At 44.5% G+C, this 71,135-nt stretch overlaps 3 protein-coding genes across 3 annotated transcripts in view; 1 reads left to right on the top strand and 2 right to left on the bottom strand.

Moving 5' to 3' along the window:
• AMER3 (APC membrane recruitment protein 3) overlaps positions 1 to 13,700 on the bottom strand; it is a 39,591-nt gene extending 25,891 nt beyond the window's left edge. The window contains exons 1-2 of the mRNA XM_008930175.3: positions 13,591 to 13,700; positions 3,762 to 6,800 (exon numbers count right to left, since the gene is read on the bottom strand). Coding sequence (XP_008928423.2) covers positions 3,780 to 6,779 — 3,000 coding nt within the window. The 5' untranslated portion in view covers positions 6,780 to 6,800; positions 13,591 to 13,700 and the 3' untranslated portion in view covers positions 3,762 to 3,779. The remainder of the gene's footprint in view (positions 1 to 3,761; positions 6,801 to 13,590) is intronic.
• A 20,009-nt stretch (positions 13,701 to 33,709) lies between these two features.
• On the top strand, positions 33,710 to 34,768 carry GPR148 (G protein-coupled receptor 148). The gene has a single exon (XM_008930174.2). The coding sequence runs from the start codon at positions 33,710 to 33,712 to the stop codon at positions 34,766 to 34,768; it is 1,059 nt and encodes a 352-aa protein (XP_008928422.1).
• A 5,616-nt stretch (positions 34,769 to 40,384) lies between these two features.
• On the bottom strand, positions 40,385 to 61,891 carry KLHL6 (kelch like family member 6). The gene is made up of 7 exons (XM_008930173.3): positions 61,537 to 61,891; positions 56,653 to 56,818; positions 50,312 to 50,761; positions 47,997 to 48,234; positions 44,699 to 44,901; positions 43,579 to 43,792; positions 40,385 to 41,404 (listed from the first exon to the last, which is right to left on the bottom strand). Exons 1-7 carry the CDS (start codon positions 61,794 to 61,796, stop codon positions 41,103 to 41,105), a joined length of 1,833 nt encoding a protein of 610 aa, XP_008928421.1. The 5' UTR covers positions 61,797 to 61,891; the 3' UTR covers positions 40,385 to 41,102.
• Positions 61,892 to 71,135: the final 9,244 nt, after the last annotated feature.

Raw genomic sequence — 71,135 nt, 5'->3', positions numbered from 1 at the left:
TTTCTTACACCAGACTTTGAATGTTACCATGCACTTTCCTCCTGTGTGCACAGAGATTCTGCCTTTATTTTTCACCTATTAAGGTATCTCTGGGCATTTTGAAAATTAATATTGTCGTTTATCAGACAATTGCCTATATGCAGATGAGGCTCCACTCTGCTTTTCCTTTTTATCAAATCCAAATATTGCAGTTTGCCTTCCCTATGCCTGACAGATTGAGAAATTATCTGTGTGGAAGAAATGTGACTTTATTTAAGAGAACGGGAATGAAGTTGAACCAGGAAGTAATAAAATTGAACGAGCAGGGAATAAAGAGCATTACAGGAATTGCCTAAACTGTGGGTAGCCTTTCAGTTGGTAAGTATCACATACACATTATTCTGTCACCTTGCAGTGCCTGGGCTGTATTTCGTCTGCTTCTGAATCTCAGTTCCTTGATAACAGCAATCACACATGCAATACTGTCTCCTTTTATCTGCAGCTGCCCCATCTATTATAGCAATCCCTCTTTGATTGACAGTTATGTATTTTTTGCTGACCTGAGGGCAAGCATATTGCAATGCACTCCTTTCAGGGCTATCACTGAAACACATCCAAAGTCTTCAACTGGTGCATAATGTGGCAGTTCAGCATTTCAATGAAGTGAGCACATATTATTGGGGGCACACATGGGTTTTATTGCTTTGCCACATCTACCAGTTAATGGAAGATGCAGTTCAAACCCCATTACGTTGTAGAAATAGCTCAGTGGTCTGAAATGCTGTTGTTTGCAGAGACTGTTTTGTTCTAGCTGTGTCCAGTTGCTATGATATGCGGTGCTGTCTGTTTGGTTAGTTCCAGAGACTTTAGAGTTGGGAAAGATATCCCAATGCACTGCTTGAGGACTGTTTCCTTGCTGAAGATGAAGTTTCCTGCTGAAAAACATCTGATTGAAAAGCACAGACTTCTGCAGCTTGTTTTCTATGATCCATGAATGTATAGATCTAAAAATCCTCTCTGTATTCAGGAGCTGGACTGCATTCACTAAATCCTAGCCTTTAGGTACTGAAGAATGAAAATTATACCTTTCATTGCACTTTCTACTGGTAATTCCCACCTTCTACATAAGCCTTCTATATTCCCACATAAGGATACCATTTGCCCCTGGGATTCCTTTACCACCAGGGTTCAAATTCCTGGTGAGCTCAGACATAAGACATTTGCAGCTTTCTTTCTAAAATGCCAGGCTTCCCTGGAGAGATGGAGGAGAAGCTGTGACTGGCATTTCTTGTACCACTCTTAATCACAGGGTAGCGAAGCCCCAGAGACCAGGCATGGCTCGGGGGAACCCTGCACACCAGTTGAGTAGAGGGGATGGGCTCATCTGTTACTGTGGGCACTGGGACATGTGAAGATGGACTGGTGAAACCTGGAGATTTTAATGGCTTCTGATATGAGCTTTTCCTGTGCCCCATGACAAATGGCAAGAAAGTTGACCTTCTTCTTCCCACCTCCTTCAGGTCAGATCTGGGAGTCCATGGCAGGAGCAGGGGCTGCATTTGTTCTGAGGAACAAAGCAGGAGCCACCTCTGTATCCGTCACTTCTCTCACAGCTGCCGAGCGAGGCATTTTAAAGCCTTCTTTACGTACAAGCTCTTGGGGTTTGCACAGTCACGTCCAGCGTAGGGGTGTTTCTCGATGATGTCTGTCTCCATGGATTCAGGGGTGACACCATGTTTGTGTATTGCCTCTTCTTACACTGCCACCCCCGTGATCAAGGCAAAGATCCTGAGTCATCTTCACAAAGATTTAAAGTTTCCAGCAAACCTGTGGGCCATCTGGGAATGTGGGCAGGCAAGAGATACTGCGTAGGAAAACTCGGTCACATGGTGGTGTTTATATCTGTCACTAGAGCCAGTTCTTTTAACCATGTTAAAAACCATTTTAATTATTGTCTAATTTTTTTTTCTGTAAGAAATTGTAACAAACATCAAGGCTGCAGTAAAATGATTCCTTAAAATGAGCCCAGTCCTTAAAGTCACCTTACGAAATGGCAAATTCCATCTATATTCTGAAGTGCCATTCCTTTTACTGTTAGATAAACCTCTATCAAAAACCAACAGTTCCCTTTTGGAAAAAACTTGAATTGCCTTCTCTCTGAGACTCAGGTGATGCTGCATCTGTGACCTGTGTCACATCCCTGCCCTGGCAGGTATTGTCGGTGCTGGCACGTGGTGTCACACAGCAGCTGCCACTTGATACAATGCAAAGAAAGTGCCCCCAGCCCAGGAATGTCTGCTCGTGTTATGTCTTGTTCAGTGTAAAGATACAGACTGTTACCACTCCTGACAGTCACACAGCTCTGACTCCCTTCTCTCTTTCTACCAGAAAGCAGCTCCTCAAAATTAGAATCCCTTTGCATTCCTAGCCTGCGAAGGCAGGGATATTCTTAGCAGTACCCTGTGGATTAATATTCACAACAACTTAAAAATATCAGGCCATGCATATGTTGATCTATTCTTCTAACCTAAAAAAGCTGTGCCTAGCCCTGATTTCTTACATATACTAGCTGTTGGCACAAACCTTGCCATGCCTGTTACTCAGTTTTTAATTTCAGAAATATCTAAAAGAGGCAAGTAGTTCTAACGATAGTGATGTGTTCTTGAATGACAAGTTCTGCTAAAAAATCCGGTGACATAAGTAGGTGACTTGCTAGTCAGCAGAAACTTCACAAATGCAGCACTGCTTGCAACAAAAATGGAAAAAAAAACTAGAATCACTTCTTTCAGGAGAGGAAGACCTAATTCACTGATGAACAGATTATAACTGAATGATGTGTTAATAAAGGGTATGGAAAACTGACAGTCTGTGGCCCTTAACTTCATGCAGACCCTAAAAAAATGTTGCTCCCTGCAATGGGAGACTTGTTAGTGGGCAAGGTCACTTCCACTATTATATAAATAGCCAAGTGGGTGGCTGAACCTCCACAGACTTGAAAATGTAAGGATGTTCTTGCCTCATGCAGAGAGAAACACTGTCCTTTTTAGTTTGTGCTGCTTAGGAAGCCTTTAGAGATGACCAGAAGCAGAAACACTACTGTGAGCAACAAGAGCCAGAGAAGTGTTATGTTCCCTGTGTCCCTCTGTTCAATAATGAGCTGTTCCTTAATTCTCTATCCTGGTCTTTGCTGCAGCCTCCTCTCCTCTTCCACCACCTCCAAAGAGATCTTCTCAGAGTGCCAGGGCTGGGCAGAGTCCAGCCAATCTGTCAGATTTGCAGGGCACATGATAGAGGATTTCCACAAGTTTTGTACTTCTACAAGAATTCCTCTCAGCAGCTGGAGGACAGAGGAGTTCTCTACTGGCACAGAGTTAGAACAGTGTGTACAGAGGGTACCTGCTCTGGCCCAAAGCCTCACGTGACTGCCAAACCTGAACTGGCACAATGGCTGAGTGCTTCATCTGCTGTTTCTTACTCTATGCCAGAGGACAAATTCTGGATCTCCCTATACTGTGGAAGTGTGGTTCAAGGATTGTCAAATGCTTGAGTGCAGCACAGCCCCTATAATCCTTCTCTTGAGAAGCCTGTCAAGCCTTGCATGTGGAGCATGCCTTGGCTTCAGCTCTTCCTGAAGATTGCAAGATCCCTGGCTTTCTTGTGTGACCCTTGCGTAGCTGAGAGACCTCGAATACGTCAGACAGCTGCTGTAAGTGTCTCTCAGTGGAAAGGGAACAGATGTTACTCATTTCACGTTAAATATCACACTTCCTGTGAGCACTCACCTTCTCCGTGCAGGTGTGTTACTGATGGCTCCTCGCTGTCACTGCTGTATCCGGGGCCGCTGCCTCTAGGAGAGGGGACAGAACACTTCTTCCAGCCAGGCCCTGGCAGGGGGTCTCTGTGTAAGCCCAGGGCCCTGAGCTGCACTGCTTGGCCTCCTGGAGCTGCAGCGAGTCAGCTACAGAGACAGCAGTGCTGCCTGAGAACGTGGCAGGTATGTCTGAGCAGACAGAGTTAAAGAGAGGTAAAAACGTTGGTCTGCTAAGAGATGTTGCAGGGGCAGAGTCACTTGGGCTGAGACCGAAGTCCTTTAAATAGGAGAGTGCTTGATTATCTAGCTGGGCATATTCAAAATTTATCTTGCTTCCAGTGACCTCATCAAAGATTTTTGCTTTACTTTTCTGATCTTCAGAGCAAATTTGCTCCCCATTTTGCTTCAAATACAGACTGCTGGATTGTAAACTGGTCTCGTAGTTATATTGGTTTGTGCTAGGAATACTGGTGTATTCTGGATTTTGAGCACTGCAGCTGCATTCATTTTGCAACAATAATTTGTTTTTGTACCGAGACATCTTATGAATGATACTGTTCATTTCATTCCCGATGTATTTGTCCTCCAGCTGCTTGTTTTCATAGCTGATTTTTAATGATGCCACCTGTGTTACACAGTGCTCTAAGAGCTGCACTATGTTAGTGCTACTCTCTGTTGGTGTGGGGCTAATGTAGCTCTGGAAGTGTCTGAGGGTGAGAGGCTGCGGTGGTTTGTCACAGGAAATAGAGAGAGAGTGATACACTGGCTTGTTTCTGTCCTCCCTCTCAAGGGGATCTAGGAGTGAGGTTGCAGCAGTCTTGTAGGAGTAACATGATTCTACTTCGTGATTATCATCTAATGAAGGATTTTCAGAGCTCTGGGAGCCATTCTGTCTGTTCAACTTTTCTGGCAGTGGGTTTTTAGCTCCAGATGTCTCACATCCCAATGAAGTTGCCGCCTTCTCGTTGTCAGTTGAAGATGTCTGCAGGTTGCCTCCATTAGCGTGTGATTGTGGTGCATAACTTGATGATCTGGTGGTTTCCACAATCCCAGGCACTGTAGAAAAATCCTTGTGGTGACTCCCTTCTCTTCCTTGGAAATCCAGATTAGATGTGTTTGGGCAGGAGTCCAGGCTGTGGTCTCTTTCAGCAGTGTTTACTGAAGAGGCCTGGGCTGTGTATTTGCTTTCATCCAAAGACACACATACATTAAATGCATTAGAATCTTCCTTGCTTGGTTTCTCCTGCTGAGCTTCTGTGCTCAGTTCCTGCTCTGGACTGGGACTGGGCAGGACTGATGAATCATTGGACTTTTCTGGCTGTGACTGAGGACTCTGAAGAGAGTCAGGGGAGGAAATGAGTCCTGAGTGTTTTCGCAGCCAGTTTATAATCCCCATAGTCAGTGAGAGCTCAGTATCACAGAGCTTTAGCAAGCATTCTTTGCCTTTCCACGAGCTGTGGAAAAACCCCTGGCTGATAATGTCTAGAGTTGGTTGGGAAGCCATGTTCTCCTCAGCTCCAACGTGAAAGCTGTAAATGGACAGAGGGATCTCAATGGCTTGCTCTGAAACAGTTTCTGATGTGCACAAGTCATCCTCAAGGACTGGGTTTGTTTTGACTTCATTTGGGTCATAGAATAGCTCATAAAGGGCATCTCCACTGTAGCTGTCTCTTGGAAATCTACCTGGGACACCAGGGGTCTGAGCTTCCTTCAGTTCATCATCTTGTCCAGGAGAGAAGGAATCATAGTAGCCTTCATCGCTTGTGGATGTGGATTCCTGGTTTTCACTTTTCGGTGTTTCTGTTTCTGTGGAGCTGTCTTTGGAATTGTCTCCTTCTTTATCAGGTGACACCTGGGGGCTTGTCACCAGTATGGCAGCCTGACTTTTAATCTTTTCTGTGTCAGAACCAGGTATCTTCAGCAGCTTCTTTTCAAACAGAGCACTCTGATGTAGCCGTACTGATTTGTTGATGTTGTCCCAAAACTTTGCAAATTCCACAGTCTCATTCTGGCCAGGAGAGGCCAGCTGCTCCACCCCCCCTTGGAAAGAGCCCATGACAGGGCTGTCTTTGTGCTTGCTTCGCCTCAGCAGAAGGTCTTTGCTGTTCTCCAGCTCCAGGTGAGCAGAGCTCTCATCAGCAAAGATTTCCCCACAGCCGGTGAGGGAGTCAAAGCTCTTCAGGGAAGCAACATCTTCACACAGGGCGTTGCAGCAGTCATAGGAGGAGTCAGACTGCAGTTCACTGTCTGAGCAGTCCTGTGACAAACAATCAGCTGCAAATGTTTCTCCAGTTTTGAAAAGGTACTTTGCAAGACGCCCAGGCAACTCACTCTTGCAACCTGGAGAGGACAGGTTCTTGTCCTTCTCAACCAGAAATGTGAGGCTGTCTGGCTTATTTTTTCTTATATGAAATATATCTCTGAGCCCTTTCTTAGATCTCTTGAGGGAAATCCTCTTCCTGGGAATGGTTTTTGCAACAGCTGGTACAAAAGGCATCTGTGGCACAAAGTTCCTATAATCAATCATCTGACTGCTGCAGGCAGACTGGCTGGGGCTGACCACACACTCCTTCTTACTGCTGGAGCTGGACATCCCTGAAAAGCTGATGCTGTTGACAAGTCTGCCCTTACCCTTTCCAGAAAACCCCTCCTCACATGCCCTGCTGCTGGGGCTGCAGTGCCCTGCTTTGTCTGCCTCAGCAACGCACTCGTGGGTTTTACTCTTCCTTACAAGTTTGTAGGAGGACCCAGATGATTTTTCCAGGCTGTGGTCACCAGCTCCATTCTTTGTTGCTCTGGTAGAAAATCTGTAGCTCTTGTGTGTGGCCAAACATGCCAGCTGGACTTCAGCCACACTTTGGTTTCCCTCTAGAGCTGCCTTTTTGTCTTTCCCCATCTCATCTTTGTTGTTAGGAGCTGTATGCACTGGTGGCACTTTCTCGTGTTGCACACTGGATTTTATGAAGGTCTTTCCTCTCTTGAGCTCCATGCTGCTTCCTCACATCTGTTTCTGGAAGGAAAACAGCAGAACACAACTACTGTGAGGTTGGTGGCTAGCACTTGTAAATTTGGAAAGCAACTGGAGAACAAAGGGAGGATATGAAGCATTATGGAATTGGGTTTGTCTATCACTGGACATTTCCATCACTGAGTCCTGGTACTGCATGACAAACAGATTGAGTGAAGCTGAAGGTGTGTTGGCTGGAAGAACCAGCGAGGAGAAGACAGTACACATTATGGACTGGGAGCTGAGGGTCAGAGAACAGTTTGTATGTTAGAAATAAGGGGGGTTGGATTGAGGATTATGACTTCAGTATGGCTTTTAACAAGATAGAGGTCCTGTTCTGAAAGTAGAAGAGGCATCAATGAAAAACAACTCCTGAGAAACTTTACCATGCAAATGTGTGCATCAGGGAGGCAGCAGCTCATAAATCTGTGTGTTTGAGGAGGACAGAGAGCTCAATGTGGGAAATCTCCTGAGAAAATGGATCAAACATTTGACACATGATACTCATTTTATAATAAAATAATCCTTACCTGTGAATAGAAAATCCATAAACCTTGGTACTACCCTGGAAATGAGCTGAAACTGAATTACTGGGTTTGCTTCGCTTCCTCCTGAACATAATGGAACATTTTCTGCACTACTACTTTTATTGTCAAAAGTCAAAAATGCCATACTGAAAAATCACTGTTAATTATGACAGAAGAGTCATCTCCGATTCACAAGAACCGTGTAGCACACAGAGGCATTGGCACGTTCAATCTGCACTGTGCATTGATTAGCTATTTGTAAAAATACTCTAGTACCTGTATCAATGGCAGTTTCAGGCTCTGCCTATATGGTTTAGTTTTGAACCTGTTTTATGTTTTCATAAATCTCTTTAGTCATTCATTATTTTAGCCATGTTGCTTTCAGCTTTCCAGCAGTTATTTCATAGACATGCCTGATCCTTTTCTGTCTTGTATCAACTTGAATATCGAGTAAGTCAGTGGAGTTACATAAAGGTAGGTCAGGGAAGAAACAAACACTTTCTAAATGCTGTTACAAAGAACAGATTTTTACTGGATGGGAAGCAGGACAGTGACTCCAAGCCCTTTTCTTGAAAGAACATGCTTGGATCTTTCCTTAGTGAAATCTCAGTTAATGATTTATCTTGTTTTGAATTGTTTAGACATAACTAAACAATTGGAGACACTGAATGGGAGATTTTAAATTCAGCACCAAGCCAAGCCTTTGTACTCCTAAGTACAACTTAAAGTGGTCTTCAGTCTACCTGGAACTACAGCAGCTGTCTGTAGCCTCCAGAGGCTTTCCAGTCACCAGGGCTTGCTGGGAATGTCCACACTCTGATCAGCACCTCGTAAGAGGCAGATCTGAGAATTGTCACCCCCAGCTCTGCTCCAGCAGGCAGACCAGTGACAGCCCATTGCTCACAGAACCTGCAAACTAGCAGGTGATTAACAATATTTACAACTAAATGTAGGTCAGTGATAAAAGGCAGAAAACTTAAGGGTAGAGTGTGAATATTTGACATGCTCGGGAAAACATGGTGGGTGGTGATAGATGGGTGTCTGTCAGTGTGATTGACATGTTGGCACATTTATTTGTGCTTGGGGCTGCGTGTGAGTGTTGCAGAGCATTCTTAATGGAAGCCAGTAAACATTTTACTACGCTGTCAGGTATTTGGAGTTCACTGATGCTGCGGGAAACTTGTTTTGCATATTTAGAAATAGGTCACTGGGACAGGATTACACTCCTTCTGACAAGCAAGGTGTGATCGACAAGAGATTCAGTGTGTAGAACTCCAACAGAGTCGTGAAAACAATCAGAAATGGCTGATGCAAGACCAGTTATTAATATCCCAGAAATGAAGTGCCTGACATCTCAGTCCTTTGCAAGTATAGAAGTAGGTACTGTGTCCCTGTGGGAAGCTCCTGGTGCTGCTGAGAAGCTCCTTAGAGGTCTGTGACATGGCAAATGCCAGCCTTATAACAATGGTACGTAGAACTCCTTCAAGTCCTGCAGCTGTTTCTGCCCATTCTGAGTATTAAGCAAGGGTCACTTTTGTAGGATATTGCATACTTAGGAACTTTATCTGTAGATGGATTAAAAAGGCTTTTAGAGGTGGATTTATTTATTGTCAACTATGACATTTAGTAAAGCTAAGAATTCAGGATATTATTAGATAATCTTTGTAATAAAGTAATGTTTGATCTGAATTGTATCTCCCTTATAAGAAACACAGTGGATAACCAGTCTGACAACTGGGTCTAGACACTTTAGGGCTTGTTCTTTTTTTTTTTTTAATAGATTAGATGAATAGTTTTAACATGAAAGCCCAAATGGCCTGAATAACATCTATACTGAGAATATATGTAGTATAATAAGGTAAAATACACTGATGGTAGCCTGTGCTACCTTTTCAGTTTCCTCTGATGAGGGAAAAAGGCATTAGATGTCATTTAGATTTTGTGGGATTTTTGTTTGGTTTGGGCTTTTTAATATCTACTATATATTTAGCCACCAACTTTGTATTCTGATTATTTCATGTCCCTATTTAATCCCATATATTCTTTTCCCTAATATTCCCACAGGATTCATGCCAGACTTAGTATCTAGTTCATTGTGTCATCCTGCTTATTCTGTTTTAAGACTGTCTCATCTTCGGGAATCTTCCACATTAAAAATGTTATTATGAATGAACACCAACAAAAGGAAGACCCCCTCAGTCAATTCTTTGAGGGCTCTTCAGGACAGACCACCAGAGTCTGCAGACTTTTTAAAACATTTGTAACTTCCCATACGATGAGTTCCTCTTCATCCTCATATGACATAAATTATCAATGAGCTTCTTCCCAAATACAGAACAAATGTTTATGTGATGTTGCTCTCTTTCTGTATCTTAGATATAGACATATATATCTATAATCTGTATTTTAGCCCTTTTTATTGTAATGGACTACACCATGATATTTATTTTTTGTCTTTGCAGGGACACAAGTTATATCTCTAACCCCAGAAGCTGTACCAGTGAAGTCACAAACAGATTAAAGTGCTGTAAGGGAAAGTTACCCTCCAGTACTTATGTAAAGCTAATCAAAATTCCATGAAAAATTATTCTAGGCATCTAAAAAATGGTACATTTTCTCTGGGATTTCTTGACCCTTACACTCAGCTACACTATTGCCTGTGTGTTCCTTTTTAATTATTCTTCCCTTGGACTTAACTTGCAGTATATCTGTTCTTCCACGGGGATAAACGACATATGAGGGACTGATTTCCACCTTTGTAAAGGAAATACAATTTGCAATTAAAATCACTGTGAAAAACAGAAACCTGTGGAAACCAGCAGTCAGTCTACTGAGACTATGTTATACTGTTTTGAACAGATTCTGGATGTTTTCTTTGGTAATGAAACTTGACCTCTTTTTTAGTATCTGTGAAATTATTTGTCCAAAATACATGGGTTTAAATAGAGGACATCATCAAATCTTGTACAGGGCTACAGTTTAGTTGTCATTTACAACAATGTTAGGTGCAGCAGCATTGAGACTTCCCATCCACAGTAAACAGTACTTTTATCTGGCTTGATCATACCAGCTTCTCACTTTTAGGATTTCACAGGTGTCTAAGCAGGCAATTAGATCTTGATTTTGGATTTATACTATAATGGAAATAAGGTTTTGTTTTAAATTTGGATAATATTGCTCATAAAACACAGAGATACTTCATGTTCAAACATACACCATCTGCGCAGGGTGTGTGACAGCCTTTTCATAAACTCTGAAGGTTTTACTGTACCTGTGATTCATCTGGAAGTAAATTAAAGTTTTAGAATGGAAAGATGAACACGTTCCTGTGGGCTGAGGAAACTTGGTTTTAGGACAGTCAAAGCAATTGCTTATGGTTCTGGGTTATGAGGACCTGAACAAGACTGAATTAGGTAACTGTTCTGGTTAATAAGAGCCATATTCAGATGGCCTAAATTCTACCTAAGTCCAGGTCAACAAGCAAGGGCCAAAGAGGAGTGCAATGGAACCAGATATTCCTTAGGAAAATGGGTGGAAGCAGGATTCAAACTGTCCAAATATTGCCTCTTGTCATGTGGGTCAAAGAGAGGGGTCCCATTTGCCTCTGTCCATGGTCCCTGCAGCTGTTTGCCAGGCTCAGCTGTTTACAAGGTTCCTTCTGTGCTGGAATGGGGGAAGCCTTGCTTTGGGTTTTGAGCTGGTGTCAAAATTGATATCTTATATCTTACTAGCTGGACAGTTTTGTTTAGGTTATCTTCTAAGAAAAGGTACAATATCAGTCCTCTTGCATGTAGCACTAGGAAGATCATCCAACTGGGAAAGCAGAAGTATCTGCTTCAGTGTGATTGCAGGGATAGAAACAATAGTGTTTCAAAGAGGAAATTTAGATGAACTCTCTGGCTTCAGCAGGTTTGGCTCAAAAATAATTTTGCTTAAGTAGCAAAAAATATAATTAAGGTTCATTTATTCCAAAATCTTATCAAGTGTCTGGCTTGGATGCTCTTGTTTGTTTGATGTGCAGTTTACATGCAACTGTCTCTCTTGGAGATAGAAATAAGTAAAATTCAGAATACAGTGTTTTTGCAGGGGAAATAGGAGTGCTCTTTCTTTACATTTAGATCAAGCAGGTGGTGTAGTTGGTGCCTTGCTGTCTCTTGTGAAGCAGAATTCTGCATCACTTAGCATCTGAATTTCACCTCCCTCCAAGCATGTTCCTTTCATTAAGTGAAAGAGTTTATAAACTTTGAATACTCTTTTAGGCTTTTTAATTTAAAAAGAAGGAAAACCTCTCTTTGGATTGCTTTTATATTTCAGGATACAAGTTTGGAGTGAGTCCAAAATCCCTTTTCCACAAGTGGCTTCATATCAATCAGACTTAAGATGCTGAGTATCAGAGGTACCTTTGAAAATGTTACCCTGCTTTCCCCTCAGAAGCAGCAGCATAATTAAATTTCCTGAAAACATTTATCTTATTTGGTCATTTGGACATGAATTATGCTTAAAATGAATGCATTTTAAGATGAAAAGTTTTTTTAAAATATTTCCTGAGAAATTGTGTGATGGGAAAGGCAAAAAGAATGGAGTAATCTGGGAGGCTCTCCCCTCCTATGCCCAGTTAACATTGGGAGGATTTTTGCTGTGCACCAGTTGGAAGTCCTAAAATGCAAAACCAATCAAGCTTGAGGTGGTGAAAGCCACAGCTACTTTCAAAGTCAGTGGACAATACTAATTTTTAATGCCTAGGATCTAATCAGCAATGCATAAAGAACAGCTGGTGCTCCCAGTAAAGTGTGTGGGGGGGATATTTTTTGAATAAGACTGTTTATTTGCAGTCAAAAACATTAACTGTCTATCTCAGAAGATAAAAGTTAATAGTGGAAATACTTGCTAATAATAATGAACATATATTCCATTCTATTAATTTGATTTTTAATTGCAAAGCAGAAAAAATGCCTTCTTACTCGAGGGCAGTTATACCCTCCCTGCAGTTATTGTAACACTGTTTTCTAGTAAGCAAATAAATGTAACTGTTCTTCTGGTAAAAACAAAAGAGGATTTTAAAGCAGGGCTCATCTTCTCCCTTAAACTGATTACTCTGCCACTATCTCATCTCCATTATAAAGCAAAAAGAAGAGGGTGGGAAGGATGGAGGATGTAATCAGGGACAGTCATCATTCAGGAAACAGCAGAATGTTTATTTTTAAAGGCGGCTGTGTGACACACAGACCTGCATTGAGATCATGCCTCTCCTCAGGAGGAGTACTCTCGTCATCCTTAGTGCCTGTATCTTATCATTCCCCTTAACCATTTGTCTCTCTTGGCTAATTCATGATGCCTAATTCCTTGCATATACATTTAGGTCAGGCAATGGCTTTCCATGAAGAACCAGCAAAAAGAACATTGGTGGGTTTTTTTCTTCAGTCGTAGTTCCAATGAGCACACAAAGTAAAATCTTACACTGCCCCAGCAGAATACTAGAAAGATGTGTCGTTAAATGCTTAATCTTATTAGCAGTGTGCTATAGGGGAGTCTGAACCTTCCTTTAAGCCCTGACAACTGTTTTGTGGAGCTCAGGATTTTTCATAGTAAAATTAGATATGTTTCTACTCTCAGCACACTGTCCTGCCGTGTGCTGACAGGAGGGATCCCTGGGGGCACAGCAGCACCCACTGCTCCCCTCAGTCCTGGCCCATATGGGGCACCCAACTGCTCCCCCCAGCCCCATGGGGTGTACAGCATGACAGAAGGAGGCTGAGACCATGACAAAAGGAGGCTCCTTCTCTGACAAAACCTCTGCACCCCTCATTCAGTTTTCTTCTCTACCTGAGACTGAAAGAAACGTAACTGCTTAAATTATGCCATGAAAAAGGGCAGCATCAACTCCTGCACAGGGAGCTGTCAAATCATCACTGTATTGCTGGGAGAAGGCAGCAGAGCAGAAATTTCCACTGGGTACCTGAGAAGGAAACAGGGCATTTTTTCTTGCCCTGGCCAGCAGCCTGTTGGTACCAGACAGCAAAGTGTTAATGCTGACAGCTTTAGCTGTCCTCTATAATTTATTGCTTTAAAAGGACATAGGATGCGCATTCATATAAACACAGGCACACACTTGTCAAACGTATGGAAAAAGAAGTAAAAAGCAATGCTTCAAAAACAACCAGTCATCCCAAAATCACAGTCCCTCAGAGTGGCTGTGAGTGTCAGAGCAAAGAAAATGCCATTGCACCAGGGCTAACAATAAGAGAGATCACGAAATTCCTACTCACCATGTTTTATCACTGAACAGAAATCCTCTGTCTCCTTGCTTCTGAGGCTGGTCTTTATCCAGAGGCTCCTGTGATGCTTTTCAGATTCTGAGGGGCTGGACCACTGCTGCTCTCCAGTGTTACTCTCCACCCCCTGTCTTTTCCTCCTCCTTCTTCCTTCATCCCCACCCCCTCATTCCTCTTGCTTGTAGCTTTTTTGTACCTTATATAGATTCTAAGCTTCCACATGTAGCTTGATATAGGAAAGATGCTTATTTCAGCTGTCTGCTGGAATAAGGGAAATGCCTCCACTGCTTTAGGAATAAAAGCCCAGAAGGTAAGCTCGGGAGTCCTGAGCCAGCATTTTGGTTCCCCTCTGTATGACTGCTTATTAAACAGGGAGGAACACATCCAGATTAATTTCATTTCTCATGTGCTGTTTTGTTTCTGACTAGGATTCAGGAAAAGTGAACCTAATGTGTCTTAGTTTAGTGAGAAGCTTCACTTACAGGGTGTGCAGATTATTGGACTGTGCCACCCTTTGTATGGTTTGTGTTAATACTGAAGCTGGAGGGGATTTTGTGTGGGAGCAAAGTGGTGTAAAGGGAAAGAGTGAATATTTCTGCTGCCCAAAGCTGGAGTGCCTGGTGTGAGCCTCATACTGCCTACCACAAACCCCATTTATCAAATTCTCCTTAAGGTCAGCCCAGCTTCCTCTTCAGTGTGCAGTGAAGGGAACATCTGATATTACAATCTGATATTACATCATTCTTTGTTATATCTTTGTATATATATATATCTTCTGTCCCCACATCACAGTAGAAAGAGACAAAAACCTTAACCTGCTACCTGTTCTCTTCCTTTTCACCGTGTGCTTGAACTGAACCTTGGAGACGGGGGAGGGAAGGAGCTTGAACTTTTGTGCTGTCTAAGTTTCTGAAGCTGAAAAATCAGTTTGTTAACTTAAAAGCAGGCAGAACAGAGTGCTCCTGCTCTGAGTGTCAGCCAGTAAGCCACTCAGGTGCCCCGATGGTAGAAACTGGAAAATTGTATATTGGACAAACACTCCTGGGTTCAGTCCAACCTGCAACAAGTAGAAAGCCCATGTGTGACTTCACCAAAAGACTGGTGGGAGGAAAGAACAAGCTGTGAGTGAATCCTACTAGCTCTGGCAAGTAGATTAAAAATAATCATGAGAGGAAATGCATTAATTAGAAATAGATTTGATGTTTTTTATTCTGCATGAGATATTTGTATTAATATAGGAGAAAGCCTTTCTTCATGATGGGTATGTGAAGCCACCAAGTTTTCAGGTAGTACATCCTTGCTCTGCAGGGATGGTGCTTTTGAGAGCCCCCACTTTGTGCACTCTGTTTTGGAATGAGGGAGCCTATAAAACGTTGCAGTCCTTCTTTGTTCAAAGTAAAATCAAGGCTTGTTAGAAATGGTGATGAACATGAGAGTCACTGTTGTCACCTGTGCCCCAGGTGGCCAAGAAAGCCAATGGCACCTGGCCTGTATCAGCAGTAGTGTGGCCAGCAGGACCAGGGCAGTGACTGTCCCCTTGTACTCAGCACTGGTGAGGCCACACCTCGAGTGCTGGGTTCAGTTTTGGGTCCCTCACTGAAGAAAAGACATTGAGGTGCTGGAGCAGGTCCAGAGAAGGACAGCTGAGATGGTGAAGGGTCTGGAGCACAAGTCTGATGAAGAGCAGCTGAGGGAGCTGGGAGTGTTTAGTCTGGAGAAAAGGAAGCTCAGGGGATACCTTATCACGCTACAACTATCTGACAGAAGATTAGTGGGGTGGGAGGGTTGGGCTGTTCTCCCAAGTAACAAGTGACAGTATTGGAAATGGCCTCAAGTTGTGCCAGGGGAGGTTTAAATTAGATATTAGGAAAAATTTCTTCACCCAATAACATTCTTCACCAAAAGCAGCTTCTGTGATGAGAGAACTTGAGGTTTTAGGATATTTACTTCAGGATGCCCGTATGGACAGGCAATTCCATCTTTAGAGCCTGTTATTTTGCTTCATCAGGGAAGTGGCCTAAATCCATTGGCCATCTATAGCCATGGATATCTATAGTTATGCTTGGCCATATCAATCCATAGCCATAGCCTGCATTGACCTGAATACCAGTCTCGTTGCATGCAATGGCAAATGCACAGTATGTTGAACAGCAGCTGACCCATGGTAGCCTTTATGCATTACAATACAGTGTGTTTTTCCTAAACAGTTCTCAACTTGTCATTCCCTGAACCATCTTTCTCTGCTATCACTTTGTTTCAGGCTATTTCACTGTGGCTGATGATCAGCTTGGCTCAAAATGTTGGCCATTGGAGAACCTAATCATCCTCTCTGATTAATTCTGGTTAATTCAGTCTGTCCAGAATTGTTTTGGGCATCAGTGGGCATAAAAGGGAAGGGAAATCAAACCCTGTAAATGAGGGGCACATGGCACAGCTGCCATCTGTTTAGCAGATGCACACAGCCCTTGGCATGGGGAGTAAGAAGAGGGCCCTTGAGGGAAGCAGGACTAAGGAATGTACAGTCCCTGGAGAGGGAAGAGTAGGACAGCAGAGATCTTTGGTATGAGGAGGACTGGGGAAAGGAGGAGGAAAATCCACATAAAGGGCAGTGTGGAAACACAGGGAGGGAGATTTTAGATGCAGCAGCCCAGCCTCCCAGACCCTGGAAGCCTGTGCCTCCCCATGGCAGAAAATGTTTGCATGCAGTGATGCAACAAACAACTATTAGCGTGAGCAACTCACAAAAAAACCCAAGCTGTTCTATTTTTTAATTTTCTGCCATGGAAGAATGCAGCAGATTCTTTACCCTGAAACTCAGAAGAAAGAGCTGAGATAACTCTATTTGTTTCCAAGGAATTGCTTACAGAATGAATTTGACCCGAGCTGTTTCCTGCCAGTGAACTAATGAAGAGTCTAACATCCCCAGTCCAGTTTAGCTTTCTGCTAACATCAGGTTAAACTTAATTATTCATGGATTCTTATCACCATTTCTTGGGTTTGCATGTCGAAGAGAATTGGTAATGGATATGGAGCTTTTTCTCCAGACTGCTTCCGGAAGACTGCCCTGGGTTGAAGGGAGCAATCTTTGCAGCTTATCTGACAGCTTCCCAGGGCTTTCATTAAGTTAATTGCTACTCTCTTCTCAGTTGCTTGGTGAGCTAGTTTATGCTGCAAATTTTAGGATTGTGAGTTGCTGTTAATAACATCAGTACTTAGGATGGAAATAGGAGGATTTTTATCCACGGATTTCTGCCAGTGTATTTCCCTCACTGTCTCCCGCTTGTTTCCCTGTGGGGCGTTGATGTTAAGGTTTGCTGCCAAGGAGATGAGGTGGAGCAGGTAGGGTCACAAATGTAAAATATGGTATTAAAAAGCTTGGCTGTCCTGCCTTCCAGCCAGGCCTCCCCACCCCAATAGTGATGCCCTCAGGGACAGAGAGGAGCACGGAGTGCCTCGGGAATGGGACTGATCACATTTTCAGTATTGCTGTTCCAGGGACTATGGATGGCTGATTGTGAACTGCTTGTTGCCTCAAAGAATTAAAAAGGCTTTCGAGAAAAAAAATTAAGTGGTGAGGACATTTTTCCAGCTGCCTTAGTTGGAGAAGTGGCTGCCCTTAAACTTTCTATTTTAAACAAAAAGCTCTTGGGTAATAAATACCTGTCTAAAAATCAATGTGGAAAAATGTGCTGCATTAAATGCTATGAAGAACTACATCAGAAGAACTGTTTCATGACATTATGAAGAACTCCCAGGCTCTGGAAACCAGACACAACACCTGGGAAGGACACAAAACCTCAGGGACCTGACTACAGAAATGTTTAAATACAGGTCACGTTTTCAGAAGTTTTTCCATTCCAGATATGCCTGTGTGTCATAGACATCTGTCCAGATGAGGCAAGAATACCTCTGCTGCTGCCATCTCAAAGGTAAAGTAATTATTCAGCATAAAGTGTGGGGATGGCAAAATGTGCTATTCCACAGGCATCCCAGTGCAACCTATAAGCAAAGTTTCCTCAGCTTCTGCTGAGGAAGTTGCTATTGTGATGACTTGAGGGCAGACTATAGGAAATTTTTTATGACTGTTTTGTGTGACTTGATTTCCCTGCTTAATTCTATATTGCTCCCTGCCCGAATACATGCAATTAAGTGCTCTGAAGGCTTTGTTAAAGGCTCAGTGAGGAAACTGAAAAAAAAGATATATAGGTGTAAGTAGCCATAGATACACAGCTTCACATAATAGATACCGGCCATCAGTGAGGCAGAAACTGTTTCAGTGGCTCTCATGGCACAGCTGGGATCAAAGGAGGACTAAAACCAAAAAGACTTAGATAGGAGCTAAGTGAGTAGTCAGTTGAGTTGGTGAGGGTGAGCACACTAGCACAGCAGGCTCAGGTCTAAACACAGGGACCGGGGCATAGCGAGCTGTGAGCAGGGCAGGCTGGTGCTGCCACTGCCGCCTGTCACTGCCTGTGTGCTTTTATTTCATATCTCAGTGGAAAACACAAATGGTGTGTTGCACAGAAGCTGGCTTGCAGAAGATATACCTGTCGCAGGATCTTGCAAAGGAGTCCTCATGGGTGGTATGGAGGGCACAGCCAAATCATAAATCCTGTTCTGAGGGAAGAAACCTCTTGGTTGAGGGTAGTTGGTCAGTCCTCGAGGAAAAAGAGCACTACAGCCAGTTTGTAACTGCAACAAGTAGCACCTTGCTGTACATAAAATTCCACTGGTCTGCCAGTCAGTATCTAAACACAGGCAAACAAAAGGACATTTGGAAGACAGGTGAGAAATTAAGCCTTTGAAACCACCAGCAGTGCAGTTGGTAACAATGTGGTTAAAAATGCTTCTGCCTGATTTACTCAGTGGAACATGCATTTTGGAAATAAATATGTGTGTTTGATTTGTGTTCTTAGTGGCAATGTCACAGCCAGATTTTGTTATGAGGTGGCAAGTCGTAAATCTCAGAGAAGACTAAAATACACGGTTCTAAATGCAGTTTGTTAGCAGACCTAGAGATTGTGTTTGGCCATGTTTGTTGCTCTTGTTCTCCTGCCTCCCATGTGCTCAGGTGGCAGTGGCCAACTCCAGAAGCTTCGTGTCTGCTGCTGCCTGAGCTGCCATCACAGCTGGGAGGGGAAACCCCTGTGTTCCTTGGAGTCATTAAGTGTTGTTTATGGTAGGAATATGGCATTACAGGCAAGGCTCTTATGGTAATGAAATGTGACCAGTAATGTATTTTTGTAGTCACAGCAAATAAAGCAGTAAACCTGAAAGAACTCGGCGTCTGACGAAGTGCTCCATTAATGTATCGTGAGTATTGACAGTGCCGAGGTCATCGTTTGGTTTGCAGCTACACAAGAAGATTTTAAAATATGATATTTTATGGGTCTTGTAGCTATTTAGAGAGGAGTGATTTGCTGAGTACTATTCCTTGGGCTTTGTCCCTTCATAGCTTCGGCTGTTGCCGTCACTCTGCAACAAAACAATCTCTCCCAGCAGTTTGATTTTTCAGAGGGGTTATTAACGTTTCTGAGCCAGCTGATGTGCCCAGGCAGTACTCAAGCATATTAAACTGTTACGTATCTCTCCTACAAACGTGCAAAAGCCATTTTTGAAGCAGTAGCTGAGTGCCAGCACAGGGCTGGGAGACAGTTCAAGGATAGCTTGGAGACGAGCTGGGCTGGGGCCATGAGAGCGGGGATGTGTTAGGACGGGGTGGATGCTCTGCTCTTTGTTGCTGTGTGTTGAGGAGGATGATAAGCCTGTGAAAGAGGACACTTTAATCTGGGAAAAGAGATTCAGAAATTATTCTTCAGCTTTAATACAGAGATCACATAATCACAGAATGCTTTGGGCTGGAAGGGACCTTAAAAATCATCTTGTTCCAACCCCCTGCCTTGGCCAGGGACACCTTCTGCTAGACCAGGTTGCTCAAAGCCCCATCCAACCTGGCCTTGGGAATGGCAATTTCTTGCCATACAAACACACTTCTACAACCTGCACCTTTGGAAAGGACTAGTGTATTTCCAATAACTTTGTTTCTAGGCACCTGGCTTGAAACACCTTGCAGGGTCTAACTTCTCTGGAAAATCAGACACTTTAAGGTGCTTCAAAGCCCTTGATATGTTGGGATTTTACTGTAGGAAAAAAAGCAGCAAGAGACTGCTGAGTTTGCAGAGTTTGAGAGGAAGGTGTATGAAAGAGAGCGAAGTGGGGAGTGCTGCTGACTGCATGGTCTTGGCTACATAGTCATTTGGAGCTTGGCAGTGTCTCAGAGAGCCTGGTCCTTTCAGAGCTGACAGAAGTGGACAGAAGCCAGCCACAAAATGAGTTAACTTCTTCCTCAGCTCATTAAATGAGTTGCCCAGTCAAGAATGAAGTCTGGATTCACACGTAGGTACATGTGTTGTCACAGAAATGGTATGAGGATGACAGAGAGATGGGGACCTTGATTTCTTCCTTTGTTGCTTTGGCATGAAGTTCTGTACAAAAGTGTTGCTACAACCCCTCACACAGCACAGGGCAGGGGGTCTGTGCTATTCACCCTGCAAATCAGTCATGGGAGTGCCAGTGCTGCTGGCTGGGGCTGGAGGAGACAGATTTCCTTGCCTTTGGCTCTTTCCTGTCATAGATGTTTTCCCTAATGCCAGCATGGATAAAACCCAGGCTAGTCTGCTCCAGATTGGGAAGCATTGCCCCAGTAAATAGAAATTACCTAAAATAACAAGGTGCTGCCATACCTAGGTAGTGGAAGAGCCAAGGTAATATGCAGAGAAGGATGAGTCAGGGAGGAGGCTGACTCTGACCTGCTGTGATGCTCTTCCCACAAATGCTGCAGCCCGTGCCAGTGAGGGGAGGAGTGGGCAGCCAGGTGGGCAGGGATCACCTGCTTTCCCAGCAGCACCTCCCAGGTGAGTCTGTGTGCCTGGCACGGTGCTCCCAAGACCCCTTGGTCAGGGCTTCTCTCATAATAATATTGTTTTCTCTGTCCCATAAAGATCTTTCTTGAACACTTGAACAGATATTTGAAGTTGTGAGTTTTTTGCTTGATCTACCTGATGTGTGCTGCTGTTTCCCTGTGAAATATCTGATGTAGTTGTGATTATTGAGGTGCTGGCCTGTCACATCCCTTCAGTCTCCAAGGGTGTGAGATGAGCAGATCAGCAATGTGTGCTCTATTTCAGAGTCCTCCTCTGGCAGTTCACGGGAGGACAAAAGCCTTCCGTGGAGATGACACACCTGTCAGACTGTGGCAACTATCAGCACTTTCTGTGAGCAGAGGGATAGCAGAGCCACTGCTGAAGCAAACAGGCATAATGACACTGCATTTCAGCACCCCAGCAATGGGTTATTGTGTGTGTGCCCCATTCAGAGCTGGGGACACGGCCCAGGACAGGAGGCAGGGGAAGGGGGTACAGCTCCTGCACCTACAGCTGGGGCCTCTGTGGTGTGTGGGAGCTCCTGGGGCCGGGGCTGCAGGAAAAGGGCTGCAGAAGGCCCTGGAGCAGCTCTGGGAGCTCTCTGGGCCTGTCCCTGGTTGTGGGCAATCTTTATATAGCACACTCAGGCAACAGAAGAAAAGGAGGGAAGTGCAGTTAAAAGGATCCAGGAAGAATAGCTCTCAGTTAATAAGCATTTGAAATATTTCTAGACAGAAAAAAATGTTTAGGCAAATGTAAGGATTTATTGTTTCCATTAATTCTTTGGGCTTTTTCAATTTGCTGGTTGAATTGGGCATAATTTGTATTAATATATGAATTATTATGCTTATAAGAGAGATGCTGGTTGGTTAGAGAGCAGTCCAAACTACACTCTCAGCCACTGCATATTCTTATTTAATATAATTGTGGTTTAATTTGTTTCATGACAGAGAAAAAATGAATAGTCAAAGTCAGCTTTCATGGAATTAAGTAATTAGTTGCAAAATCTCAGAGAATTTTTAACAGGAAAATTTATAACAGTATTGTAGCTTCTTTTTATTTTAATTTTCAGATCATAAAGACTTATGAAATCTTGTTCTTTGTACCTGCCTGCTTGTCCCTGCCTTTTAATAACTTCTACACCTAACGGCCAGGTTAGACTAACTTGAGATAGTGAGAGAGCTCTTAGAAAACATTACCTTTATTTAAAGGTTTCATGACACTAGGTAGAGACAGGCTGTGTAAGTGCCTCCAGAGGGGAGAAAAAGTCTGGAAAAGGAACTCCGCTTTCATTAGAAATCAGAAAAGCAGCATTGCAGGCAGGTGAACATCTTAGATAGCAAAAACAGTTGATCAACAAGATCCCAGCAAAGCAGGCTTTGTTACAGTGCTTGAACTATTACTGGATATGTGAATCGGTGGGGGGGAACCCCTCTGTTAAGTAAATAAAATATGAGAAAATGGTAAGAACTTAAATATGACCGATTTTCTTGTGCTTTTGGAAACCTAGCTGTTTTCCAGATTCACAGTGGGGTTTACAGATAACCCTGCAAGTGCTGTAAACCTCCTTCTCACTCTCCTCACTGCACAGATGGGTGAATTAATCTGAGCGTCTCTGAAGGGATGCCAGTATTTCCTGGAGTATCACAGTCATTTGAGCAGAGATTCTCACTCAGAACACTCGATATTTCTGTGAAAAATTACTGATTACCAGCCAGCACAGCCATCTGATTAATTCAGTCCAATATCAGAGATGGAGTGTCACATATATACTAATGCCTTTCTGCTCCATCACGCTGTGCTGGCTCCGAGGGTCACTGGGCCTTTTTTGAACTTGCATTAATGAGAGCAGAAACCGGGAAAAGCTTTCTGAAGTCAATTAGTCAAACGAAATTAATTTTAGGGCATGCACAATTTTGTTGCACAGGAACCTGCAGCGAGACAGGCTTGATTCCTTGCTCCAAAGGCTCTCCTGGGGATGCTGTAGCGTCTCAGCAGGGAAACATTCACAAAATGTATTTCAGAGATGTAACAGGCAAAGGTGCCTTTGTTCAAGCTGTTGTAAAACACTACCCGTTTTTGTTGCACACAAAGAGACTCCCCACTAGATGGCCCTGCACATCCAGCATTGGATGTGTGTCCACGGAAACACGGAAACAATTTCTTGGCTTTGAATTTATTTCACTGTTTCTCAACAAACCCTCTTTTCCATGATTTGCATAGGCCGAGCTCTAGGCTTCTCCGGTCCAGAAACTGAGCAGCCCAATGTCTTGCTACATTAAAATACCTTGTCTTTTTTTACTGTCAACCTGTACCCATAACACACATGCTCAAAATTCTATCTTCTCGTCTATGGGAACTATACAAGTCGCTGAATGTGCTTTTTATCCACACATAACAAATTGAAACCTGGGACTTAAGGCTGAGGTTGTCATGCATGTCCATGAACGGGGGAGAAAGCAGTGATATTATAGCCTGGTCAGTTGGTTTGTTGCACCTGTTCTTCTTAAAATATTTGCATCTGGCAGGGCTTCCTAAGGGGAGAAAAACACAGAACTAAACTTTTGGAGGATGTAAACTGTCATTATTAACATTTAAAGAATTGCATTAATCAACCTCAGCTTTGATCTTGGTCAAGGAATTTTGTGAGAGATCCCCTCTGATTATTCTGCCTATCACGAGCCCTTTTTGGAGGTGTCTTCCTTGGAATATGGCACAGAATACTTCCTTGCATTTGTTCCCCCAAGCCACTGCTTGTTTGTCCAAATTACACCTTCCTGTACTCCTTCCATTTTGCTGATGCTGCCTGGCATTAAATTGCCAGATGCTTGACACAAGTCTCATCTTCCTGCCACGAGCTCCATGGAGGTGAACTCCTCTCACACACAACTTTTTCAGTGCTGCTTATTCCCAGAGGACGACTCACACCCCAGGAGGGGCACAGGGCCCCCGCAGAGCTGGGTGAGTGAGCCTGGTGGGGATGTGTAGCATGGACTGTGTGTAATTCTGCTGCTGTGCAGGTGCTCGCAGTTTCACCAAAGAGTGACCAGGAGTTAATGCTAAACAGGTTCCTGATGCTGACTTGGTGCTTTGTGCAGAAATGGCAACTCACAGCACCTGCAGGACCAAGAGAACAATTTAAGAGATGAAAACAGGCCTGAGGAGGAGACCAAGGTGTTGCAGGTTTGAGAAGACATGAAAGCGAAAGTCTTCCTTCTCATTTTGTGAAGTGACCCATGGACTTTGGGTCTTAAGCAGCTGTAAAATATTAAATAGGTTTGGGGCAATTTGAATTAATAAGTTACTTGGCAGGAAAATGGCAAACAGTGGTGCAGGGTACTAACAATTGAGGCTGGTAATAGGTGAATTAAAACGGTCACTAATAAGATACATGTAGCTGCCATTCATCAGGCACTGCCCAGAGGGGTTAAAAGTTCAAATTAAGTGATCATGACTTCGAAAAACAAAATAAGAAAACATATCTTAAAGTGTGCTTTTGTGAGTAGGCAGAACTGCTGGGTTCACTGGGAAGGAAATGCAGCAGGTTAACAAGAATGACTGAATATTGCTGTGGGACCTAGTGAGTGCTCTTTGTTTCACTGAGCTGCTTCAAGGTGCTGGAATCAGTTTTTTCTTGCTGAAAAGGGTGGTGTTGCTAAATGGTATTATGATAACATAATGAGAAATCAGAGCAACTAAGTCTTGACAAGGCATCCGGCTCGAGTTAATTAAAATAGAGAAGTCATACCATGGTGCCAAGGGAAATAGTAAAAGCACAGATGGGGAGATTTGATTACTTACTGAGGATTAGTGTGGTTAGTGCAGGGTCTTAAAAGGACAAAGGGACAATCTGGACAATCTCAAGACTGGAAGCTTAGAAGAGATGTGGGCATGTGAATTGCAGAGAAAACAATTTTAAGCACCACTACTGGTGTGAAACTGTGAAGGAAAAGGCAAGCTTTTGGGTTAACCCAACATTTTTGTAATTATAGGAGTTGATTCTGTGAAAAAGGGTGCCTGTACACAGTCTTGGCTGATCATAATAAATGTAATCCTGCTCATACTGTAGCAGTGCCAAGCCCAGGTCAGATCTGATTGACAAAAAGTAATCCTGAGACAAACTGTTCCCAGTCCAAGCCAGTCTGGCCCATCCTTTTCAGAGTTTCAAGGTAGATGTGGTTCCAAGTGCACCTCAGCACATCAAGGGAGCCGAACCTTGGAGGTGCCAGTCACAGCTCTGCTGGGGTCCAGCAGCAAGAACCCGTGTGCTCTGGCCTGGAAGGGGAAAAATGCACATGGTAAGCAGTGAGGTGACAGTGGCTTTTCTGTGCTGCTCACAGCAGCCATAATCCCCTCCCATGCAGTCCCCATGAGAGATCATAGTGCAGAAATGTAAGTAGATCAGATGCAGGTGTTTTGCATGCTCTGCCTGGCCTGAGAGCCCAGAGCACACTGAATTAGGTGGCCGTAATCTCTCTTCTCTGCACATCCTCTCGTGTTTGTCTTAATTCCTGCATAAATTCCAAGGCATGGTACACAGCTGTCTTGCATTTGTTGCTGTTTTCATTGGGACTACATGAAGATGCAGGAGGCCTGGGCTGGTCAGCTCCTGGGGCAGGATTGTACAGAAAAACCATTCCCTCCACCATCCCCTCCACCCAAAAAATACCTAGCATCCAACCAAGTAAAAGATCAGAGCAGGTATGGTATTTCCCTGAGAAGAGGAAAAGGATTGTCTGGAGGCAAAAAAAGGAAATTCCAGAGGAGATTAAAATGGAGGAAAATTTCTAGACTAGAAGAGGTTCTCTGAAAAATAAATAAGGTACATGGGTGTAGGAACATGTTTCTTCTCGCTGTTCAGCTGACCAGATGCTGCCTAACCTCTGGATGGCTCTATCAGGTTAGAGATCTTCTGGTGCCTAGACAAGGAGCACAGGCTGCTTGTTCCTGAGGCTACTGTACTAATTGAAAACAAAACCAGTAAATTACTTAGTAGTTCAGAGCAGCTTTTGTCAGGCCACTTGCTGAAATCAGTGCAGATCCAATTATGCATAAATTATCAGAGAAGCTGGTGATTTATAGCACGGTAAAACCAGAAAGGACAGCACAAAGGGTGAGTAGGAGGAGCTGACCCTCTTCCAGTTCATTTACAAAAACAAATACCTTTTTATAATTCTGTATCGCTGCAGACACCCTGTGAGGCTCCAAGGACCCCATTTTGAGTCTGACAAAGGGAGTTAACCTACTGCAAGCTGTTCCCCAGCAGGCTGAAAGGCTTTGCTTGGTGGGGGGAAAAGTCCCCAAGCTGGTGTTTATTGATGGCTAATCATGAGACAGACTTCTCTCTATTTTGGGAACAGGAAGAGTGTGCCTGGAATCTTGCCAGTGAACAGCTTGGGGTGTAGCCTCAAGGATCCTTACCTTCCTCTGCTCTGTCCTTACGTGCCGTTTCTCACCCTTCAGGGCTGAGGTCACTGCTTCTGTAATGTTTTTAGCAGACTGTCAAGGTGAGACACTGACTGTGAAACCAAATGTAGACCACGTGGCAGGCAGCTCCTGTGTCAGGCCAGGCAGACAGCAGGAGTTCAAGAACGTTTGGCTTATGTGACAAGCCTGTACTGCCTCCAGTGAACACAGGCTGAAAGAGTCAGCCTGGGGAAGAGGAGGCTCCAGAGAGACTCAGTGCCTAAAGGAGCTACAAGAGAGATGGATTTTGGACAAGGGTATGCAGGACAGGGCCCTGGCCAATCTGGTCTAGTGGAAGGTGTTCCTGCCCACGGCAGGAGGGTTGGAACGAGATGGTCTTTAAGATCCCTTACAACCCAAACCGTTCTTCAATTCTGTGATACTGGTGGAACACATCTGAGGCTGTGGGAGCAGGAGGGCTTCCCCTTACACTGACTCCTTGGCTTCTCAGGCTGCCAACAGCACAAACAGCCTTGGATGTGTGTTTGTTTCGACTAAAAGTGAGGATTAGTGGTGCATTTTAGAAACTGAGTCACAGGGGGTGTTGACAGCTACTGAAGAGGTTCACAAATAGTCTTGGAGACTTTTAGGACAGATAGCTGGGGATGAAAAGTGACACTGTGCGTCTCATTTTCACCATCACTTCAAACCTCCAATAGCAGGCAGGAGAGAGAAATAAGAGAAATAAGCAGTCCTGGCTCAGAAATGGATGCAGGAGGAACTGGCAGCAAACGAAGAGACACAAGTGGCAGGGGTCGAGGTGGCATCCTGGGGGATGGCACACGTAATTCCACAGCTGCTGTGATAGAGCTGGAGCTGGCACTGATGTAACAGCACTGGTTTGAATAGAGCTCAGGCAAGATCCAAAATGAACAGAATATTGAGGGCTTGCCAGGGAAACCAGGTGTTTGAAAGGGGAAGGGGTCATGGGGCAACTGGTATTGGGGTGAACACCAGAACATCCCCAGTGCTTCCAGGAGTGGGAACTGCACAGGAGGGTGTGCCCCTGAACTCCCCCAGAGCATCGCTGCGGGACTTCAGTGAGAGGGCAGGGCAGTTCTGATCTCATTCATCTCACAGCTTGTTAAAATGGCTCATTTAAAGGGTCTAATAATTCATTTAAGTTTTCTTCCTGTATATGTTGTCTTGAAGCTTTTGTGATCTATAGTAGTTTTGTGCATATTTATATTCCTCTTAGTTGCTATCCATTGTGCTGGGTGGGCACTGAAATGTTTTCTTTGGAGCAAGACATTGCTGCTTCATGGGAGGAAGAAGCAGCTCAATTAAAAGAACCTAGAAATTCCTGAGAAAATACTGAGAATAGGTTAGAAAAATAGTTTTTTTTCTAGTCATCCTGATAGCTGTAACTATAATGAACTCCTACAGGACAGGCATTTGCCTGTGGATAGCTGAGCTATCTCTGAGCTACCCAGAGGTATTTTGGAACTGTTGTTGGCTCTGGGTGCTACTGAGGACAATAATAAAGGAAAGGAGAGGATGTATTTGCTCTGGTGCTTCTCATGCACATCCTTTAATGAGCTGGAATTTGGACTGGAGAAGAAAGAAACAAATAATTAAACTAGAAATAAAATTAACTTGGCAAATAAAATTAACTTAGCTTGCTGGCTGCCTTCAGCAATGTTCTCTCCATGCCTCGATCTCTTCCTGTTGTGAACTGTAGCTCTGCCAGTCTGGTGAGAAGGTCTGGACATACCAGGCAGTGATGTGCCCTCTGCCTTGTGCCTGTGGAGGTCACTGGGAGAGTAAGACTGATGTGGGCTTACATAACCCAAACAGTGGTAAAGTAACATCTTGTCCCCCCCAAAAAACCCTCTCTTTTCTTTACAAGTTCAGAGCATTTGTGTTCATATTCCTGCCCTAATGCTGTTTTTGTGCCATGAAGTCTGAATCTCCAGTGTGAAGGAACAGGGAATTGGTATGGAAATGAGTGGGAGCATACAAAGCTGCTGTTAGAAGGACGAGGCAGAGTGAGGCCTCCTGTGGAGAAAATCTAATTTTTAAACACCTGTGCTGAATAAGTAACAAAGGAACTGGCAGGGAGGGACGAGAGCTGGTGAATGGCACTGTATCAGAGGCCCACAGCATGTTCCTGCTTGGCTAATAGGAGATTGTGACTCTTATTCAGCACATGCTGGCAGTTAATCCCTGTGCCATATGGCAGCTCTGCCTGGCACCTGCTCCATCAGTGTGAGATAAGGTCAGTGTCTCCCTGTGGGCAGTGTCACTGCAGACAGCCAATGTTGCTTCAGCGTCTTTGCCACCCAAGAACCACTGCCCACCCTAAGTACAGCACTGGGAACTGGGAAGGAGCATCTTAACTTTGGCAGTGAGGCTCCTTCCTCTCCAGGATGATGCTGTGCCTTGTGCTATTCCGTGCCGTGTACAGATTGTATGCATTCATTCACAGCCTGTCATCAAGAGGCATGAATAGGAAGAGATAATGTGTATTTTCTTTCACACTGTGTTTTTCCTCCCCTTTCTGTCTTGACTCCGCATCTAGAGTGTTTCCTTCCATCTTGATTCCTCTGTTATCTTTGTCCCCCGGGTTGTACAGGGCAGGCGATCCCTTCCCCGCTGTCAGGAAGGAACTGTGGCAGTGCACAGCTGTGACTGGGGTCCTCCTGTCTGCTGCATCACCATTAAAGCTGCTGTCTGTCTGCCTATATATGCCAACCTGTCTCTTCTACCTGTTTTTCTTCCACCTCTGTTTTGGTATTTCATTTTAACTTGCACTTTGCACTCTCCAGCCATCTGTCTGCCTTCTCATCAAATCATCTTTCAAGGAAGTATCATGCTAAACCTCCCCTGTACTGCCTGGCTTTTTACAGGAGACAAAAAAAGTTAAAACAGGCACATGGCCAGGTAGCTTCTGCTTTTGCCTGCCAGCAGCAACCCTTCCTGGGTGATGCTGGAGATCACTGCAGGTGAGACAGAACAGAGACACAGAGCTTTTGGTGCCAGCAACCACCAGAAAGACAGAGAATCTGAGATGGAATGGTGTTCTAAGGGGTTGGGGGGGTGTGTAGCTCCTCCATTTGAGAAGCTTTCTCTCATGAGAAGGAGCTTTCTCCCTATCTTAAAGGAAGAGTCAAAAAGCCACCAATTCAGATGTGTACTTCTAGTTCTGCTCATGACTCTATGTTATATTAAATATGGGTTTAATCTCTTCTGATAGATGCTAAATTTTCAGATGAGAGTGATATGTTATTGTTCTTTATCTAAAGGCCTTAGATTTCTGCAGATAACTCCTGTTAGCACCAGTGTTGTGCAGTGTTCAAAATTTAAGCAAGGTTTCTCCTTACAAATTGAACTGCTTCAGGAAAGAAGATAATATTTTAAAAATAGGCCTTAATTAGTAGGCTGTTGGTTCTGTTTCACAAATGCATTATTATGAAAAGTAGGTAGGCAGGAGAGATCATTAAATCTGAGAAACACTCTAGGATGGCTTCTCTTGGTGTCCCATGAGTCTGTCCATAAATGACCATGAAAAGCAGTTGTTTGCTGTAAATCCCTGGTCACATCTGCAGCTTGTCACCAGAAAACATGTTATTGGATCAACCACGTAGGTCCTTCCAACTCGGAAGAATTACTGTGGCAGAGGAGGAAAAAACGTCTTGCTTTGCCTTGCCAGGCTCAGAGACTGGAGATGGGTGAGTTCTGCTGGCTGCAGCTCACAGCAGTCAGAGACACACAGTGACCTGCAGGAAAGCAGGTGTTGTCTGGGACTTACAGTCAAATATTCCAAAATTCTGTTCCTCTGACACCTACCTTAATTCTTAATACTGCACCTTGAAGGCAGATTTGGTACAAAATTTACCTTGGCTTTGTCATCACAGTGGCTTGATGGTATTTGGAATTAGAAAAAGTGATGCAGGGATTTAATGCTAAGCCCTCCCAGTCTCTCCCAATGTCCTCTCTTCTGTTTGGGAGCCTCATCAAAATGTCTTCGAACAAGCACTCTTGTTTACTTTTGTTTCAGGTTTCCTTTGACCTTTACAAGCATTGTAATCTGATCTTAGTTTTCACATCCATTTCTTTACTTCCTTAACTTCAGTAATTGCTATGCCTGATTTGTGAACTTCGTACAGTTACAAGAGCAATGTTTATGTCTCTTATCTACAGCAAATAACAAGCAAGGGCTGAACAATCCTTCTGGACCCAGGTGGGGACAGATAGCTGAGGCATGGGCAAGTTGTACCTCTCTCCTGTGGCTTACAGGTTTAGAAAAAAGTTGTCTTTAATTGACTTTGTATGTAAAGGAGAAGGAAAAGGGAAGGCTCAACCAGAAAAACAGCAGAGTCAAACTGCTCTAATTACTTTTTTTCACTGACAGCAGCAGCTCATTTCCCCAGAGTGAGAAGATGGATACAGGCAGGAAATCTGGTTCTCCCTGCCCTGCTGGGAGGAGCTGGCCTGCTCCTGGGCACTTGGCTATTCGTGGCCTGGGGAGCTTCACCAGCAAGGGAGGTGCTTTCTGAACCTGGATAAGCCTGGAAGAGGGGCATTCATGGTGGGAAGCTGAAGAAACTGTAACAGCACATGAAGGCTCCTGAGGCCAAGGCTTTGTTACTAAACATGCCTGGGAATATGCCCACGAAACAAAATTCCAGTGGAAATGTCGATTTATTGGACCCAACTGTCTCATCCAAAACACAGTCCAAGGAGCTGTGGCAGAGACCAAGGAAACCTTTTTACCCAGCTCTTGGACTCCTGACCAGGCAGCCCAGGGTCTGGGGCAGACACTCAGCACAGGAGCAGTTTCTAGGCTGGGATCTGGGGAGGCAGCCACGTCAAAGACTCCATGGTCACACTGAGACAGAGACGTGATGGTTCAAGGAGCCTCAGGGGCGAAGGTGAGCGTGCAGTGCAGTCACACACTTCCTCTGGGTATCCCCTTCTAACACAGTCTCTTGGGATGGAGGGCTGGGGAAATCTTAGGTTGCTTCCCTTTCTTGCACAGTGCTTGTTGACTTGTTCAGTTGGTCAGGCTAAACTCTTTGTGAAGTAGGAAGCTTCCCTCTGTGTGGACACAGATAAGTCCACACCAAGTACTGTAAGACAATAATATTTCTAACCTTTTCTGTTCAGTTTGGCAATACCTGTTTGTAGTCAGTACCAGAATATAATGTAATGCAGTCTTTGCTGGATTTACAGTGTGGCTGGATGCATTCTTTCTGAGATCTCCCAGACTCATCAGATAAGATAACTAAGCTTTCAGTAGGATGTTTATTGAAGCAGAAATGAGTAAAGTACTTAACAGTGTGTGGTTCAGTTTGAAAATCAATACTGACAGTATTGAGCCAGAAGAGGGGTTGCTAATGTCTGCATCAGCAAGATATGTAAAAAGTGTGTCCACGTAAATTTACCAGGAAGCATTTAAAAAAATCAATAACTAGAGCATTAAGGCCAGGTTTACAGGAAATTACAGGAGAATCATTCAGGTTGGCACCACAAAATATCGAACACTGAGATGCAATGGCAAGGAGCTGTCTAAGTTCAGAATCCTCAGGAGTGGTCTTCAGAGCTGCCAGCCCCTTGCAAATGGTCCAGATGTGGAAATGCCTCCTAAGGTCAAGAAAATGAAAGGAGACAACAATCAGATATTCTCAGAGCCACCTATTTCTGGATTTATTTCAGTGTACCAAGACACAAACCTGTCACATTTTTAAATCTAGCAGAACTGTACTGAACAGTTGTAAGCCCCTGTGGAAATCTGAGGGGAGTGGCTTTGGCTGGACCTGCCCAGATCTGCTGGGGTTGAACTGTCTTCCAGTTATTTGCTGTTATCCATTTTTGTTGAACTAGGGCCTTACTGTGTTCCTTTCAGGACGAGCACAGTTAAAGCTGAGGGAACCTGCAGTCACTCATCTAGAATGGGATGAACTTTAAAGTCCCTTCCCACCCAAACCATTCTATGATTTATTTTTCTAACAGCCAAAAGTGTGCAGCTGAGATGACAATGAACTCTTGTTTTTTCACATTGAATCCTAACCAGATGGTGGAAAATACAGTGGTAATTTAAATAGAAATGAGACAATCCTGCCCATTGACAGGACATCCTTGGAGTGCTATGAGCTGGGAGGCAGAAAACACTTCCACCATTAACAGAGATCTGAAATTCTAATTGGAGGTGACCTGCATACTTGAGTTTTCATCATTTCCCTTCCATTTTGTAATAACAGTATAATTCAACAGTTCTACTGTCTGCTTAAGGTATTATGTTATCATCATCAATGATAAATGCAAGGCATGGTCCTGAAGCATAATTGCATCAATATTGCTCACATACTTCTCAGTGGATGCAGGATTGAGTGAGCAAAAACAAACACCTTCTGTTTTGCCTACCCCAGGCACCATAGCAACTGAAATGCTGTGCTTAAAATTATCATTGGTTTTTCCTCCTGTCCCTTTGTTCCATATGGTGCAGCCTGTCAACTATCTTAACATCCAGTTCTGTGGATGCCAACTATCAGTGTGTAAGGAAATGAAATGTGCACAAGATTTGATGGCTGATGCTGAGTTCCATGAGCTGTCTGCTTTGTTGCTTGGCATGCCCTGAACCAGCATGTCCATGGCACAGCACAGCTTTCTGTGTGGTGAGCTGTGCCCTGACCCCCATGGAGGGAAAGATACTGCATTGCCATGTGCTGGTAGTGCTGGGCAGATAATGAACACAATAATGCCAGGTTAAGTGAGGAGCTGCCTATTATAAAATAAAAATTAAAAAAAAGCTTTTCTTCTGATCAGACCATGCCTGGAAGAAATTGAAGAGTTCCTTTTCTGCAATCCAAATCCCTCACAATTCTCTCGTTGCACCCCCAGCTCTGATCCTGAGATCTGATATTAAAGGCAGCACAGTGCAGCAGCAGTGTCCTGGCCAGCAAGCCAGGAATTGGTCTCCAAATGGACATTGAAAACCCCAAGTCTGCTGTAGGGTGTGCTGGTACATTACAGTGTATGTCACTCATCCCAGACAATTCTCAGGTTGTCTGTAAGTCTGCAGTAGATGAGAGTTCAGTATTTGTGTACCATGCATGAAAAAAGGCAGGGGAAGGCTTATCATGCATGAATAACATGGTTTGATTCACTGAAGCAAAAATGGTTTTCATCTACAAATAAGGTAATTTCATTCACTAGAATCATTGTGCTACAATTTTACAACAGGATTGAGAGCCTTTTTATTGACCTTCAAATCAATTGTGTTGTTGCTTACAAATTGGTGCAAAACCACCCAATGACATTTATGGCTCTCCTACATCAGTACATGTGAAATGTTGATCTGCATCATTGCATATTTGTTTAATCAAGCCAATATTTCACCTGCATCATTGGAGTGATAATGTGATGAGAACAAACTCAAATTACTGAAAATGATCAACCCATTCATTTCTGATCAAAGAGCTAGCTGAGGGATTTAGTCCTTTTTACACCACCCAGAGATTCATTCTCTTCTCTAAACATTAGATTTTGCAGAAAGAAAATAAAATCTCCACTTTAGGCAAAACCGTCTTTTGACACCACAGAATTCAGTTGCAACTTTCAGCTTTCTGTCCTTGAGAAGAGCTGGTAGAATTGGCTACAGAAATCACGTTGCTTCCATGGATTTTTTGAAACCTCTGCTTCATTTGCCTTTCTAAGGACTCAATGTAGAAGATCTATCTTGCTTTCTTCAAGTCAGGCAATCATCCCTAAATCCTAAGGAAATGGACATCTCTGGCTGTGCCTCAGTAAGGAGATCAAATGCAACTGTGCGCCGCCTCAGGGAGATAGAGTTCAACAGTTCCTCAGGTTTGGATGATACTACTTTGTACTTTCTGCTGGAGGAATTGTCTCTCACCCCATCAGGCACAAACATGAAGATGTTTTTAATCTCTCCAGTCATCTGCCTCATGGCAGGTGTCCTCATCATTCCTACCATCTTATTCGTGATCTTCTCTCGGTTTAACATCCGTCAGGAAACAAGGTACATGCTGCTGGGAAATGCTCTGCTTTCTGATCTGATCTACCTGTTGTTCTACACCCTGTCAGCTGCTCTCAATGCAGCACACCTACATTTCCCAAAGGAAGCTTGTGTCCTCCTGTTATTTCTGCTGGCAGTGGCTTACTGTGGAGGATTGTTCACAGCTGTTGCCATAGTCTTGGACACATACGTAGCTATTTTGTTTCCTTTGCGCTACATCACTATTTTGCCTCCTTCACGAACTAAAAAAATTATAGTTTTACTATGGGTGTGTTCTGGAGCTTTCCCTGGGATTTTTTTCTTGGTGCTATGGAGCACCCACACCTTTGTGCCCTGTGTCCTGGAAACGTGCTCGGTTCCAGTAATACTAATATTAACTCTGAACGGGACTGATGCTCTGAAACTCTGTTTCTGGCTTTCTGCCATGGTTGTCTTTCTCTGCCTGTCTGTAATATTTTGTTGCTATGCTATTTTGTATTTTAAAACCAAACATTCGGGTATATGGGAGAGCATCTGCTCCAGAGCCAGTGTAACATTCTTAATGCACAACACTGTGTTGTTTTTTTACTTCTTTCCACTCTTGGCCCTTTTTGTGGAATCATTCTTGTGTGTTAATGTTCTCATCAAACTGCAGACAGGAATCTTGGTCTCCCTGACAGTCTGCAATGTCCTGATGATTATTCCTAAAGTTTTGTTCCCTTTTCTGTATGGGCTTCGATACAGAGAGATCTCAGCCTCTCTCAAATCCATTGTCAGGAGGAAGCAGCTTCGCATGGTGTCACCTGCTCCACCACCATCCTGAGCCAAGGCAGAGCACAGTCTCAGCAAAGGAGTTGTCCTTACCCTGTTATCATGCAAGACTGATGGAAATCACTCAGCTTCTGAAGAAGTGGAGAAGAAGTGATCAACCCATGGTAGAGAAGACATGGGTTGACCACTCTGCCTCCTTGGTGCCAAAAGGCAACAGATCTTTCATTATGTCATGGTTGAGAATACAGAAAATGCTACCCCGGATGAAGTTACAAGCTTTGTTCTGATGTGAAAGGCAGAACCTTTGGGAGGAGACATTGAACCAAGATCATTTTCACCCACCTGTTGCAAATGCCTTTCTGGAAAAGAAGAAAATTAAAAGTTTTGTGAAGCAGAGGGGGTAACCACAGGTCCCTTAACAGCATCCGTTACGACAGAGGACCCTTAACTAAACGTGCTCTGAACAGAACAACTGTATCTTTCATGCACAGTGTATTCTTGCAAGGTTGGTAGCCAATGTCCTATTCTTTGAAACATGACCTGAAAGGTGCCTCTGGAAACTGCTGCACCCAGCAAAAGGCTGTGCCTCAGCTTGTGCAGTGTGCTGGTGTGTTTGCTGCCTTATGGATTCCGTCTGGCAATTGCAAAACACTGGAGTTTTTTAAAATCTCTGTCTGGTGGGAGTCACCTTTGATCAGTGCCTGCTGGACAGCCCAGCACATGACAGTGCCGGGGGTTGCAGGGATGGATGGACTGCTGGGGAGGGAAGCTGAGCCGGAGGCAGCGGCTGGCATTCCCTCATTCCCTCCCTGCAGGGTGGTGTCCTGCTGTGCTGGTGCCGGAGGAGCCTGGAGCAGCCCAGAGCCCCGATTCCTGCTGAGGCTGCACTGAGGTGACCTGGCCAAGGCTGGGGCAGCAGCTGGGGCAGCAGGGCAGGAGTAGTGAGGCGCCAGGCTGGGCACAGCTGTACCCACAGCATGGCTCCGGCAGGAACCCGGGGCGAGGGACTGAGCATGAACACCACGTCTGATCCCTGCTGAGGCATCTCCCAGCTCTGCCTCACGAAAATCTTCTCTAGCAGCCTGATCCCAGGTTACAGCTGCACCGTCTCAGAGCTGCTGCTGGGTACCCGCCACTAAAGCCTTAGGAAGGCCAGGAGGAAAGGCTGCAGAGCCAGTTGGTGCATCAGGGGCAAGATCTTGTAAGAGCCTTTTGGATTTTCCAGATCAGCCCCCTACCTCTAGAGGACAAGTGAAACATATTTCTGACTTTAAAGAAACCAAAATTTAATTAGGTATAAACATCAGTGTGGGAAATGTAAGTTGCCGTTCTGTTCCTTGGACTCGATAAAAGAGCTCTGTGTTTCTAAAGATATTACTTTTAGAATTCGTTAGATTTTATGTAAAAATACATTGGGCTTAAAAGAAAAGGTCCTTGATTTCACTGTGCAATATTTCCCTTATGTGCAGTCTCTTTTCACCTTCTGTTTGCTTGAAGTTATACACAGAAAGTGCTGAATATGGCTGTTGGCTATTTCTCGCTCGTCTGAAGAATTCCACTGTGAGCCAGGAGGAGATTGGAGTCTGGTTGCATGGAATGTTTTTGGCAAGGGAGCCACTTTGAGTGGTTCCTGCTGATCTTCTCCCGTCATTTCCAAACTGCTTGTTACTCTCCTCACATTGCAGTGCCTGCTCTCTCCTGTTTGCTGATGCAACTGCTTCTGGGGTTGCAGGTTAAAAATATCCTTTCAGAGAGAACTGGTGTGGTTTTTATTTTAACTGAGATTATCCCAATGATCTGCTTTATAGGATGTTCTGCAAACAGCTGCATCAGCACTGGTGAGGGGGTAACAAATTCCAGTACAGAGGTGGGGGAATGAGCAGGGACATCTTAGAGAGGCTTTGCTGCTAAGGGACACTTCTTGTGTAAGAAGCATCTCTAAGACAAAGTTGTTGCAAGTGAATAAACTGTAATATTGCATATTTGCTTTAACTGTGGTCCTGTGCTTCTCAGTACTCTTCAATAAAAGGATCTAGAAGTCACTTTTTACTGGATTCTTCTATTTTTCTCCAAGATGAATGTACCATAGACATTTGTCACAGAAACTGTGTTTGTATAAAGACTTCAGATTGTCTGTAACAGGTATCTTCCATAACCCTAGGGAGGATGGGGAAAATGGCTGCATACTAAATCAGGTGCTTTCTACTAAATCCCCTTGGCATGTGGAAAGATCAAGAATGGAAGAGGTACTTGTAAATCCCCAGGCTGCTCATATCTTGGGCCGATTTTTATACCTGTGCCCATTGACAAAGATGCTGGCAACTTAGAGTTTGTTTTGTCCATGTAAAGTCCTTTCAAGTTTACCTATATTGGAAATTCTCATGATAAGGGGTGAAGATAACTGTGTAACTAGTATAAGTGACCATAAGTGACTTTGCATAGCTGCAGGTTATAGTGCTTGATCTTCCTACCAATTATGAAGTTAATCTCCTGGACAGAATTCTGTTGCCAATTCTATAGTTCTTTCTTACATACACATTCCCTGGATATATTTAGATACAACTGGAAGTTTGGTAACATAAAGGGCACGGAAAGACAGAGCAAGTGAATTAGGAATTGTGTCAAGTTTGTGTGTATATGAAGTCTGCCCACAGTGACCAGGCAAACAAAACATTGCTTTGTGGAAATGACCTTCTAAGAAAGATTGTTGCAAGTTGATATTTTATTAATCCACATTAAAGTGGTTTAACATTAGATAGGTAAGTTTTTCTTAAGTGACTGCTTGTAAACAAAGTCTTCCCAGGGAATATTACTGTGCTGTTTGGTACAAAAGCAGTATATTACAGAGTGTATAGAGGATACACACCACAGCCCTGAATCATTTGCCTTTGGGGATTTCCCCAATCTGTCTGAATAGGACCAAAGGACTCATTAGGACAACATAACAAGCACAAGGTTCCTGTAATGCTTTTCATACATGCCTTGAGTTTTGTCTCAAAGATTGTTAGACTTCTGTATTTTCAAGAACTTCATGGCTGTAGTGATTACCAGCCTTGTAAGGATGTCTCCACATAAGCTCTGGAAATTCAAACTGAACCTATTTACCAGAGCCCAGCAATCGACCTCTCCCTGGTCATATAAGTGAACTTCTTGGATGTCACTGTGCCAGCCCAGCATTTTAATTTAAAGTGAAACAGAGAGCAGTTGGCTTTAACATGTGATTTGGCAGCTGGGGGCAGTAATCCTTTAATGAATTGCAATACCATGAATCACTAGAAGTATTCTAATTTATAGCCTAAATATATTCATGCTCAGTTTTTCCCCTCTTTTCTTGTGCCAACATTGTCACTACGTTTAGCACTGCTCTCTTCCCTCTCTCAGTTGGATTTGCAGTGCAGTTTGCTGTCTGTAACCTGCAGACTGAAGGGAGTCAGACCTGCATTCCAGGGGCTGGGGCTGTGCCATACAACACTGGAGACATAATTACATCAGAGATAGGTCTGTGCCTCCTGTGGGATCAGGTTCAGTGTAAGGAGATACGGAGGATCTCCAGGCAGGTAAACAAGCACACAGCTTTGGATTTGGGGTATAGTTCATTACAACGATTTCAGTAATTATTCAGTAAAACTAATTAACCTCCCACAGTTTCAGTAATTAATATTAGAGTGTCTACTTCTGCTCCATCCCTTGGCTGTGTCATTTTCTACGGGCAGTTTAATACAGTAAGAGGGCAGAAGGAAAGAGGCATTTGCCTGGTTGCACTGGGGGCAGCCCCGAGAGCCTGGGGCTGTGTCCCAGCCCTGCGGAACAGCACCAGCTGCCTCCGGGACGCTGTTTGTACATAGAGTGTGTTCTTTGGACAGAAACCGTGACTGTGGCCATTCCCTGCCGGAGGGGGTTATGCATGACAGATGAGAGAGAGCCCTTGATAGGAAAAGGAAATTACAAGTTTCCCCGAAACTTGATTTCTGTTGTCTTCTGTTTCCAACCCCACCTCACTGCTGGTAACCGAGGCCCAGCACTGCTGGTTCTTGCTATTTTTTCACAAGGCTTGTGATTTTTGGCATCTGCATAAAACTACTGATCCTGAAGGTTTTTGTTTTTCAGTATGCTTCGAGTCCTTCAGATTGCAACATGAATCCAAAACGTACAAAGAGCAGGGAGACAAATAAACACAACTCTTCATGCACTGCTATTAAAACGTCAGAATTTTTGAGCAACTCGTGAGTTAGGAGAGGAAAAGGAGCCAAGCTGTGGTTGTGCTGTCTCGTGTTTGTCAGTGAGGGATGTTTTGGCTCCTGCTTGCCCAAGGTCTGCAGATGTGGCTGGGAAACCACTGCAGAAGAGACAAGAGGCTGTTTTCTGCCTCTGATATGTAGTTAAGAATTTATTTGGACAACTCTTTTCCAACTCAGTGGTTTGTTTTTCTCAAGAAAAAACTACAAGTCTTGCTATGGACATGAAAATCATCAAACAGTTCCTGAGGGCTACTGTTTTTTAGGATGATTCCCAGTAGGAAGAACTAGTCAGCCTCAGCAGCTACTATCATTAGTTTTACCAAAGGGAAAGGGGACCCATTCATCCACCTTCTCTGCCCCTGTAGACCTGCCAGTGCTGCTAACCAAGTCAAAGGTGGTAACTGTTCTTCACAAAAACCTTTTGTAACAAAATATTCTTTTTATAGGGTATTTCTTCATGCCTTCTGAAAAGCAGAGTGGGATGGGAGAGTGTGGGCCAGCATGGAAGTGTGAGAAGTGCTCACCCTGCAGAACAATAGGAATGTAAATATGGAAGGGGAGCAATTAAAAAGTAGTTGGAAATGGAAGGACTGTGGGAAAATCAGTGGAAGAAATGGGGGGATAGTCTGGAGTTACAGATGTAAGTTCAAGGCATGGGGCAAATTGCAGAAGACACAGGATTTCTTGCAGTCTATCTGAAGGAAGGACACAATGGAACCCCTTTGTAGGGCTGCCACCTGCCCCATGGGCTGTGTCTGCCCTGCTCAGCTGCACCAGGTCTGCAGGCCCTGCTGTACCCCTGAGCACTCTGGTGTTACAGTGCTGAAATTCAGAAACCCATGTTTTTTTCTTAGCCCAACATGACAGAAATATTATTTTTCATACTGTAAAAGGCAAAGGAGACATTACAGAAAGGGAGGGAGAGAGGCTGGAAGGAGTCACTGCTCTCTGCTTGGAGAGATTTGTTTTGCACAGTGTTTTCTGTCTTGATTTAATAGTGGGTTGGCTCTTTCCAGCAACTAGGCAGGGGAGGAGGGCCGGAATATGTTCCCAGTCTTTAGCCAAGAGTGTCCCAGAGTGCCCCGGGCATGACCCCCTCAGTGTTTGTTTTTCTTTCCCTATAACTGACCCAGATGCTGGGACTTGAGACTCAGGCCCTCCTGGCCTGTTGAACATTTGCCCCCTACTGCATGTGATGATCCCAGGAATCAGGCTGGGAACAGTACCTGGAACTGTTTTTGTCTCCAGCAGATTGTTCTGTCCGTTTGCATTCCAGGAAACCAAAACCCGTGAGAAAAATGCCGGGAGCGCACTGCCACCCAGTGGGGATGGAGGCAGGGATGGGCTCCAAACGCCTCTTGTGAGCAGCAATGGGGAGAGGAAAAGGCCTTTCGGGCAGAGCAGCGACCAGCCCCAGAGCACAAGAAAAAGGAAACTACGTTTTGGTTTGCTTTATTAGAAAACAGCTACAGTGAATCTTCAGTGGAACCAGATTAAGGTTCACTTACATTTGCAGCCTGTGCAGTCTCTGTCTTGGGAACGACAGCAAGGTTTGCAAACTGAGGTGGATTTTTTTTGGTCGTCCAGAACTGAAAAGCCAACAAAGTATCTTCAAGCAAGCAAACAAACAAACACACAAACCATTTCAAACTTAATCTAATGTACCAACCACTGGAAAAAAAAGCACAGCTTTGGAGGAAACGGCGTTTCACCAAAGGTACAAATCTTTCATTCCAAAAAGCATCTTCTCTTTTACACTAGTAGGTGCAGCAAATCCAATTTAACACAATAAATAGTTAAACAAACACTGGGACCAGGCTGAGCCAGTTCAAGCACATTTCAGGGTAGATATAGCTGGGAAGTAAATTTCCCACCTACACATCACATTTCTTCACCTGTTTGGAGGTATTGTGTGGGCAGGAGTAAAGTACAGCTGGTCCCTGGTTTTTCTGTGGGGGGAAGGAATTAAGATAATTTAAGGATATACTGTACAGAGGAAATGCAAGGGATGAGCTTATATACAGATACTCCCCTGAGGCCCTGTGGAGGTGTTTCCCTCCACTGCTCCCTGCAGCTAAAAGCCATCCTCACTGCAGTCTGTGCCACAGGGACACGGAGCCACTGGGTTTCTTTGCAGTTCTCCCGTGGTCAGACAGAAACTGCCCCGGGCACAATCTTACGGATGTGTGTGTAAGACTTCCTGAGGGTAACACTCCCGTGATGAGACACCCCCCGGGGCAGGACACACTCCTCTGTCAGCTTCTGAGTTTCAGGGTCCCAGCAGAGCACTGTTGCAATGACTTCATTCTTTTCATCTCGGCCCCCGGTGATAAACAGCTTGTTGTTGCAAGGAGAAATCCCACAACTGGCTCTCTCGTGGGTGAACTGAGTCACCAGGCACCATGTGTCTTCCTGGGGGCTGTAGGAGTAGAGGGCTTTCATTGCTCCACCTGGAGAGGAAATGGATATTTGCACTGGCCATTCCTGTAAGAGATTTTAATTAAACCATCCACTTCAACAGGGCTCTCTGTTCCTGGCATTCCTAAGAATGATTTCTGCCCCAAAGCCAAGAAAAAACAAGGTCACAGGATACTTTATTGTTTTGAAAGCCTGATCCACAGAAGGCCACTTATTGTTCATAAGGCTGTGGAATTTAAGGCCAGAACAAACTGCTGTGATCATTCAGTGTGACCACAGTGCACCCAGAAACAGACCTTTCTCAAACCTGGGGCTTCAGCTAAGGGCACAGCTTCAGAAAAGTACAATCTTGTTTAAAAGAGCTTAGACTATGAAGGACCAGGTGTGGTAAGCCATCACTGTGAAAAATGGGTACAGGATTTTTCACTAACTCCTCTTAACTTCAGTGTCCATCTGTCCATCAAACCTCCTGCCTGGAGGGCTTTTTCAAAAGCCCCTTCATTGTCTAGGGGTTCCTCAGACTGATCCAATAATCTTCTTACAGATTTGTTAAACAGAGAATGACCTTCAGTTTCTCTGTGTTTCCCAAAATCTTGAAAGTTTTTGTGCATCTTTTCAATTTTGCAGGATCCGCTTCTCTCAAAAAAATGGTCAATACCTTAATTATCAAGACAGGTTATGGAAATATATTCCCTCCTGAGACTGCCAACAGTGAAATGGTTGTTATTCTGGAATTTGTAGGGACTGGGTGTGTCTTCTGTAATAGCTGTACAGAATCACAAAATTGTTAAGTTGGAAAGGATCTCTGGAGATCATTCAGTCCAACTTCCCTGCCAAGGAAGGGTCACCTGGAGCAGGTGACACAGGAACACAGCCAGGTGGGTTTGGAATGTCTGCAAAGAGGGAGATTCCACAACCTCTCTGGGCAGCTGTTCCAGTGCTCTGCCACCCTCCATGGAAAGAAGTTCTTCCTCATGTTGAGGTGGAAATTCTTTTGTTTTAGTTTATGGCCATTGCTCCCTGTTTTGTTGCTGGACACCACTGAAAAGAATCCTTGAAGCCACCTTCTTACTGATAAGGTGCAACAATGCCAGGGATCCTCCCTGCTGCCAAAATGAGTATTTATCTATTGTAGTTACAAAAAATGCTGGGTCTGATAATACTAGTCCAGTATTTGAGGGATGATCAAGTCATTGTGAGGTGATTTAAACAAGTTTTATTTCCCACTTGGAGCAGACTGAAAACAGATGTTGTCACATATAGTGATTCATCTGGCTGTAATTCATCGATCTGGGTAATTTGATTGCTCTGGATGGAGGAACCAAATGCTCTTTTATCTTTTAAACTTCAGATGGGGCTGATTTCTATCTGATTGAACTATATCTGGTTCTCAGGTAGGTAAACAAGGTTTACTGGTGGATGTCCCTGTCTTAAAGGTGCTGAATGAATGTAACTGGAATATCGTGTCAGTTTTTATCAGGAGTTTTATCAGCCAGCCCATAAGTCTGTGCCTTCTCTCTCTGTCTGTCATTCTGGACAAACAGGGTGAGGCCAGTCTCTGAGCTGAAGAGAAGCATGAGGTATTTATGTACATAAAAGTTGGGGGAATTTTCAGAGCTCCTGTTTGGGAAACAAATGTTCCACTTTCCTTCTTTTGGATTTTCCAGCACCATCTGGAGATGTGTGCAGGCTCCCTTCCCCTATAGTTCAGCTCACCACCACCAAACTCTTGTTCTTCCATCTTTGCATCCAGTTCTGGCAACTGACTGAATTAACCCCAAGTGCAATCTAGTGAAGTTCTGGGTCTTTGGGTATCGGTGGCTCTGCTCCCATGACCTGCTTCCAATGCTCTTAATCCTGCATAAATCCTGTATGCAGTGAGCTGTGTAATGCTGCTGGAGAGGAGAGGGGGCACGATGTAGCGGTAAAATCATGCCCTTGCTACTCTGAACACACATTTGGATGGCTTTAAGCTGTCTCTGGGCTAGGTCCAGCTTTCCAAGATACCTGCCACACAAACAGGCATTTTGACTCGGTGACTCTTTACTCCTGTCTGTGAAGGTGCCGTATTCCCATCCCTTGTAAGCGCAGTGGGAAGAGCCACCTGACTATTTGATTACACTGCGGAGAGTTTGTGGGTAAAACTAAGACACAGAAGGGAGCCCTGCTGTGTCTGTTCCAGGAGAACCATTGGTGCTTCACTTACCCACCACATAAATGTGGTCACGGAAGCTGGCAGCGTTGATGCACTTGGCTTCCACCGGCATCGGCGCCTTCAGGCTCCACGTGTTGGTTGCAGGGTCGTAGCACTGGGTCTTGTCCGTCGCCAGCTTCCCGTTGGGCCCTCCCCCGATCACGTAGAGCCTCTTCTTGTAGCTTGCTGCTGCAAAGGAGCTCACGTTGACCATCAGGGGAGCAGCCTGGGGACCACAAACATCGTTAGTAACCATCTGAAGGAGTCAGACTGACGTCTGTGGGGTGTGAGCCTGTGGAATTTGAAGTCAGACGTCCCCTTTATGATGTCCCTTTTTAAACAGGGTTCAGAAGATGGCATTGCTAGGGATAAGGTGGAAGTATTCAGCTTTTTCTTAAGTCTGAAGAAACCCTTAAAAATATATGTTCAGTTCAAATGCTGAAATTAAAATTACATGATCCACAATTACAAGCCAGGAAATGTCAGAATTACCCCAGATCTCCTTAGCATACTTACATACATAGAAAAGAAATTATGAAATTTGTTCATGGCGGTCTTTCTACTTGCAGCTGTGATAGTTAGATTCATCCACATTGCTCTGTGTGATCTAGAAACTGGGGTTTGTCTCTACCATTATGACGCCTAGTTTCATTACTGTCATGGATTAATTGGCTGCCTAATTCTCTCCTCTCATTGCTTGAAGTACAGTTAATAGAACCGGGGTTTTTTCCTGTTTACCTTGAGACCTTTACTTTCAGCTTAAATGCAGCATATATAATGCACAGGTTGATATACACATTTTATATACATAATGTAACAGAGAGTAGTTTTGAGCCTGTGCTCTGGTTCATGTGTGCTATGGTCATACTCACTGATTTCTGGACTACTAGCTTTAAAAGCCAATGAAGAAAAGTTAGGCATTAGATGTCTCACAGGCAACGACTGACCAGCGATCCAGAGATTTTTACTTTCTGAAGGATATGCATTTCTACACAAAAAAAATATTTAGGGTCTTTACAGACCAGAAACACTTAAAAGAACTGTACAAGATCATTTCTATGATTCCAAACCCAAACATTTTCCAAATAAAATGTTCCAAATGAGTAAAATGTTATGTGATGCAGCATCTTACCTCTGACCAGCAGTTATGAAAGGGATCATAAGCTTCCATGCTGTTGATTCTTTGCATGCCATCAAAGCCACCAATGACATATACTTTGCCACCCAACACTGCCATTTTATGCCTCCATCTCCCAATATTTAGGAACTCAATTTGTATCCATTTGTTGATGGAGGCGTTGTATTTCCAGACATCGTGCTTTGTTTCTTTGCCACCTGCAGTGTACATGACACATGTAAATACGATAGAATAGCTTGTATTTACTCAAAATCTCCAACATGTTTAAATTTAAATATATTCTCTCTCAACAGAAAGTAAGTAATTTTTACTTATTATTAACTTCTTAATTAACTACACCAGTGACCTGGCCTGTTATAGCAGAAGAAAATTTCTGCATTTAGTTTACTTAATGGTAAAGGAAACTCTGAATAATTTCCACAGCCAAATATTCAGTAAAGATAAATCACTGTTTCTCACTTTACCAGACCACAGCCATTTTCATTTCAAAACTGAGTGCACAACCAACCACACACAGCGTGGTGATGTGCAGGAGATTTCTGTGCACCACCGGGGCTTTGCAGAATGCAGCAAAGGGACGAATAAACAAACATGATTTCCACAAGACAGGGGAGGATGCTGCAGCTGGTAGTGCCAAATCCCTCAAAGACAGGCCTGCACTGGGGAACTGCCAGTTTGTGCTGGGTGGATCCAGCCAGCCTGGTGGTTTGCATCGTAAAGCAAAAGACCTGACTGTGAACTCCTATCAACAGTAGACCTGTATGACCTGTTGGAAGTTTTACTATTCAACCATAGGACCATATGGCTGGGATCTCATTTTTGTATCTCTCCTTCTGGCCTCTTTCTCTACAGACTTGGATTTGCTTCATGTTTATAGCTCAGAGATCAGAACAGGATCCTGCACACTCATTCTAGAGCTGACTTGCAAGTGAGAGCAGTGTTTTAAATGAGGACTTTTGTTTGCCTACAGTTTCTGGTGTAACTGTAATACAAACGGATCTAGTTAAGCCTGAAACCACATTTACAGACTGAGTAGCTTATTCCATCATCTGCAACCTGATTAAACATTTGCTTCACTGGTGAATATACTGAAAAGAGAATTCATATTCTATTGAGAAAGTGTCTGCCTTCATTGGTATTCTGTACTGCAGCCAGATCACTGCAAACTGATGGAGCCTATCTCTGGGCCAAACAGCAGATTGAATGGGAGATAATTAGCATGCTAGAAAGAGTCGTTTGTAATGCTTTTGTCTCAGTATTTTTCACATGTATGTGTTGAATTTTATTTGCACTCAAATAGCTGAAGTGGCTGAAGGGCCTGAATGCAGCATTCATGGGTACAATGGGGCTGAGAGACTGCAGGTGTTCCCTTTCCTCTCCCTAGAAATTTCCCTGTGACTTGTGCTTTCCTGCACAGGCTGAAACTCTGGTGGGACCCTGAGCTGGACCAGTGCATGAATTTACTGCACATCAGGGGGACAAGGGGAGAACTGGAGGTTTATTTTATTTCTGTTCTTTCTCTAGACAACAGTTCTTTCTAATTTGAGGAGGAATTGTAACTGCATTAGTAAAAGTAACAGAATGGTGAATGATAATTCATGTCATTTTTAGTTATGCTACAAATGTATTATTTCAGGTCATCCAGTCAAAGCATTTAAACTGTTCGGGAGAAATCATGATCTAAAAGTAGTCATAGTCTTGTGGAAAGGAATTTTCTATTGTTCAGATGCTAGAAGGGCAGGGAAGACTCCAGACCATACCAAGACACTGAGGGAAATGAGTACATGGGAGGGGAGATCAAGTTAGAAAAGATGCAAGCCAGGTTAGAGAAGAAGCAAGTTACAGGAGGTAAAAGAAAGAAAACAAGAGTAGAAGGACATGCAGGAAGGACCAGATGCTTAATTGGGATTGAGACACTAATAATTTGGTTTAGCTAGAAGAAAACTCTTAATGGCTTTGGTCCACTCAGCCTTTTATTGGGGTGGGAAAGGCAAAAAGGAGAAAGACAAAGAGGGAATGGAGAGAGTCAAAGATATGAAATTAAGCAAAGAAGGAGGAAAGAGAACTTGTGAGAATAGCAGCAAAGGGAAAGCCAGCTTAGACTCACCACAGCAAGGAATATGTTAGCCTGGCCTGGAGGGAGCCTGGATAGACCATCAAAGAAAAGTGGAGAAGATACACTGGAAAAGATGTCAGGAATAAAAGGATGCAAAAAGCACGTAACCTTTAAAAAGAGAAAGTGGTAGGAGATTAAAGGCAAATGGAAAAGAGACCTCCCAACTCAAGGGTGTGAGTGTGAGGGATATTCCCTAGCTGGGATGTTTGACTTAGGTTTCTCTCTACAGCTAACTTTTAACAGAGGGACTCATCCCAGAATTAAAAGAAACTCTCTATAGTGGACTGAAAGGAAAAACCTCTTTTATCTGTAACTAGGGAAGGAATAATCTAATTCTTATCCCAGGATAAAGATTTAATAAACTTTAAATTGGAATGAAGTATCAAAAATTTGTGGATTCCCAAAAGAAGGAATGGGATGGAAGGCTGTGGACCCCTATTCATACTTAAGCAAAGCATTCAGACTTTGGCCCTACCTCCTCCATTCTACTCTCCTATTTTAAGGGAGTGAAGAATTTGGTGGTTGATTTTGCAGGAACAAAGGTATCCTCCCCATGGAAGCCCTGCTCTGTAACTTGACAATGATGAAAAGCATGCTGACACTTTTCCTCTGGAAAGCAGAACAAGATCATCAGACTTGTTTTTGACAGGCCACCAAAACCAGCCGTCAAACTGACCAGCAAGCTTGAGTTTAACATTTTTGATTGTCAAAGTAAGATCTTTGTAGCTTCAGGATCAAACCTCTGTGTGGAGCTCAACTGTGTTTGTATGGGAAGTTAAATAGGGTTTTGCTTATGCATGTGGAGCTGCAAATGGATAGGTCACAGAGGATGTTGGAGCAATTCTTCTTCATTTAATGTTTGGTAAACTGTTCCCCAGAGCCCTTGCAAGACCATGGTCACTGAGAGTTTAGGGTCACTGAGTGTTTGGGGTGCTGCTTCACAAGTACCCATGCATATAGATTAATATTGCTTAAAAAGGAATCCTGTGCTAAAATCAGAGCTAGGCAGTGTCCTCACACATTCAGTGCTCTCTGGAGCCTGTTCAAAGCCAAAGCATTTGGAATACCTGTAGTGCTTAATTTTCCTAAAGCCTCAGGCATGGTCTCGATAAAAGCTGGAAATAACTGTGAGAACCCTCTGCTCCCCTCTTGCACTCCCAGTGTCTTGTTCCTTACCCGATATGTAGACTTCATTTTTTAGGGTAATGCATGCAAACTCCACCCATTTTTTATTCTCATTCTCCAGCTCCTGCTCTGTGATTGGTAATTTTGCTACTTCCAGGCGGCTTCGCCTCAAAGGATCCAGGCAAGTCACTTCTGCTACAAACTTCTCATCTTTTGTACAGCCCCCTATGATCATAAACACCTCAGACTGGAACTCGTGCATCCTGGGCTTGGTCCTTTCTGTAATAATCTAAATGCAAGTGAGACAGAGTGAGTACACAGGGCACTTACATCTACAATTACAGAAAGATCTGGTGACCTTTTTTCTGATTACCTGTTCTGCAAATCACAACAAATTTACATCAGCTCAACCAATTATCCAGTGCCTTCTAAGCTGAAATCCTGGAAAGCATCTTAGAAGCTTTCCGTAGGAGTTGCTGTATCCTTCTTTCAGTAGGATTTTTCCAACTCTGTACTTAGTTGCTTTTGCCTATCAACGAGGATCCTTTTGGGAATTCCCAGAGTGGCACCAAGACGTATGAAGGTGAGCAGTGGTGCCAAGGCTGGGGACATGATAGGCAGCTGAAAAAGACAGGTTTTATTTGCTGCTGATAGAGTGAGGGCAAGGTAGGAAGGCCCCAAGGTTTGTGTATGCCCTGGGCAGTTTGAAGAGAGCAAGGCTGCAGTTAGTGCTACCAGAAAATAAGTGCACTCATTATTTGTCCTGAAGACCTATGTTAGAGTGTCAAAGCACTGACAGTTCTCAACTGTGGAGGTGGTTTTTTTTATTTGTTTCTTTGTGTATAAGCTTTTATTTCAAGCCAAAATTAGAAGATTTACTTAAAGCCAGCTCTAGGCTCTGAAACATGGTTAGCTCTAATTTACTGCCTGCCAGCTCAGTTTATTGACCAGGTCTTTGTTTCAGGGACACTGGAAAAAGTCACTTCCCAGGTACATGTTCACCAGGAGCAAAGAATGCAGAGGGTGCTTGAAAACTTGTGTTCTGCTTGGAGGAAATATTTGCAAGCAAGACCCACAGGTTAAATGCTGTGCCAGGAGGCAGCTTACTTAAAGTTTTGCTTCTCATTCTACTTTTAACATGTTTCTATAAATTGGTATAATTTATCTACATTAAAAAATATTATTTACACAGACGTGAATCTTGCGTTTTGACTATGTTTAGAGAATTATTAGGCAAATTTTTTAAAACATCTGTCCCAGAACTTGCCAGGTTTCAGGGCTCTGTTCTAACCTGTCTGCCACCACTGCCAGGCGTCAGCCAGCCTGGGGGAGGGCAGCTGGCAGCGGCTGGCCCTTTGAAGATGAGTGTAATAAGTGTTCAGCCCGGGGCAACATTCCCCTTATCTGTTCTGTGTGGACCTTAGAGCACTGCTGAGTGGACAAGGCTTCCTCCAGGAGTTCCCCCCAGACTGGCTGGCACTGCCCCAAGTCACCGTGTACTGTCTTACGCAGTCACTGGCACAAAACACACTTGGTTCCTCCCCCCATGCCAGTGACAATCCACTGTTAGTGATGGGTCTACAACATGCTCCTGAGGCCTCCTGCCCTCCTCTGACTCTCTGACTGAGAAGGCACACACATTTCCTCACACACTCACATACTTTGCTCCTGTTGTGAAATCTGACCTTTTGGTTGCCCTCCTCTCTACCCCATGTTCTGGGCAAGGAAATGTGACTGATACCTAACTTTCCAAAGAGGACAGGCAATTGAAGAATTGGAGATCCACCACAGCCTGCCTTGAGCAGGTGGAACAGGACTCGACTGGATGTCAAGATGAACCTGTGTCTTTGGGTGCAGGGAGCTCTGCGAATGGCACATAGACCTCTCCTCTGGAAGAGACCATCTTCTTCACAGGAGATTCTCTCTTATGAAACATTTTCTCCCATAAGTAACAGTATTCACATTTGAAAGAATCATTACAGATTGTGGCACAGTTTAGTGGGAAAATTATTCTTCTTTTCTTAGGCTTGAAGTAACAGCTGAGAGGGTGAGGTGTCAGGAGCAACTGGGGAAGTCACCTGGGGTCTTTGTTTAGCTGAGCAAGAGTGTGTATGAAGGGTCAAGCTCAGATGTTCATAAACAGGGAGATGTACACTGTTTTAAAACAACCCTCCAAAAGCTTCTAAACTCTCTAAGTCAGCAGGATGAATTGTGAGGCCCATCTTGACTTTTCAGTAGCACCGGTTAGTGAAAGTTCAGTGCTAGTACCTTTTTCTGCCCCGTGGTACTGCTCCTTCTAGTGGGATTTTTGAGCTGAAGCATGAGACACTTAGAAAGAGTGGCCAATACCTTCCTGTTTTACTCACCTCATTGCCTGACAGATGGTACATTCTTGCTTCCTGGAGCAAAGGAAAGACATCTGGACACTGTCTAATGAGTTGATCGGCTTCAACAGTCTCTACAAAGTACCAAGGGTCCAGGAGGGGCAGCCGGACATTCTCCAGCACGTATGGCAGGAGGGAAAACCTTTCCGACTCCTTGTAGCGCACCCAGTTCATGACGGTTTCGAACACCTGGGCCTCCTCCGTGACATACAGGTCATCACTCTTGAGTGTGCTGCACAGGATGTCAGCTGGCAGCTCCAGGAACTCCTCGTAGTTCAGGACCTGGGTGAAGTTCTGGATGATATAGTTCTGCACTTGTTGTTTCAGGCTGTGCAGGGAGTGGGCATCAGCGAGCCTCAGGATGCCAACGCAGTTCTCCGGCTGGAGGGCCTCGGTGAGAAAGCTGGCACAAGCATCCACCATGCGAAGGAACTGTGGGCAGAAAAAGCATGTTTAAGGCCAGAGTGGTTACTGTCTGACTGTATCACAGGAAAGCTATGGAGTTCGGGGCTGGGTCCCAACCACCCATGCTCTACATGAGGTCAGATATCTCCCAGAGTCTGCAGTCTGAAATGAGAATTTCTTCCTCCCTCTCTTTTTTCTCCCTCTGCATCCATATTGCTCCTTTTTCCTCTTGCAGGATGCAGAGGACCTGTGAGACTCATGAATTTCATTTGTTTCACAAGAGGATTTTCTAACATTGATCCATGAGATCTCAAAGCACTGGCAATCATGGAGATGAACACACATAAGGTCTCCAGGCTCCCAATGTACTTACCCTGCTTCATCTTGAAGACCTGCTTTATCAGCCCAGACCAACTAGAACAGAGTCTGGTAGTGGAGTGCAGGTGGCTCCACTGTCTGCATTTGTGTTCCCACCATCAGAACTCCGAATGTGTCTGAGGTCTTGTGAGAGTGGTGGAAAATGAGTGCTGAGGTCTGGGAGGTTTGGACCAGAGTGCTGCCCCCAAAGAGAGCATGGGCAGCTGTCCTGAACTGGGGTCAGAGGCAGGAAGAAATTTGCCATCAGCAAATCTTTGAGTTGTCTAATAGCCAGGTTGTCTGGCAAGAGTCTTGTTGGGGGTGGTCCTTTGGAGGTTCTAGTGACCTTTGTTTTCCTAGTCGTCGCCACTGGCTGAAAAAATATGGATGTGCATTTTACAGAGTCTGCTTAATGGAAGTACTGGTTGTGTTTGTATTCAGTGGGGCAGCACAACCACTCTCATGAATTTCCTTGGCACAATAACCCCGCCTGAGGGTCCCAAATGTGCAGATCCTGGGCCACAGATGTCTGTGGGGCATTTGCCATGAACTATGATCTGAACTGGATTGCTAGTTATTATTTAGGAATTGGGAAACAGTTTTGGGTAGAACTGATAAGTTAAAGTGCTTCATCCTGGGTTTTCCGTCACCTCTGTGACATCAGATATGGATACAGCATCAGTACTTCGTGCAGGTTTTGTCAGTGAACAGTGCAAACAGCAAATACACAAAGACGGGTCAGAGCTGATGCTCTGCATTTCCATCCACGCTTTTTGGGTCTTCTTTCCATCCAGTGTCAGCAAGCAAACTATTTTAACTCGTTCTGTCTCACTGGGGAAAATTGCACAACAGTAATTTAGGGGCAAAGAGGAAGCGAAACATTTTTGAACTCTGTAGTATGTAGATTTGTTTCAGTAATTAGAGTAGAATCTTCCAGACCCGTCGGTGTCGTGTTGACACATTTAGGCTGTTTATCAGAGCTGAGCGATCGCAGACGCTGTGTACAGACTGCCTGGTTCCTGTTTTACATTTAGATGTGGTCAAGAGTTTAGAGAAATGCAACTGGCTGATGAGCAGGGGTATGTGAGGTCTCAGAATGTGTTGTGATATAAATACGCTGGTGGCACGTGGTGGCAACTGCAGTGGAGCTCGGTGAGCCCTCGGTGCCCGCCACGTTCACCTTGCCCGTTCTCTGGGCTAGCACAAGGCAAGCACTTTGAACTCACCAGTGCCCTTCCCTGAGGATCTACCACCAAGTAATCCTCAGGCCTGAGGCAGGTTAAGCGTTGGCCTTATTAAACTTATTCGGCATGAAGCATTAGAAGTTGTCAGTAATGAGACACAAACAGGATTTGCCAAGGTCACTCATCAAGTCATCCACAAGGCTGGGAATAGACCCCAAAACAATGTTCTCACCAGCCTACAGCAAACCACTGTAGAGTGCTCTAATTATTTATACATGGCTTGTTAAGAGCCATACCCAGGAGGTGACACCAGAGGGTTTTCTCCCGGAAGGTGCACACTGGTCCAACAGCCAGCAGGCCCCACTAACCACTCTGGGGAGCTGCTTGTGGCCAGGCAGATGCAGAACTGTGAGATGTGGGTGTGAGAAACAGCCATGCTGAGGGCTTAACTAGAGAGGCTGGACTGCTTGGGAGCATGTCAAGGCAGGACTTTCCGTGGCTGCTGCTCCTCATCTCTGTGCTGCAGTGTCTCCCCACTACTCCCTTCATTTAGAGATAAAATTCCCCCCGAAACTCCCCCAAAATTTGCTGGGCATACATCAGTCAGTCCCAGGAGAGCAGGTGACTCAAGAGAGCATCAGAAGGAAGACACCTCAGCCTCTGCTTCATCTGCTCTGATTAGTCTGTCAGAGCTCTGAATTTTCTTCTTGCCCTCTGTGAGTACCCCTCCTAATGCCACCCCAGGCACTTGAAAAGCCCTGTTCCCTGGGAACAGTTTCTACAATAAGTGTCTTTCTCCTAATACCCATTTGAATCCATGTTCTTACTTGCTAGAGACATCCCATATGCTTACTTGGCCTTCCCTCTGAATAATAGAATTTATTCTCCCCATTTAAGTCCTTGCTTGTCCCAGCTTTGATTCAATGGTCTAGTGTAAGCAGTGCCAGCAGCCCTGCCTCCTGCTAGAACCCCTAGAAAGGGAAGGGAACGGTGGCTAAAAGGGCTCTTATTCATAATCCCTCTCTGTATGCAGGACACTTCAGGGTCAGATCCCGCCCCCTGCAGCTGTGGGGCCCCGAACACCCTCTCTGCTGTGGCTGCAGGGACAGCACATCCCCGCTCAGCAGTGACACCTGAGCCCCAAGGGAGCCCCACGGCCACTGGAGGGGCACAGCCACCCTGGCCGGTGGCTTTCTGAGCCTGAGCCCATCTCCCAGCTGGAGCTGCCCCAAGCCCTTCCCTAGCGAGTCGTGCCCTCTGGTCTGGCAGGGCCAGCACTGCACAGGGCTGTGCTGCTGCTGGCACTGTCCTGTGACAGCCACCCTGGCTCTTCACTGCTCACTGGCTGCAGGGTGGTTGTCAGATATTGATAAGGTGTTTTTCTTAGAGTGTGTTTTTCATGGAAAGTGGATTAACAGAGGGATGAGAGGTACTTTGGGAGCCAGAAAGGCCATCAGGCACATCAGGCTGGTGGTGCTTCAGCTGTGCCCTGAGGGCAGAGCAGACCTGCTCTGCTTAGAGGAGGGAGTTCCAGGACATCCTCCAGTGTTCCCCCTGCATATGGCATTTCCAGGCAGTGGGCATCACAGCCCTTGGCAACAATACTGTTTCTTTTTCATCTGCTCAGGAGCTTGCTTCCCTCCCACCATCTCTTTGCTTCCACCACAGCAGCTGACAGGGCCCCTCACCCAAACCCTGCTGAGGGAGTGGGGTAACACAGAGGTTCCTGGAGGGGCAGGAGGGGTGCAGACAGGTCTGAAGATTGATGTTGAGTTATGGTGGGGGAAGCAGAGCTCTCTGCCATGGCCCTGAGAAGCAGCTGAGATCTTGCCCCTACCCAGAGGTGAAAGGATGAGCAGCTCTGCAGGCAGTGTGGGTGGCAGAGGGTGTTGAGGCTGATCCAGGGTGGGCACCAGCCTTGCAAGCACCGTGGCTGGGCAGCCGCCAGCCCACACAGAGGAGGTGACTATTGAACTCGTGTTGCAACTGTGCTTTAGGTGGAAAAAATTTGTCTGGGTCACTTGAGGGTGAGGCTTAGCTGTTCAGTGTCTCCCTGTTCCAAACCCTTCACCGGTTCCCCCAGGAGGAAAGGGCACTGCAGCAGGGATATCTGCTTTATCCAAACAGCCTTCCACCCCTTCCTGCTGTCAGTTCTGGCTGCATTTGGTCAAAACTTATTGAAAGGGGTAAGGGAAGGCATAATTCCATAAAACTTTTTCAAAAATCGTTTCTAGAGAAAAGAGGATTATCTATATTGGAATATCTATATTGGAATATCTAGAACTGTGCAAGTTATTTCTTCTTTGGTTCATTGCCAAGTCTGTGAAATTAAAAACAGGCACTACCACAAGTTGTTGCTAGTCAGATAAAAGGGTTCTATTTCGAATTTGGATTTTTCACATGTCATTAATTGGAAAGAATTTCCCAAACAAAAACGTGACAATAAATAATCTTCTCAGCTGTCAATATGCTGAAATGAAACATTTGATTCTTTCAACTCACTCTTTGTTCTTCAGCATAAATAGCAGAGACAAGCTGGCAGAACACAAGTTCTGCCAGCTTGATTTAGTAGATTAATAAAGATTTAGTAGTTATTAAATCTTTTTTACACAAAACACATTTCCAGCCCAAACCCTCACGTTTATAACATGAGGTTTTAAGGCCTTATAAATCTTGATAGTATCCAAGATGACTGCAGTAAGATTTGGGATTGCTGCTTTTAGTTGAACATTCCTGGTTTTCTAGTTTTTTCTAGTTTACTCTCCTTACTTGTGGCACTCTAATGATTTTATCATTACTCTAACAGGGTTTCATAGTTTTCTTAAAGCACCAGCCTTGGGAATCAAATTTACTCTTAATTTTAATGAAAAATAGGGAAGAGAAATGAGAAAACATAAGTTTATACTTTTGATAGTTTCAGAAGGAAAAAAAACCAAAACAAAACAAAAAATTGAGGAACAATCCTGAGGAAAAAGGTTCAGAAGAAAACAAAAAAGGAGACAGAAAAGTGTCCTGAAAATGAACCAAAAGTAACCATTGAATACTACCAGTTGGCAGTGTTGGTCTGCTGAAAATGTCAGTGAGTTACTGCACTGTGGGCCCAGGCAATATTAGAGCTGCACCACCTTTGCCAAGTGACCTTGGGGAGCACTTTGGAATTACTTTCCCTTCTCTCCCCACAGCAAGTACCAGCTCCCATTACCCCAAAGGCCACAGGTTTGTTGCACAGAATCCTAGAATCATTTTGGTTGGAAAAGACCTCCAAGATCATCGAGTCCAACCCTTAACCCAGCTCCGCCAAGCCCACCACTAAACCCTGTCCTAAGGTACCACATCCACACAGCTTTTAAATCCCTCCAGGTAGAGTGACTCCACCACTGCCCTGGGCAGCCTGTTCCTGTGCTTAAGAAGGAAGCACAGGAATTCTTTCAGCGAAGAATTTCTTCTTAGTATCCAATCTAAACCTCCCCTGGTGCAACTTGAGACAATTTCCTCTTGTCCTATCACTGTTTGCCTGGGAGAAAAGACTGACCCCACCAGGCTACAACCTTCTTTCAGATAGTTGTAGAGAGTGATAAGGTCCCTCCGAGCCTCCTTTTCTCCAAACTGAAAACCTCCCAGCTCCTTCAGCCACTCCTCATATGACTTGGGCTCTAGAAAGAAGAGTTCTAGAATTCCAGAGTAAAATTCCCATGTTAGTTTCAAGAATCTGAAGTCCAGAATGAGCCACAATGATTATGGAGTTGGGTGTTTCTCGCCTTCCTTACCGAGAGGACTGGACACACACACACATTGGCACTGGGCAGGTTCTGGTGGTTACAATTTGATGGCAATTTGCAGCTTGGGACCAGGGACTGCAATTTGTTAGACCTCACAGGTGATTTACAGGACACGTGAATACCTCATGGACCAAGAGCTGAGTAATACTGCTCAAGTCTGGTTTCCCACAAGTCCCAGGTAGTGACTAAAACCCTTTACATCACGAGATCACAAAGGAGGTTGCTGACTTTGGCTGGGCAAGCCTCCATCCCCAGTGCAGTGGAGAGGGAGAGGCAAAGTTACCTTCCTGCTCTGGCCAGCCATGCCAGCCACTGCCCACTAACTCTTCTGGGCTGGAGGGTGACCTGAACCTTGGGGAGCACGGGAGGCAGCGCATGGGAACAGCGCTCTGGCTCTTGGCCAGTTTGTATGGCACCCAGCACAGCAGCATTCCAGTACATGGCTGCCACTGCCTTTTTTTACCACAGTGTGAGTAAATATGAAGCAAAATGCTTCCAGAACCCACGAAATCAGAGAAGTTTGCAGTGTGTTAACCAGGGTAAGACATGGTGTTGCCAGAGCAGCAAGACTGGATCAGTGCATTTGAGTTTTCTGTACCTGAAAGAGGCTGGCGGCTTCCAAGACTTTCTGTACATTTTGCTTTGTGATGAGCATCTTGCTGGTGTAGGTGTAGTCCAAGAGTATGTTCATGGTTTCTGCATCAACTCCTTTAAGTATGATCTTCTCTTCATATTTCTCTCTTAAATCATTGCAGAACATGGCCCTGAAAAGAAAGACATTTATCTTTTACTGCTTCCCAACCAGGATGAGGCATTCTAAAAACACTTGGTTATACAGATTTCAACACAGAATGCTCTGATTGCTTCATACTTTATGCAATTATTGCATAGAAACAAGGAAAATCTTTCTGTTGCTTTCATACCTCTGTACTTGTGAGTTTGATAAGGGTTACACACATGATGGATACGTCCAAGCTGGACTCTCCAGTAGCCCTAGGGCTCCATGGCAGAAAAGGCAGCTGGGACCTTCCTCGTGTCTGGACTGATGCTGTGGAGCAGTTGTGATGTCTCACCTGCTGGCCTCTTGCAAACTCTTTCTGTTTCTAGCACAGGTCCAACTCATTAAGCCCCTGGCATTTTCCATACTACATTAACACTTGGACTTTTTCCCATTTAAGAGGCTGACTTTTCCTCTGCTAAATTTTGGAAGCTTCTGGTAGGATTGTAGAGTTGGTACCTCTTGACTAGAGAAGCACTTGAATAATCATGAATTGGAACTGCTGTTAGCCAGAAAGTGCAGTGATTTCATGCATGCTGGTGCCACTTCTTCTTGGGTGGATAATACTGCATTTGAAAGGTGACCACCACACACACCTTTGGCTCTAGTCAGACTTCATGTGGAAGTCAGAAATTCTCCAAGAGCTGTTTAAATCCACTTTGCATTGTGACAGCTGCACAGCAAACATACATGTCTTCCTCTGCATTTTTAGCTCACAGATTTTTGCTTTTACTTAGGATTTTGATCAGCTTGTTCACTGCACTCAGAGAATGAGATGTCACATCATTTGGAATCTGGTTCAACAGATCAGAATTATGTGAGGCCACTTGTAACTGCATTGGTGAAAAACATGTGCAGATCTAAAGTGTAATTAGAAACGCTCTTTACCCTGCATACCAAACCCTTCTTTATTAGTCATGTACAATGTTGACAGGACAGTGCAACCTGGAAATGGCTGGAGGTCCCAACTCAGAGGCCATGCTTTTCTTGTAAAAGCAGTGCCAGAATAAAGCTGTCTGATTGACACATCTTACTGGAACTAAGATGTAAACAGGTTTTATTACAAAGCAGTTAGGCATGGTGAATGGCAAATGGATGGAAGATACCAGCTGCTGCTTGCTATAAGAATTACCTGTTCCTTACCTCAGCAGAAATTTTATTGCAAGGTCGTAGTCATCTCAGTGTAAAACCTGCCTTTTGGATAAAGAGACCTAACATTTTAGCAGGAAACTTGGGCAGAGAAGTTACTTGTCAGAAAAGTTGTTCAGCCAAAATTCTCATTTTCCCTCCACCCATCTCAGCTCTTTAGAGATCTCTGGTTGACTACTCTGCCCCACGGTCAAGGTTCTGCTGCCACTGAAATCAGAGTATTTCTAAGGCATTAAGACAAAATGCTCTTTAACTTCAGTGATCACAAGACTGGGATTCACTTTGCTTCTCTCCCTCTGGCAGTGTGGAATGATGTATGTGGGAGGCACATGGGCAGGTGGCCATTTGAAAGCAGCAGTCCCCAGTCCCCACTTCTCCCTGGGATGGGGGTTGCAGCACCTGGGGGAGGGAGGTGTGCCCAGAGCAGCCGTTCGATTGTGCGGGATTGACGGGCGCCGGATGCTTCATCTGAGCGAGAAACAGGCCGGGGTAGGATGCAGGTGGTGTCTGCTCTTCTTCCTTTCATCTCTTAAACTGGTGACTCCAGTCTTGTATTTAACCATCCCTGTTGGGGAGGTGAGAGTCTCACTTCCGTCCCAGCGAGCCGGAGGGTTTGATGGGATCAGTTGGAGATCCCCAGTGCCTGTGCAAGGCTGCTCAGAAACCAGCCTGGGGATTGTGGTGGTGGCTTCCCACAGGGATCTGCTCAAAGGGCTGTCGCCTCTCTGTCTCCTAATCTTTGAAATGGTATTAGAGCTCCCATGAAGCTGGGAGTGTGGACTCATGTAACATGGCTGCAACCTGCAGAAATCACACACCTAAAGCACTGTGCTCTCCCACCAGTACTCCTCTCTAGAATGTGGCAGGGCAGAATAGGGCAGTGCTACACAGGGGAGCTGCCTCCTGCGACCTTTCTTCTGCTCAAATGGAGTGATCCTCATTCCCATCCTGACCAGAGGAAACACCCAACACCACTCAGGCTGATCAGGCTGAGCTTCTCTCCTAGGGATTAAAATGCTGCTTCTGCACTTTTCTGTATTTACCCTCAGGAGGCTCTAAATCCTTCAGATGTCGCTACTAATTTCATTGTCTGTTTCCCCAGTTCTTGTCCCTGTGTAATTCCAAACTATACCTTTGAATCAACATGTACTCTAAGAAATGCACATGAAGTGAGGGTCCAGCACCAAATTTAGAAGCCTAAAAATGGTAAATTTATAAAAAAAAACAGGGAGAAAGCTCAACAAAATCAATGGGAGATTGCAGTTTGTGAAGTACTTTTCAAGCATCCACCCACACTGGAGTGCTGGTTCTTGGAACTATAAACCTGACTTCAAACAACCATGCTGGAGCTTGAGGATGCTCTGGAAAATATTGCTTCAACCTCTCCCAGCCCCGTTCTCCCATTACCCTGCACAGTGCAGGAGTAAAACAACTCCTGCTCCACCTTGGTCAGCTCATATTTTTTTTCTCTGCTTTATTACCATCACCCAGGCAAATGGAGAGTTAATGCTTTTATGTTTTCAGATGCAGGATGTGTCACAGGAACTAGTGTATCTACTCCCAAGCAGTGCTGAAGAAAGGACTAGAAGTTGGTAGCTTGGTTTAACTGTGTTTCAGTCAGCTGCTGGGCACTGCCTGCACTGTGGCACCCAACTCTCAGGAAGGGGGTTGTGTAATTTACTGTTGCAGGGGAATGAAGCCTGTGACTCACTGGGTCCCTTTGCTTTGCTCCTGTGCATGGCTGTTAGAGGCCCTGTAATGGCATGGAAAGTACTCATAGGAATAGTGGGATTTAAGCATTCCTTCCTTCTTTGGGCCCATGCAGCTTCTAGTGAATTACAGCAAGATGAATGAAGCTGCCTTGTGAGTAGCAGAACTGGTGAAGCTCAGTTCCCTGCAGACTTGTGTCATCTTTTCCCTCTTCACAGTAAACTCAGCTTCCCCTTCCTAGGTCCTCCATTCTCCCTGGTTATTCCTCTCTCACACATTTTTGTGTCCCTCCCAGGAAGCTCAGCTCTGTGTCTGGCTGGGCAGGGGCAGTGCATGCTTTGGCTGGTTCAGGGCATTGTGTGTGTTGGCTGTCCAGGACGCTGTGCTCCTTACCCAGCAGGGCACCGTGGGGCCCCAGTCCCAGCACCTTTCTTCTCCCAGCTGCAGGCTTCTGTCAAACTTGTGTGAACTTCAGTTTTGAGAATTCCATCCTCAGCCAAAGGTGACTGAAACCAACCCAAAGAGTCACGACAAGAGGCACTGACAGTGATGTAATAAATCTCGACTCCGTGGGAGGCCAGGCCAAACAGAAGCACCCGGGGGGCAGACCCTACACAAGTGTGCAACTGCCTTGGGATGAGATGACCTCCAGCCAGATATCCCACTTCTTTCCAAAGGACAGTCTGTAGCTCAGGACTCAATGGAAAACCAGCCAATAACTGTTATCATAAAACTATCTTTTACCCATGAAGACCTTTTGATTGTAGCACTTTTTCTCATAATGGAATTGTGGGGTTTTTTTCAAAGTATCATTTTGATAATTCTGATTTTAATTTGTGCATCTGCTCTCGTTTCTGCACACAATGCTGGTAAGAAATATTTGGGCATCACTGCTTTTAGCTGTACATTTTCTCACAAGCAATAAATGTAGTCTCTCTGTAGAAATAATACCTGTTTCCAAATATTCACAGACACAATCTCTCTTCTATATTATAAAAACAGAACTGTTCTTCCAGGCACTACCAGCAAAGCTTACCAGACTCCATTAAAATTAGCTTTCTGCTTATGTCACAAGTGGTCACAGGTTCTTTTTTTCTCGTGTTTCCTCTGTAGCTATTCAGTCATCTGACCACTTTAGCAGTAAAAGAAAGAAAAAAAAATCCCAGCCATGCAAATGTGATTGTTTAAATGATAGTGGAAAATCTGTGTTAAAACCAATACCGAGTTCCTCTGTGTGTCTAAAATTTGTCCTTGCTGGCCAGTTGTCTCAGATAGACTGCCTATTGTAGTGAAAGAATGAAAAATTCAAGAGGACCAGAAGGAGAGGAGGCAATGGTAAAATTGCTTTCAAGGAGATATTTCCCATTGCAGTTTATTTTCAGTAATGCTAGGACAGACGGAAAATTCCTTCTCCTCCCTAACAGTTTTATGCAATATATATTTTTACCCCAGAATGATAATAGAAAAATTAGCAAGTTCCACAAACCCACTCCTAGTTCAATAAAAATGCCCTGTGATCTGAATGGATATTCCTCTTTGCTCAGATCCCAAAAGGACAATACAAGAGGCTAAAGACATTTGGTTAAAACACCCTTTTCTCATCCACTTGTCTGCCAACATTCTCCATTTTTTTTGCGTGCTGGTATCGGAACTCCAGCAAATCCACAACCTGGCACCTGCCTTATTTGAGTCTCCAACTTTAAAAAATGAGCTGAAAGATGTGAGGAATTAGAGGCTCACTGCAAATTTGCAGAGCTCAGCACTCAGTTTACACTCCTTGGAGATCTACAGTTCAAGTCTAAGAAGCGAAGTAAGTTTGTTGGGTATGTTTGTTACAAGCCTTACCTGAAATAATTGCTTGCTGCAGCAAGGACCACTCGGTGACAGGAGAATTCCCTGCTGTCCACACACAGGATGACATCCGTAAGGGAATTTTCAAGCCGAAGGTTCTCCAGGCCGTTTTGGAGCACCAGAGAGAGACCCGTATCATCAAACTTGACCCTTTCGCTGCTCGAGACTTCCACCAGGTCCCCCATTTTCGTCGAGCACTCATTGTCCAAAGAGATCTCGGTCTCCTCAGAGCTCTTCTCCAGCGTGTCCCCCATTTTCTGGCCAGCCCCGTCTCATTCTGTTGGTGCTTCGATCTAAAAAGGGCTCCCAAGCTTCAGACGAATCACACTGCAGAAGTTGGGCGGATTTCCTGTCCAGAGGTCTCTGCTTATCTATAGCTGTCACACACACATAACAGGAAGCCTTGCACTTTCTCATCCTGTTAACACAAACAAAGGGTGGCTTTTTTTCGTTGATTTTCAGGCAGTATCAACGTGTTTAGAAAGGACTTAAGATGCCTCTGCATGTGAGAAGATTACAAGTGACAGGGAAGGCCCGCTTCCCACCCTCAAGCCAGTCCCTCACTGTTATCTGAGTCTGCTGCTTGTGATGATAGGTGCACCACAGGCCTACCGAGTAACTCCTGAGCTGGGCTGCTGAGGGAAAGAGGGCAATATTTTAAATTTCTTTTTCCAGGTAGGTGATAATTAATCACTGAGCTGGTTTGGGCTTTGTTTTTGTTTTTTTACTAACACGCTCACATATTCAGAAAGCCCTCCAAGTGGCTGTTTCTGTCCCTCATGGCATGTTAGCTGGCAAACATTGGATGGTTTTTCTTTAAGGCTAAATGGGTGTAACTCTCCCCAGGACGTGGAGCAGCATCAAAGATCTCACAGCTGATGGTCTTTAGACTACACTGCTGGGCACAGGGATGTGGTCCATGCAGCCAGTGCCATGCCAGCAGCTTTGACTGATAGTGAAATCCTAGCTAGGGAGAGCCTAGGGAGGGAGGTACCCACGCTCTTCCCCACCATCCCCACTGCTGCAGGTAGCTTGAGTGACAGCTACTTCTAACTTGCCATCCCCTGGGTGATGGTGGGACCAAGAGCTGTGAACCCAGAGGTGGTGACACTACAGGGGAGCTCTAGGACTGACCCTCCAGCATGACAGGAGCTCACAGAGCACAGGGCTGAAGGTTTCACTTTCAGCTAAGAATTAATTGTATCTGCTTGACCATCACCTAGATGAGAAGCTGACCCAAGATGAGTTAATAAACCACACAGCCTATTGAAAATAACAGAGTAAATCCCCTGGCTGGCTTAGGAAGCTCACATGCTGGGGAGTAGAAAAGCACATGCCCTCTCTCTCCACCTGAGACGAATGCAGGGCCAACCTCTAACCTTGACAGCTTGAGTGCTAACCAACCTTGTTTTTGTGATACTTATTCTAGGAATCCTTGTTTGACCAATCCACAAGTTCTTATTTTGTGTTTGGTTTCCTCTTTTGTTTCCTGCTTAATAGTTGAACACACTCCCTCTTCTAGAGGGAGGTGAAAGCAGCGTTCTGAGAGCCAGGTTGGAAGATCAAGAGGAAGGAAAGCAAAAATATCTCCCTCCTGCTTTCCCCTACCTCCTTGTAGTGGGTTTTCTTCATTTTGTGTAGTCTGTGCAGCCCTTTGGCTTTTTCCTTCCCCAGATGATGTAAAAGTGTTCCTGCTGCCTTTTGTGCTAACTTTTGCTAATGAATGCTTCCTTTCTTAAGGCCAGTCCCTTCTTTCCTCCAAGTACTCCTCCAGGAATACAATGAGAAAATGAAGGAAATCCCTCAAAAAGCACACCAGGTGTGCTTTGAAAATCACAATACTTTAGCCCTATCCTGGACTAGGTTCTCTTTGTTTATCATCACGACTTTTGACCTTCAGGCATTCATCTTATCAGGCTTCTCTCTGATGGTGAGAAGCTTCACATTTTCCTTATCTGCGTAACCCAACGCTGAGATTCAGCAGCGATCACTTGATTCCAGTTGCTGAAACTTTAAACAAAGCATTAATAGTTGTGAAAGTTGAAGTAAGATTGTATTGGCTGTGAGTGCTGGGAACGGAAACCCCGCAGTACCGGGTTGATAGCTGTGGTATTGTCCCTGAGCTGCGCAGTAACTCCACCGCAGAAAGCACCTCAGTCACTCAAGCAAGTGTTGGCTGTTAGTAGGAGTGATCCCTGTACACAGTCTGTCTCCTTCTGTGCCATTGCCAACCCATGTGATATATTTTTAACCCTTAATTTTTTGTTTGTTTCCTGCCAAGCACCTCCCGTCCTTTCTTCTTCTGTGGGTCTGTTTTTGTGTGTCGTGGTTTAACCCCAGCCAGCAGAGAAGTCCCACTCAGCCACTTGTCCACTGCCCCACCAGCGGGATCAGGGAGAGAATCAGGAGGATAAAAGCTGGAAAACTCATGGGTTGAGATAAAGACAATTTATCTCATGGGTTGAGATAGAGACAGTTTAATAGACAAAGCAAAAGCCATGCATTCAAGCAAAGCAAAACAAGGAATTAATTCACTGTGTCCCAAGAGAAGGCAGGTGTTCAGCCATCTTCAGGACAGCAGGGCCCCATCACACATAACAGTGACTTCAGAAGACAAACACCATCACTCCAAACATCCTCCCCTTCCTCCTTCTTCCCCCCACTTTATATCCTGAGCATGATGCCATGTGGTATGGAATATCCCTTTGGTCAGTTGGGGTCAACTGTCCTGGCTGTGTGTCTTCTCCCAGATTACCATGCACCCTCCAACCTTCATACTGGTGGGGCAGTACAGAGAGAAGAAAAGGCCTTGGCTCTGTGTAAGCCCTGCTCAACAATAACAAAAACATCTCTATACTATCAGCACCATGTTCAGCATAAATCCAAAACACAGCCTCACTGTGAAGAAAATCAACCCTACCCCAGCTGAAAACAGCACATTCCACACCTAACTCCATAGCATTTACATCATGCCCAGGTCCCATACTATTCAATACAACCTCATTAGCTACCCCCCCTCCCACCCTTTGATATAATACAGAGAAGTATGGACCACCTCTGCAAAATGTCCATAAAATGTCCACAAATGTCCCCAAAATGTCCTTTGAGTTAATTCCATCTGTGACTTTGGGCTCCATCTGTTCTGATGGTCACTCAGGACAGGAGAGGTGGTGTGTTGTGTCGAGTTAGTGGGCACCAAAGCCAGATCAGGTTGGGTCATTGCTGCACTGCAGCTGCTTCTCCTCCATTGGTTTAGGTGGTTCCTGTTATAGTAATTCCTGTAATATACAACTCAGATCATGGCTGACAACAATTTAAAGGTGTATCCATTACAATCTCCACCCCTGGTCCTTTTGGGCCAGATTACAGGGTTTAACATTGCAATGAACCTCTCCCCTTGTCCCCAGCCTGGCTGCAGCAAGGGTTTCCTGCTATAGTCCCCCATTAGTATAGCCCACATCATAGTCCTCCGTGGGCTGCAGGACACAGCTGCTCCACCATGGTCTGCAGCACAGGCTGCAAGGGAATCTTTGCCTCCCCTCCTCCAGCATGGGGTCCCACCCACAGATAGTCCTCCTTGAAGTCCTCTAACCTGGGCTCTTCCCATGGGCTGCAGTTCTTCACAAACTGCTCAAGTGTGGGTCCCCCGTGGGGCCACAGGTACTGCCAGAAAACCTGCTCCAGCACGGGCTTCTCACAGCGCCACATCCTCCTTCAGGCATCCACCTGCTCTGGCGTGGGGTCCTCCTCAGGCTGCAGGTGGATCTCTGCTCCATCGTGGACTCATCCACAGTCCCTTCGACTTCAGTTAGCAGTGGAGTTCCAGCCTGTCCAGTACAGCAGCCCAGAGACAGCAGGGATGCCCTGGCCACCTGCCAGCCCAGGCCCATCACCATGGCTGTCACCAGAGTGTCCCCAGGCACAGCAAAGTGAGGTGATCAGCAGCACAGCCAACGGTGACCACCAGTGAACACTAGAGCCTAACATGCAGTCAGGCATGGGAGCCCCATGGCAGGCACGGGAGGCTGCTCATTGCCAGCCAAACAGCACTAACAGCTATAAAGTCAATCCAGCACATCCCAATCAAATCTGTTATTATCTTGAACCTTCTGTGCCCCAAGTTGGGCTGCCTAATATTTACAGAGTCCCTTGCTCAGGGATTAATCTGCAAATGTAGTAGCTAGTTTCATTATTTGGACAAGTACCAGGGCAGTGCTGAAGTCAATGTTGTGTCTTTGCAGGTATGAGGGAACAAGCCCAGCAATCAGGCAGCTGCTTGCCCGAGGTGCTCCATCACCCAAGGCTGCAGCAGTAACGTGTTATTTAATCCTGGGGCAAATCCAGATCGTTACCTCATGGTGGCAGCTTCAAAATACATTCTTTTTTTTGGCCTTTCGAGACTTGTTCAGGTTGCACTCTGACTGTTTTCAGTAAATAATTACCTGCTAGCTAAATGAACCACTGAATCTGGTAAGAGCTGAAGGCTTGTCTGTTCATGACTTGTTTGCCTATTGTCTTTACCTTACACATACTGAACTGACCTATGTCAGTTCTGTACCAGCTTGAGATAACTGGTTGGAATTACTGGGTGAATGATGTGTATCCACCACTTGTGTCTGTAACATCACAGACTGCTGCTGGTACCTATGAATCTCTGTACAGAACAGTTGGCGAGCTGAGTTCAGAGACTGCTTTGCATCCTGCCCTGACCAGTTCCCCAATGATCATGCTCCCTGCTTAAATGTTGATCTGTAGCCAACACCAGCCCATTTTCGACTGTCTGTTCCTGAATCCAGTATCTCATCACTGTGGCATTTCAGCACTGTAAAGTTTGACCATGCCAGATGAATCTGCCCAGATCGGCCAGGAGTCCTGGTTCCTGTCTTGGAGAGTGAAAGATTCAGGCAGTCCCAGGAAAAAAATCATAGTCTTGGGGCCATGACTAAAAGGCGGGAGAGAAGAAATCCCGCCTGCGACACCTACCAACAATGGATCAAGAGCAAGGAGCTGAGGCATTCTTTAAACAAAGGCAGAAAGATAGAAACCTATTTCTGACAGTTCTTGTTACTTGTTTTGTTTCCCACAGTCCTCATACTTTAGCTAACTGAGCCATTATGAACGTAGTGAGTCTGAGAGGGACCAGCTGTGAAACACGGGAGCGTGTGGATGCCTCAAGGAAGAGGCCAGATGAAGACTGGCAGTTTTCTGACTGAGAAGGAAGATGCTCAGCCATCCTGGTATCACAATGGGATCTGGAAACTTCCTACTCTAAGAAATGAGCAGGTTGCTGAGCTTGTAGATGGCAACGACTTCATATTTCTGACCTGGAAGAAAACTCTCCCATAAGTGTCCTGTCACTGCACCCACAAAGTGCTCCTTGCTGTTTGTCTTCTTCCTCTTATTCTAGACCATGTCCATTGTGTGACCACTGGGGATAGTCCTAAGTATATGTGATCCATGACCAAGTGGCTGCTGTGGCTATTCCATCTTATACTTCTTATACTCCAGATAACTTGCAGAGCTGAAGCCTCCCAACAACATGTTGACAGTTCTATGTTCAGACCTTAACATGCTTCCTGATTGCTGTGGGAGTGAGTGTTCTTTTATCTGAGGGGGCTTGTTTAAAGGTCCTGGCCCCCAACAGGGGAAGGACACAACAGCAGAAGAGTTGCTGTAGTTTTTGACTCCTTCAAGTAGAACAACTCTGCAATCACTACAGAAAAAACCTCACAGCACAGAGGACCCTGCTGTGGAGCACCAAGAGCCATTGCCTTGGTGTGGGAGCAGAGACGGGACTGCAGCTGGGCAGCTGGACACACGTATCGGGGCTCATCTTACCATCAGTTATTTTCTAGCACGCTGCAAAGTAAGATAGCTCAGGCCTGAGATAATCTTGCCAACCCCGGCAAGTTACTGGATTTTTGTCTGTGTTTTGAGTACATTGGGATAATATTCACTAGCTTAAAATAGCACATACTTACTTTAACTGTGGGGAACAAATGTGATTTTAGTTTTTGAAAACACATAGAGAACTTATGGGTCATATTTTCTATAAACTGCAAACTGGAATCTTTGTTTCATCACAGTTTACTTCTTCTTCTGAACCAGCATCACCTTCCATTTCAAAAACTACTCCTTGAGCTTTCTCATATCCTTCCCCCTGAGTATCTGCAGTTGTTCACATTCAGCAAACAACAATGATTTTTTGAAATTGGCCTGTCTCATCCCCTCATTCTTGAAAATCACCTCTTATTTTGAGAGTATCACAGTGTTACCCGGCTAATGCTGCATTTATTACCTTCCTACCTTTTGCTCTCAGAGTGGTATTTTAAGTCACTGAGATGTTTCTAGAGAAACTGCTGCTTCCACATATTGTTTTCTTCAGGATAGTTATGCATTGTGCTAACAATCCAGATGAGTGACTCCAAACTGTGCTTTTACCTTGAATAAAACAGAAGTCCCAGCTGACTAAGCTGTAAATGCCAAATTACTTGGGTTCAGTATTTGAAGTCTGGTTGTTACCATGATCATATTGCTCCCATGTGTGCTACTGGCTATAGAGGTCATCCTGATGTATGGATGGGCCAGCTGAGCTTGAGAATCTTTGCTTCCCTGCTCCTAAGCTTTTAAGGGAGTGGTGGAGGAAGACTGCTAGTTAAATAAGTGTTTATTCTATTTGAAGAAGCTGAATTGCAGTCTGGGGGTGCAGTGTGGTCACTCCCAAAGCAGCAGGCAGAAGAAGCTGAGACATCACTTAGCACTGTATTTTAAGACTTTATATCCCGGGATGAGATGCACCCAACCATAAAACTGGAAGGACTGAAGCCTAGGAATGTAGCTGTAGATAAGTCTTATGCAGCAGGTGCTGGCCATGCCAATTGAGGATAGCTGTAACAAGCCTTCCCTCTTCAGAACAGGCTTTTCCTTCTCCCTGGAAGAAGGATGCTCTTTTGTCTACACTTTACTACAGGTTTTTCTTGAGAACAAACAAGTGCTTCCCTTTTCTACCCTCAAGATAATCAGTCTTTGAAATAAAATAGCAGCATTTACTTCCATATGTGAACAGGCAAAGAAATTACATTCTTAAAGTTGGTTTCTAGTGGGAAAGAAGTGCCCCACTTTCTTTTAACTTAGTCTTGAATTGTTCTTTAAGAGATTTTACCAGTGTTACAAAAAAGTTTTGTCATCAGCATCAGACTCCCTCTTGCTTCAGTTTATGTAAGTAACAAGATGTTCAGGTCACCTGTCATGTTCTGACTGCTGTGCCACCCATTAGAATTTATTAGCATCTTCTCTGTATTATTAGTTAGTGGTTGTTTATGCACAAATAATTCTTCCTCTAAGTAAATTATACCTTTGATCTCCATAAGTGGACAGCAGGAACTAGGTCCATGCTAGAAGAAGTAGAGGCCTGTTGTCCTCAGTGGTATTTTGATCTTGTATTCTCTGTGGACTTCCATGTCCTGCTGCAGGTGTCCATCATGCAAGGTAAGAAACACAACCTTGGCAAGAAGTAACAGCACTATAGCTCAGGCACTTGTTCCACAACTTGACGAAACCTGACCAACAAAGTAGCTCTTGAAATGAAGGAGAGGTGTTCTGCTTGGCAGGAGCTGGGAAATGGAGGAAACTGCCAGTTACAGTGAATTGTGTGGAAGTCTGTGTTTTAGTGCTTGATGTTAATGGGACATTGGTTGAACTGGAAATTGAGTTCTTGAGTCCATTCACAGAATTTGCTAAGTGGCCCTGCAAAGCACTGGTAGTGTGACCCCAAACCATGGGAAATAAACCCAGTCTCAGATTGGTGTCTAAAGCTATGCTGACTATCATAAGGCTTGTTGATCTCAGCCAGTTCTGTGCACACATACCTAACTGATGAGTTCACACTCAGAGCTGTGACCGAATTTTGCTCCAGTTTTTCAACTGTGTGAAGCTTAGAAATGCTGGTCCCAGAATCAATGTGGTCCTCATCCTTGTGGTGGGCTTTTGCTAGTTTGCAACACAGATTTCCTACTTGGGTTATAAAGACTCTGAACCTCTCACTTGGGAAGACCATAAGAGGAGAAGCCAGTGTGATGATCTGTTGCCCTGTACCCTCACCACTTGCTGACTATCCTCAGGATGCTTTGTTTTCTTCTGAGAAAACAAAGGATTGAGTCCTGAGTCCTTTGCCTAACAGACTAGTCTAACTAGTCTGACTGAGTCTAACAGACTAGAAACCCACATGGACTCAAAGTAAAAGAAAATGTTCAAATTAAGCCCAGTCTAAACATGCTGAAGCCAAATTACATTTTTTTCTGCAGATGGTAACAGGGGAAGGGAGCAGGACTCTTTACAAGAGGGAGCTGACATTCTGTGTGGTGCACACAGTAGCTCAAAGAATCAATCATTTCTTTTGACCACTGTATGATATAGTTTCTGCTGCTGGCTGATGTGGGGTCATTTACTAGCTTGTCTAATTATCAAAAAAATAAGGATATTGCTACTCTTGGAACATGAGTTTATCACTGGAAACCCAAAATTTCTGTAATTAATTCTTATGTCTCCTATTCTGACATAATGAAGGGCAGAATCAGTCAGCTCACTGACAGTTGACTGCTGAAAGTTCAGCCTTGCTTGGTCTGGGGGAAAGAAGCAAATTGGAAAGAAGCAGAAATCTACATGTTTTCAAAAACTAAATAATAACTGCTGTTCAACATGCAAACACCCACACACACGTGCTCTTCTGTATAAAGCCAGTACCTACGTCTGTCTGATTTTCAGTTTACTTTTGTCCTTCACAGCTACTTTGTTTAGCTCACACCTGACCTTTAAACTTGCAGTTTGGTGGTGGGAACAATGGCGAACGTCCAATGAACCTGAACGTTAGTTTAAAAGAAACTGAGTATAGTTCTCAACTAGTTCCGCATCATTACAGCAGCTGAAGCTGCAGCAAGTTTTAAAATGCTGTTCTGGAACTTTTGCAATTTTTCATCAGGTTGTCTTAATTGTCTCTTTAGCAAGAAATCTAAACTTGTGTGCAACTGGTCTTTAGGCAGCGCAGTTAAACAGCTTGAAAGGCAATTCAACATTAGTTATAGAGGAAAGGTTTTTAATCTTAACTCTGTATGAATCATAGAATCACAGAATGGTTTGGGTCAAGACCATGTTGTTCAAACCCCCTGCCACGGGCAGGGACACCTTCCACTGGAATGGTGTGGTGTGAGCCGGGGAGCTTGGCAATGTGGATAAGCCCTACTTCACAGCTCCCAGCTACCTGCAGCCTGTGGAGGAATTGAGTTGGCAGACTGTTAGCTAAGTAGCTGAGCAGGTGGGAAAATATTAATCTGAGCAGAGACTATGCTGTAGAAATGTACATCTTGCTAATAGTTACCAGTAGCAAAAATAGTTATCGCCTTTTATGTAACTGGTTTATGAATGACCCGAAGTTAGAATTGTTACGATCTGTATGCAAATTCAGGCATTGCGTGAAGTGCAATGATTTTAAATATAAAAAGAGGAAGTGCTGAAAAAGTTGTAATATTTCCTGTTGAGGAGGGGAATTATCTGAATGTGCTCTATCTGCCTGTGGATCAAATTTGGAGGTGTTACAC

This window comes from Manacus vitellinus, unplaced genomic scaffold, assembly GCF_001715985.3.
Source record: "Manacus vitellinus isolate BGI_N305 unplaced genomic scaffold, ASM171598v3 scaffold_60_pilon, whole genome shotgun sequence".
NCBI classification, from domain to species: Eukaryota; Metazoa; Chordata; class Aves; order Passeriformes; family Pipridae; genus Manacus; species Manacus vitellinus.
The sequence above is the reverse complement of the archived record's forward strand: the minus strand, read 5'-3'. Positions and strand labels throughout refer to the sequence as shown.

Excerpts from the sequence above, each read along its gene's own strand:
- GPR148 (XM_008930174.2), top strand. The coding sequence starts at position 33,710 with ATGGACATCTCTGGCTGTGCCTCAGTAAGGAGATCAAATGCAACTGTG.
- KLHL6 (XM_008930173.3), bottom strand. The coding sequence starts at position 61,796 with ATGGGGGACACGCTGGAGAAGAGCTCTGAGGAGACCGAGATCTCTTTG. Across the intron at positions 44,902-47,996 it reads AAATGAAGTCTACATATCGG|GTGGCAAAGAAACAAAGCAC; the intron begins GTAAGGAACAAG and ends TGTACACTGCAG. Across the intron at positions 43,793-44,698 it reads TTCATAACTGCTGGTCAGAG|GCTGCTCCCCTGATGGTCAA; the intron begins GTAAGATGCTGC and ends TGTGGTCCCCAG.